This window comes from Aplidium turbinatum, chromosome 1 (assembly GCF_918807975.1).
Source record: "Aplidium turbinatum chromosome 1, kaAplTurb1.1, whole genome shotgun sequence".
In the NCBI taxonomy this organism is placed as follows: Eukaryota; Metazoa; Chordata; class Ascidiacea; order Aplousobranchia; family Polyclinidae; genus Aplidium; species Aplidium turbinatum.
Window position 1 is genome coordinate 48,323,468 of NC_137472.1, and position 62,321 is coordinate 48,385,788.

Here is a 62,321-nt window from a genome sequence, read left to right on the forward strand (position 1 = left end):
CAACACTTTTGACTTCTTTAACAATGCCTTATAAATGAAGCCACTTGTTTTGCGTACTGACAGCACTAAGGCGAGCGGTTTCATCAGAATATTCATTGCCAAGCAAGAGTGGTGTTGTCACTTTGCTTCACAAAAGATATCTTGCAATTAACAGTTTCAATATACAAGGAAATGTTTGACACATCGCAATACAGGCAACAATAGTGATCTGCAAACATATCATTGAAAAAATAGGCTCCAATAACAGGGAGAAAGCAACCAGGCACCATGAAACAAACGCTTGTGGAAGTCACCAAAAAAAAAGTTTCTATCTTAAGTCATGAACAGTGTTCCCTCTAAAAAAGCAATGAGTTTGTTTTTCATCCTTTTTGTGAGTGTCTATAAAACCGTCTTTCTTTGATTATTACGATTATATACTGATTATTATGTGAATATGACGATTTGGATTATATACTTGTACGCTGATACTTTCCGCGGGCCGCCAGTTGGTGACCCCTGCATAGCGTGACATTTAAAGTTTGCATCGTTTATAACAAGATAGTTAATTGTAAGTTGCAATTGGAAAATTCTTTGCCAAACCGCTGAACTCCCGTGAAAAAATTGTTGGTTTGCTGAGTTGCAAGGATCTGAAACAGATTATTAAGAAAACTATTAAAAAATTTATTATTTTTTCACAATTTTTCCAGATTTGGGCATTTCATTTGTCAAAACGTAGATACTTTTTAAAGCTGATTTTAAAGTATTTTAATTGGATTTGGTTTGATGTGATATTTTGCCATTAGGTGCCAAATCGAGTAATGGATGAAAAACAAAACATTGTCAAAGAAAATGACCCAAACTCAAACGCTGAAGAAACATTTCTTGTCAGGGAACAACCTCCAGACAAAAAAAACTCAAGCAAACCGCATTTTGTATCCAAAAAAGCTTTAACAACTTCAAAATATGAAAACTCAATCTTGCCTTCGCCTACACTCGAAGATAGTTCCGATATGCCGAGTACCTCAACATTCAATGTAACGAAAGAAAGTAATAATATATCGTTTAAAGTTGTACACAAAACTTCAAAATTTGATATAACACTGTGTTTTAACGAAACAGTTCTTGCTCTGAAGCAACATCTTCAAAAAATGACAGGAATTCATCCTAAATTCCAAAAGCTCATTTTTAAACGATTGGTAGAAGATGTGGAAGTTATATCAGCAATCGGAATAAAAGAAGGATCTAAGATTTTACTAGTTGGATCTACTGAGCAAGAGATTAATGATGTGGTGCACATTGGCCTACCACCTCCAAAACATCACGACATATGCGAGACACAAAAAATATGCCACAAACTCATCATGGATGCAGGCCTTCCTGAAAATGCTGTAAAAGGGCATCGAAATCATGACGAAAGATGTTTTCCTAATCCTTTGTGTGGCGTTGTTAACTCAAACGGGGAGAACGTCCGTTTGGTGTTTGAATATGAGAAGCGACAGATATGGATGGCTACAAAAACCTCCACATATAAATTAAACCTTAACACTATTGAGGGAGTTCATTACGCAAAAACACATGTCAATAAAAATTACTACATATTAGGCATTGAGTTACGAAATTACCCCTCCATCATACAATGGATATATTGGATTCCGGCTCAGTTTATCAAGTCTATCATCTTGTTTTTAACACGAAAAAAAATTAAGAAATGAAAAACTGCTTGTAACGTAGTGCTAAAAAGTAAATTATAGTCAATATTAAACATTGAAAGTTTAATGGTTTAAATGTGTTGAAAAACTCCACAACAACAAGTAACTTTTTTGTCTACTACATCATTATCATGACAATCTTTTGAATTAACTTGAGGAGGAACTCTAACCGGATCGGTCTTGTGTTATTTCCAGCATGGATACGAGATTTTTAAAACCTTCAAATCTTGATAGGTTGTAAGTTATTATTTGTACCTTACTAAGATGTCTGTGCATTTCGTGCGTCTTAACCAGGGGTCTTAGCAATAAGATTTCTGTTTACAAACTTGAAGTATAATTGATTTTAAAGCTTGCTGTTTTAACCTGCGTATGTAGCCTAATTATTGATGTGTACAGGTCCGTGTTAACTCTCCCTGTGCCCTCAGGCCGGGGGGCCATGGCTGCTTAGAGGCTTTGTCATTTTAATCCGTTTAATATTTTTTTATTGTTCAAAAATGAAGAAAGCTGCTACAGAAGCTCGATAACCAATAGCTTAAATTATATGCAAAGCAATATTTATTGCTTCCCAACCTCCGATCTGGGGTCCCACGCATATTTTAATTTGTGCAGCGTTTTTTGACTTGTAATTTTACATCTAATTTTGTTTTTAATTTTTTGAAAAAATTCTTGCTCGCTCTGTTTGCTCAACCACATTTTATTCACATAGCCAACAATGCATTTATGAAACATTGTTCCGTGGGCAAGCTCAACATCCCTTATCCAACTTTACTTTTTGAAGATTTTGTTTTGCATTGTCTGTTTATCTTAACTTAGGCCTACCATAATTTCATCGCCTAAAAAGAGGACAAGTTTCGCCAGCGGATAAAATACAAGTAGAATGTTACGTATGAAGAATTTTTGACATCTTTTTGGATAATTATAAACCTATGCAGCAAAAGTTACAGCAAAAAAAAACAGACACAAAAAAACAGACTAGTTTGTTTGTTTCTCGAAAGCCGATTTGTTAGATTTGTGCGACAAAATAACAATGTGATGTGATAATGTCATAAAAATGGGACAAATCAGGCAGTATCTGCAGGTAGCCATGCCTTAACTTTTTTTCGAAAAAAAATCAGCTTTAACGAAATCATAAAATTACTTGCACGAAATGTAATTGCAGTTGCACCCGGCCGTTAATGAGATGCTAAGGACAGACACAACTCAAAGGCTGTTTCTTTTCTTGTACCATTGTGGCTGCATCATAGATTAAAGTCATTCTACATTTGCACCCACATAAGTTGTAAGTATCCATGCCACGATTTATTTTGAAATGGGCTATAGGCTATGTTATGCATAGTGCACTTTGGATTATTTTTTAGATTTGCTTTACTTGACAAATTAGCCAAACTATTAAGTTGGTAATCAGCAACGTTTACAAGCGCTGAATCAATACAAAATAGATCCGGGTAAAATAATAATTTATTGTAAAACTTTGAGAACCTTAAAATGTAAATGTCAAACTCTTTTGCAAGTAGTAGTAATAAAAGGTTTCTGCAGACTCTAAACCTCAGTTCTGGCTTCTCGGTGTTATGGGAATTGCTAATCATAAATAATTGTAGGATCCATGTAAGAGGATTCAACCAAACGTATAATAATCAATAAAAAATCAACCAGGTTTGGTAACTACAAAAATTTATTGGTAGAGCTTTTGCAAGTATTTGCGTTTTTTAATGTTTTATTTCTTTGTGGTTTACTCATTTTTTGATATTTACATTTTTTTTTAGTTTGTCCCAATTTTTCGTTTTCATTAATTTGTTGATCAGATCTCCTCAAATGAGGAAATTTCCTCACAAGTGAATTCGCAGTTCCGCTCGCACTCATCGCTGACCACTATTTGGCTACTTAAGACAATCGCAAAGCAATGTAGTATGTTTCAATGAACGTCTGAGATTGTTTAGAACAGCAGATCAAATAGTACGTCAATGTTTTTTTTTTAAATCTATAAATCAGAATGTTAAACAGAAATCAAAAAAGAGGACAAATGAGCATGTTTGGGTGTCCTCGGAGGACAATTTATTTTTCTTCAAAAAAGAGGACAAATCCTCTTAAAAGAGGACATATGGTAGCCCTATTTAACTTATAAATTTTGTTTTCTTAAAACTGTGGTCCATCGACTTTCTCGAGATTCGCTGATACGCTGTCTGTCGACATGGCCTAATTACTATTTTTTTCTAAAAACTCTTGAGAGTTGTTTTCTCTTTGCTGAAATGATCGATGTATTTTTTTCTTTTATCATAAAAATTTGTGGCTATTGCTCAACGCTTTGTTGCCTTATTTTCAAGAAGAACCATTAAAAATAGTGGCGCTTAGTAGATTTCGAGAAGGGGGCAAGATGGTGTTAACACGGCCTTGGATGTTTATAAGCAGTTTTACATTGCAACTAAAAACTTTAAGCACTTAACAAAATGCTCAACTTGCAATGATTGTACTAGCTTTAACGTAAAGTTTATAAACTGGCGTGTGTGCTTTGACAAAGATCTTCAGAAATAAAACTAAGATAAGTTTCTCAGATTTCAATCTCTGGTTGCGTTTAATCGATGACGATTTGTATAATGTAGCATATAGAGTTTCAACTGCATTACCGAATAGGCTACATGTAGCCTACAATTTTAAACAAAGAATAACCTACATAAACAAATGTGGATAGACTCCGCACATAAGAGCAACGCAGTAGGCCTAAGCTTTTTACTGCAAGGCAGCAACAAAAGCACAAGTATTGTAGCCTAGAAAATTTGGTAGGCTAGCTTGGAACATTTGTAGCTGCTGCATGGATGGTATTATACTACCTGCATAGGCTACAAGTTTGCTCATGGTTTATGAAATAACTTCAATTTTACAAACTACTTTTCCATTTACAGTACAATTAGAGGTATGCAGACGTCTGTCCCGACATAGCAGTCAGTTGAGCTCCCGACAATGTGAGGAAAAATACTTCAACAGTAACAATCGTTGTTTCGACTATCGTGGTGTGCACTTGAGCAACGCAGCCTACTTCAAAAACAGCTTTTCATTCAGAGTACCCTCCTGAGTGAAATAATTTACAGCCAGGATGTTAAGCATCCAAAGCATCCAAATACCATTTACAGTCCACAAAGTTACTTAGTTTGACATGAATTTTGTTTCTGTTGTAAGCTATTAAGCTAGACTACGTAGATAAGTTTAGGTGAAAATGCTAAAACAACGTTGCTTTTTTGTTACTGGGCCAATGGTATTTGATTGCTTATTTGAATCTAGGGACAGTGGAATACCGGGACGACTCACTTTCCTGATTTTTCTTGCGAAATGGACAGCTGGAGAGTTACTAAGAAGTTCAAAAATTAGCAGAACTGCACAACGTTTTCTTTGCTTTTAGGTAAATTCATTCTCATCAAATGAATTGCTATGTTTGGTTAAAATTTTGGGTGCTGGAAAATCTGCAAAACGTTACTGCAGCAGTGTGAGGCTACCTACCGTTACCGGTGTTGCGTGAAGTCTGCCCTTGCATTCAGGGTATGGGATGGAATGGAATGGAAGAAGTTTTTTTCCATCTTCCATCCTGAGATTTTCTTCCATTCCATCTACATTCCATCTTAGAAGTCTTCCATTTCATCTTCCATTCCATCTCAGAAATCTCTTCCATCTTCCATTCCATCTTCACATTTTGTGATCTCCGCGATGAATATGCCACAAATAAACTTAAAGATTATAGGCTAAATTTAAGTTAAAAATTTAATAGCAGTATTTTCCTAAGGACAGTGTTGTACGCAGTAGCGTAGCCAGGAAATTTGAAAGGGGGGGGATTTGACGACCCAGCGGCGGGGGGTCTGGGGCCCTCCCCCGGAAAATTTTGGAAAATTACTTTGAATTTGGTGCATTCTGAGAGCATTTTCAACAAAAATGTGATTACGAATATTCCTGTAAAATGGTGGTGTCTGGTGGCATAGCAAAAGGATAAGATCATGTTTTCTTCAGCATTTTCGGGAAATAAAACTAAGTCTCTATGTTTTCTTGTTGCTAATTCCTGGCTGAGATGTTTGGTATTGGCAAAACTTGCTCTTTTAATGCAATTTTGTTTAAAATTAGGCAATTTTTTTTAGACTGAAAGCATCATTCTCAATATCGTGACGTCACACGCGTGCCAAAGTGGGGGGGGGTTGTAACCCCCAAAATCCCCCCTTAGCTACGCCACTGGTTGTACGTTGACGCTGAGGCTAGCGCCGTCAATTTAATTTTTAGTTGACAGAAGTGATAGCGCCGTCAACTATTTCGCCGATTTTAAGCGTCAAGCGCTATGCGTCATTTTTGTTTTCATGGAAAATCTCGTTTCACAATCAGAGTTTCATGATGTATTCTGGCCATCGCGACTCATCCGAATTACCCGTTTTCGCGTTAATTGGTTGGAATAGCTACCTGGAATATACATGCGGAAGAAGTTCGCGAAATGGTGAGCACTCATATCGTGAGCAGTATCGAGAACGAGAGATCAAAGAGAGAAAGAGGAAAATCAATGAATGTCATCGTGGAGGTTGAAGATACAATATTTCAAGAGCTCTATAGCCTACCTTTGAAAAGAGCGATGTTGGTGCAGTGGACCTCGTTAAAAGATTTATATGTGCTAAACCATCAAAGCACGCTCGGAACAGTGATACCTTTCCGAGTAAACGTTTTCAAGACTTATTCTTGAAATACAACACACCAATACCATTCAGCTCTTCTGTGGAACGCATGTTTTCTCTTGGAAAGGACATTATGCATCCCAAACGCAGCAGATTGTCAGACAAACGTTTTGGAATGCTTGTGTTTCTACAAGTAAATAACTAATAAGCTAAGCAGCTAATTACAATACAGTCTCAAAACATAAAACCTGCTCTTTATTTATAGCCATTGTTCGTCTAAACTTGGTTGCAATACTTCCGTTTTGTGAGATCCTGGCTAAAATAGCGCTAGAAATTAGCGCTGACGCTGACAATTTCTTTAAGAGCTTACGCAGTACTTTACGCCGTAAAGTTTTTAGGCAATTCGCGCTGACGCTCACGCCGTCAATTTATTTCATTTGACGTGTACAACACTGCCTAAGGATTACATACCGTTTGGTGTTAGAACTAGAAGCGTAGATTGATTCTATATATACCGTACAGAAAGAAACAACACGTAGCAAAGTTAAAGAAACTGTAGTAGTAGTCTACGTTGGAGAAGATAAAAAAGTAACGAAAATACTTAAAAAACAACATTACTTTTGTTCAGGTTGCAAATATTTTCAAACATTTACTTTTGAGACATTTTTGTTTTGTTTCCTTCTGTTTTCTATCAACTTTGCCATTGTAGTTTTTCGTTTCGAAATGTACAAAAATCTATTTCGTTTAACTGCCTTCTCGAAACAAAACCCACGAGAATCTCCAAACATAGAACACAAGTGTCGTATGATGTAATGCTGTCAAACGTCAAGAAGTTTCCTCCTCTTGGGAGAAGTGTGAATCGTTTATTGCTTTCTGATTGGTTAATTCTGCCTAACGACAGTAGGTTTGACAAATACGCGTCAGGCAACAGTCCCGTTGGTTTAATAGCCTACGAACCGCAAATCGAATTATTTCAACAATCAACGTAATATTTTGCATGTCTTGATAAAGCGTTAGAAAGTTAATGATGGAATTGGGATGGAATGATGGAAGATTGTCTTCCATCCCATCATCAAGATCTTCCATTCCTTTCCATCCTTGACATTTTCCATTTTCCATCCCAAAATCTGTCTTCCATTCCATTCCATCTTCCGTTCCATTCCATCCCATCCCATCCCATTCCCTGCTTGCATTATCATAACTTGAATACTGTTAAATAAACATGATATTGAAACGGATTTAGCATTTTAGCTGCTTCGTGCCACAATATCACATATTTCTTATATTTGTTTTGGCGATACACAGTGCACTTTGTACACACATGGGTAGGTCATACAAACTGTACCTGAGTAGTGAGCATGCGACATATGGCAGTAGACCTCAAGCTGTAGTTGCATCAAATTTTGTCATAACATATGGTGATTGGTGACCCTCCAGTTGTCCACCTTACTTTTGAGTGAGCAATCCCCTACTTCTACCATCCCTATTTGAATCCAAACTACAGATTTTTGTTTGTTGACTTGTTAGTTGCAAAAAAGCGATTTTATTTGAAAACGGTTAAGAAAGTTATTATTGTTAAAACTGTAACATAACATTGCACAAATTTTCAGAGATTGTCAAAACAATGTAAAGTATTTAACTTCAAACTCACAAGCTGGGACGAAGTGCTGTCCAAGGTATATAGTGGCTCTGGTCCAAGAGAAACAATGCCACTATCAAGCTGATGTAGTGATCATTGCAATTGCAGCTGCAATAGAGCAAGTTTGCATGAGCCTGTTTAAAGACTTTGTTGAGGAAGCAAAGCCGTTGCAGGCAGAAGGTAGTAAGCCATGTATACGACACATGCTGCGGTGATATCGCTGATGACGTTGATGAAGTTGTATAGAGCGTACAGAAATTAAAACAGAAGCGAGCTTGCATTATGAAACAAATTGCATCAGCAATTAATTTATTGTTTTGAATCAGAAAAGGATCCTATGTAGTTTGAATGGAAAATATTTCTTATCAAACTTCATTTTTGCCGTTTAGGCCTACGTTACGATGTCGATATCCATGTATGGTGCGCAACTCGAGCTACACATTAGACACCCCTCGAAAAAAATGTAGGCTATATTGAACACGATGCATTCAAAAACGTAGTGGAATAAGCTGCGGAAGATATTTCTATTTGAGATATATTGAAGAAGTGTCGATCATGCAGAATCGTATGTTTTCATTTTTTGTAAATATAGGCCTATTCCTTATCTTCAAACCACTCTGCTGAAGTTTTTTTCACAATACTCAACTCGAGCTAGGTAGCCTATAAGGCTACACCCTCGAAAAGAAAATTTCACACTAAACACAATGCATGTAAGATATCAGGAAAATTTCTTGCGGAAGGTGGGCTACTTTTATTTGAGATTCATCAAAAAGTTTATCGAAGTTGTACATTACCGTACTAAAAATCGTATTTTTTCAATTTTTTTCTTACATATTTCCGTTAGCCTATCTTTAAACTATTCTGCTGGGAGCTTTTTCACGATGCGCAATCTGAGTTAGGCTACACACCCCTGAAAAGGAAATTTCACGTTAAACCAGGAGTCACCAAACTACGGCCCGCGGCCAGAACCGGCCCGCGAACTGGTTTCATCCGGCCGGCCACGTGCTGCGGAAATTACAGCTGTAGTGTAAAATGCCCAGTAGTGTATCACAGCAGGGGATAACTTTTCCAGCAACCTTTTGATTTTCATCACAACTTTGCTATTCTACCGCTGACTTTGTTATTTATTGTGCTCAATTCAAGTCAATGGAATTGTTTACATTGATTTAACTTCTGCAGACGTTAAATCAATGTGAAAATGACAGATTTTTTTTGTCTGGGGTGGGATTGCAGCATCGCCACTCGTTCTAATCAATCATTCAATCATTTTATTTTTCGTCATTAACGCGTCCGGGACGAAAAAGATACTAACTACAAAAATCGATATAAACCTACCAGCACGTTAACGAACGGGAAAAGGTGACAAAACCTTGAAAGGTTTAAAACGTGCCTGAAAGAAAAAATTATGTAGTAGGCTATATATCAGTAGTTAGCACGGCCACAAAACCCCAAAAAAACAAATAGCAAAAAATAAAACAAAAACAGAAAGAAGCACACATAATGAATGACAGCCTAATGAAAAGTGTTGTGGATTGAATTTGCCAGTTCCAATATTGATGTGGATGAGCAGTCATAATAATAATAATAATAATAGGATGGAGAAAGAAAACCGGACATAAAAGAAACCCATCCTCAGGCAAAAGCCCGTTTCAATGTGGCCCAGGAGAGCAGGTGTTGAGCTCTTTCTATGGTTAGACTGCACATCACACAGTAGCCTAAGACGATTGAGGTTTGATATCCAGTTTAAGTTATTGTTTCTTGTCCTGGTGGGTGATGGAATGGATGAGCTGGTAGATGATGATCTCCTGATGGTGTTGATGAAGCTCTCATCCCTTTTGCGACATGTCGTGTTGATTATGGAGTATTACGTTTGCTGTTAATATCTACAAACATAAAAGTACAGCACAAGCAATCGATATTATTGTTAGGTAAGCCGTAATTAGGGCCTATTTATTGCGAAGCTGTTGCGGTTTGCATTTAAAAATGTTTTCTTGCTGCGGATCGCCAGTTCATCTATTGTTTTATGTATTTATGCAGCATAAACCCAGGCAGAAATATGCGTGGGGGCCTGGCCTCCACGGCTTAGGCGCCTATGATCGAAGTCATACCCTTGGGGATACCAGCCCTTGAAAGATTGCACGCGCCACTGACACAGTTCAATAAAATAATTGAATTTAGATCTTATATAGGCACTTTTTTCTTCTCTCGTCTTTTGCTTTGAAAGAGAAAAGTAAAAATGCCTTTATAGTGACGTCATGACCGGTCAAATAGTGTTTCAGATTAAAGACCGGAGCCGGTCAAATAACCACTGCCTTTTTGAAACTGGGGTCTGGCAATCCTGGTGCCACAATGACAGTGGGGTAGCCACTTTAACAAGTCGAAATTCTGCCACTGCGAATGACTACAATGCAACCGCCAACCAATCAGAACATGTTATAAGAGGCTACCGTCCAATTGTGACCCTTCTAGCACTCATCCAGAGAGTTAATGCTTGTTTTGAACTTTATCTGGTAATTACAGAAGAAAAAGAACAATAACAGTGGTGGGAATCGAACCCGCGTCAATGAAATGACTACTTTCTAGCCCTAACCCTAACCCCTAGCCTAAGCCAACCAGCTGACAAAAATCCATCACTTAATTTGTTTTCTATCATCTTCTTTTTGCCATTTTTTACGTCACTTAAACCGTAGCTTATGATTGGTTGGCGGTTTCATTCTAGTCAAGTTTAGTGGCAGAATTTCGACTTGTCAAAGTGGCTACCTGACAGCGGTGTGAAGATCAGTGCTTCCACTTTAAAGGATTTTATCCCGAAAAAGGGATTTTTCAACGCTTCGAAGGATAATTTGGGCTCGCAGTCGAGAGCCTGCATGTTCGACTCCAGCCACCCGCACTTGCTGTTGTTTCTCTGGGCAAGAAACTTTACGATAATTGCCTCTACCCAGTGATCGATTTCGAGTAATGGGTAGTACCAAATTTAAGTCATAAGTAAAGTAGACAACCGGAAACAGACATTGCAGTCGGCTGCAGCGTGGGTCAGGTGTACGTCGGAAGGCGTACACCGATGCATAGCGCTCAAGTCCGCTTTCCGCAATGCAGGATAAAGATAATAAAACAAAAAACAAACAAACAAAAAACAAAAAAGGGAAATAAAGATCAGAAGGATTTTTTAGGGATTTTTAACAATTTTACAAGGAAATTTTGTCTTAAAAAGGGAATTGTTGTTTTTAGCAATATTAAAGAAAATTTTATTAATATTTCCATTCAAAAGTTCTAAAAACGACTGGAATAACGATGATCAGCTGGTTTCCGTGGTCACTCGCCATCCGAAACCTCTTCTCACTCTCTTTCCCATTCTCGCCTTTCCGTCACTTGATTTCTATTCTCGCCATTTTGGGAATGGGGTTGTGCGATCCACTCGGTGGCGCTACAACTGGGTCCTAGCAACACGCTCGCAGTGATTGCTTCAAGCTTTAGCACGCTTTGCGTAACGCGCGTACAGCTGATATGGGTGGGATGGGAGTGCAGTTTTGTGTTGATGTGAGGGTAAGAAGGTGCATATTACAAAGCTTGATACATTTTAGGCTTGATTTAACGTTGTTGTGGCTATAAAAGCAAATAAGTAAACAGGCGTTTTCGAACACATTGCATGACAACACATTGCTTGAAAGCAAACAGTGTGCCATCAGTGTTCACTTTCAAACCAACACATTGCTACCTCAGGAATAGGAGCGCGTTTGAAACGAAGATTAGAAAAGCTTTGTAACATTGAAGATTGGCAGCATGAAGAAGAGGTTGTTGATCATGCTGAATGTACAACGGAACCTCATTGCAAGAGAAGGAAAGCGACTTCAGTTGCAATTCAGTGCAGCCTGGATAGCAACGACAATAGCGGAGGAAGCGCTTCAACTGGAATGAGAATTGAACATTAGGCTACAATGAAAATAAGCAAGTCATAAACTACTACACTGGTTTCGATGATTATGATAACTTTATGTTATTCTTGCGTTGCTTGGGGCCAGCTGCATATGACTTGAACTATAGGCTACCAGCAGCAAACTTGACCCACCAAACCAGCTCTTTCTTACTCTAATGAAGCTAAGACAATCAAAGGAAACTAAAGAGCTGAGTTTTCTCTTTCACATTAGTGAAAGCACAGTTTCATTAATTTTCAGGGTATGGATCAACTTTATGTATTTTCAGCTGAAGGAACTTAATATTTGGCCATCTCGAGCTGTTGTGGATGAACACATGCCCACACAATTTCAAAATTCATTTCCCACAACACGTGTCATTTTAGATGCAACTGAAATACCAATCAATAAGCCAAGAAAAGTTGATGCTCAAAGCATGACGTTATCTACTTACAAGAATAAGAACACACTAAAAATTATGATTGGCATCACTCCAAATGGGCTGGTATCGTACGTAGGCCCATCAACAGGTGGATGTTCAAGTGATCGCCAACTTATCGAGCAAAGTGCTCTCTACAAGCAAGCTAATAAACACTTTTCACAAGGGGATAGCATCATGGCTGACAGAGGTGTTCTTGTGCAGGATCTTTTTGCACCTTATGATGTTGCAGTCAACACGCCTACCATGCTGAAAGGGAAGCACCAACTTGATGCAGATGTGGTTGTCTCGGATAGACGTATTGCATCATCACGCATACATGTCGAGCGTGTTATTGGACTGAGCAAGACATATAAAATTTTGACTAACCCACTGCCTTACCAGTAGCCTATGTCCCAATGGCATCACGTATCGTGTTTGTATGTTTCATGCTGTGTAACTTTCGTAGCCTAAGCCTAGCTATTGTTAGTTGATTTTGTGATTACTTTCTTTCTTAGCAAAATCTCTTCGGGAGGTTTTCTTTGCCTACCGGCTTTCTCTTTTTTTATACTACCGCAGCAGCGTTCCTCCTCACATGACGTAGCTGGCCTTGCACCATTGCTGGTGATGCGGCCATGTGTTTTTATAATTATTTTTTCTGACTGTAAGCTGTTCTATAATGCATGTTATAACGCTAGCTCGTTTTGCCGCATCTTCCCTTTTCCGTTCTTGTGTTACGCTGCTTGAGTTAAAGTGAAAATTATCTTTTGCTTATGACTTAAATGTAGCCAAATTGTGGACTTAAATTAATTTTTGTTATTTATTGTATAACCAGCATGTCGTACTCGATAACGGGAATAAAACAAGCAACAACAAATATGAAACAAGTGTTAGTGCAAACTTAAGTAACAAACGAAATTTATTGCGACAACAAATTGATCGTAGTTTCCCGTCTTACTATGATGACTGGGTAGATGCAAGGCTACAGTTACGTCATGGTAGCTACAACATCGCCAGTTTATGGGTCAACATGTGTACACTATGGTATTCAAAACATGTGTTGTGCGGAAACTGACTCCACAACTTTAACCTGTAAGCTGTGTCAACCTTCTACTATACACTTAGTTCATTACAAGCACTTTTGCAACTTTATGAGAATTCTGCAACTTTATGAGATGTTTTTCTTATTTTTGTATCACTCTGCGTTCCAACCTTCTAAATAGCCTACAAACATGTTTTGATAACTACAATGCATATCCGAATCATATTTTAAGTTATTCTTTCGCCCACGCATAACCAAGCGCTGTACAACGCATCGTCTATATGCTGCGCAAGGCTAGTTCTCGTCTAAAAGGACCCAGTTGTACCGCCGCTAGTGGTTTCGTGGTATCCTGTCGCACAACCCCATTTGACGTGAGTGCAGTGAGTGAGTTAGTTTTCAGGGTACGAAATGAGGGTACCATACCAAGTGTTCAGGATACGAATTAGGTTGCACCCATAATAGAGTTAGCTAGGCTGTGTATACGACATGTAGCCTATAATTGTACCGTATGGTGTACACAGTCAGACTGAGTCAGTATCATGAATAGGCCTAGTATCCTAAAGTTTTTCATCAGTCTCAGATGATTGTGAAGACGTTACTGACAAGGAGAAAAAAGAGATAGCCTCGCCTTGTAGAGTTGAACAAGTTAGCGCATCAAGGAAAACCGAACTAAACACAAAAATAAATTTGTTAATCAATGGATAATTCGTTATTGCACATTTACCACCTGTATTATTTCGGTGTTAGGGATAGGTTAAAGAGTCCGTGTGGGAAAGATGAGAGTGGTAATTGGTAAATAATGTCCAGGACTCCAGGTGGTAAATATCCCAGAACCGACTAACTGACAAGCGGTTTTTTGGCTGGACAGTGAACAAAGGAAGTAAACCATGTTATTGTAAAATATATGCTGCTTTTGTGTAGCCTATGGTACTGTTCTAATAAAACAGCGTGGCTTCGACATACCGTTGTTACTGAAAAAAAATCAAGCTAACCTTTCTAATTTATTCAGCAACTTTATGTTATCAGATTGGGTTTGTCAACTAAATCAGCCATGCTACTGCCTGCAAGGTTTTGCTTTTTGTAGCGATTTGAATACTATACCACTTCTTCAATTCACTGATTTTCTGTTCTTTCAGGTTAAAACGTAACTTAGGTGAGATTAAAATAACTTTAAAGTTGTATTGGCATTTTTTTAGCTTAAATAACGTCAAAAATAACCTCGCCTATGAAGGAAATTTTGAAGGGTTTCCGACTGAGAAAAAAGGGATTTTTCAGGATAAAAAAGGAAACTGAAGAGGATTTATCAATTGTCAAAAGTGGAAGCACTGGTGAAGATAGCAGAGTTGGTGGGCTGGTAAGCTAGACAAGAAAGAATGGGATGGGTTATAGATTTACTTCCATGATAGCCATATGTTTCTTTCCAGATTTTGTAAGGCATATGCTGATTTATATTGAAAATGAAAAATGATTCAGTGAACAAGTTTTGTATTGAATGTGCATCAATCACAATGTCTTCGTCATTATACTCAAGTGCTATTGACGCAGACCCTAATTTAGAAGACCTCATTGATTCTATATCCATCGGGAAAAGTGCCATTGATCTTGTATGTATTATAACTTTAAAATATTAGAGAATGACTGCAGTTTCTGTGTAAGGTTCTTATTAAAGTTAAGTTATGGTTTCATACATAGAGAAGATTTTTGTACTTAATATATACGGTACATGAGATGTTTTGGTCTTGCAAAATCATGTGCTTGAACACAATACAAACTTAGTGTTTGTGCAACTTTGCGAAACATTTTTGCAGCAACAATAGACACTATGGATATAAAGTAGGAATATGTCGTATATTCTTAAGTTTATTGTAAGTTAGGCTATTGGTTTTATGAAATTATATTCTGATTGTTTAAATTGAGTTTAGCAATTTTTGATTTGAGTTCCAGAATTATTACATTTTGTGGCTCATGTCTAGGGTCGACAAATACCTGTTGGCATAACCCCACAAAATAATTCTAAATCATTACGACCCAAAGATTTCAAAAGCATAGAAATGCAAAGATAATTCTTTGTATTTTAATATCAATTGCAAGACTACTGTGCAATATGCTTAGTAGCAATTTTTGCACAAATTTGTATGAATCACATCAAAGAGTGAATGATTACGTACTTAATATTTCACTATTCCAGTTGACAACTTTGGTAGTGTTATGATTTCATTATTCTTCCAGTCCAGAGGTTTTCAACCTGAGTGTCGCAAGCCATTTTGGGTGGGTCACAAGACGCCTCAAAATCCAGTGTATATATCATTTTCCATTCGTTTTGCCAGTAAAGATTAAAAACTGTATTTTTTTGGCAATCGATCATTCCTTGATCTGAGGTTACACTATTGTTTAAACTTTCAAAATTACAAAGGCTTTAATACTAAAAAAACATTTGATGTTTTTCATCTATTTTTTGTATAGTCAAATGGAGTAAAAAAAGTTTTTTTTTCAGAAAGGTTGTCCTTTCATCATAAGAGGATGTGACCATGTTTGCCACTACTGTGGTTAACTGGTTATTTTTATAGACTAGGCCTACACCCATAACCAGGGCAAGCTTTTGCAACTTATTATAAAAGAGCTTCGGTAGAGAGTTTGTCTTGTTGAACCATAGGCATACAAAGCCAAGCAACGTGATCAAGTTTAACATATGGTCAGGGCCGGATTAAGGTTTTGGTGGACCTGGGGCTATATGGTAATCTGAGGCCTATATTTCATTCCCCTCATTGTACCAATCAGAATTAAAATGAAATAACAAAAATTATACCCGAAGTAGGCCTACAGTATTTAACATTTTTACAATAACACATTCAAATGACATATTTTTTGGATTTAGACAAAGCAAAACTGTTAATAACATTATCGGTGTATATTTTTCCAAAATTTTGTTTTCAATGAAGAGTAGGCTATGGCTAAGGAATGCAGCCTTTTCTGGCCCATGGATGAACGCAGTTGATTCTTTACTCTTTGAAGCAATAAAAATGGGTGCAGAAAAATAAATCATCTTTTCAGGCAGTGATTCTTCTAGAATCTAGATCGTCTGGATAATAGTGAAGCAATGTTTTAGCACTCTCTTCAATTTTACAGTTATAGAGAGGGAGAGAGATGTTTGTTTATTTGCCTTTCTAATACTAATACATTGTCTAGACATGGTGTTTAATTCCGCCAGAAACGAAAGCTTATTTGAAGACGATCGTATGCTGCTATTGGGATTTCATACACAAAATAATTTGGTCAATGATTGGCAAATATGAGTCTACTTTGAATCTGCTCGATGGATCAAGTGATGTGTCTTCAGATCCACCTTCGCTATCCAAGCATACTTTTCTTCTCTTCTTTCTTGAAATTTCTTCAATATAATGATGACGGTCACCTACTCTACCCTTTTCTTCGAATTCTTAAATTGGGATCTTAATATTTGAGCAAAGTCATGTAGACCAATTTTGTTGCTTTATTCAAAGTAATTTTGCTATCCTGCAGCGTTGGCTAGTTTTACGAAACCGTTCCATTATGCACGACCATTACTCAATTAAAATACCGGTTTCAAGCTTTTCCGTTGACAAGATAAACCCTTAGCTGTTTCTTGAGTCTGGATTGTTTGTCATTGTCATTATACATTGCTTTCAAGACTTGAAGAACTGCTTGATAACCTTTTCTTAGCGCATGTATAGCGTCATATCGTGTGCTTCCCAACGTGTATCAAACAATGGTTTAATTGTTGGCAAATGAGTTAAGAACCACTGGTTTACACAGTTAGCATTCGTTCTATGATTTTCGTCCTTTATTCTTTCGATCCTGATAATAAGCTTATCAGTTGCTCTTAGTAAGTTGTTATCGGTAGGCCTATTTTTTGGTGGGCCTGGGGCTGCAGCCCCATCAGCCCCCGCCTTAATCCGGCCCTGCATATGGTATTCAAGTTTATTACATTTACAGAAACACAAAACTACGCAACAAATTAAGTATCAAACGTTTTCGACATCACAAGATGTCCACTTCGGGAATAACATACATACAATTTAACTACATCAGAATAAAATACAATGGTTTGCTAAACCTATAAACAGGAAAATATAAAAACTACACAGTACTTCTGACTAGCTCAAACTCAACGATATAGGCTCTACGAGAACCATAGTTAACTGCATCAATAGGTGTTAAACAGATCATATGATGTGGTAGAAATGCAAGGTGCGAAATAAATAAGTTTAAATACAGAGAGCAAGAAAGATGAGCCACAAGCATACAATTGTCTGTTCAAAGATGGATTGTTACGTTTTATGTCACGTTTTATGGAATTCTAAGATCTTGGTTTGATAGAGTACCTTGACCTGCCTCTGGACATGTTCTCAAATTGCTTGATAGAAACGTTGTTTTCACATTCTGTGCATGAGAAAATGTGATCTTTAATATCACTTTTTTGTATAGAATTCAAATTCAGGTGTTCCCCAGCTCCAGTCGATAAATATCTTGTTGACATACCGATGTATGTCAGGCTTGCATCACGCAAACAACTGAATCAAACAAACAACTGATTTTTCTACGGTAAATGTGATGTTTTGATGTTGAGCATTTAAAAGGTTTAAAAATTGGGAACAAGACCAATAGCTGTCAAAAATTGCAAATGTGTCAACATAAAGTACATACATTTTTAGGAAAAAATCACGAAACACTTCAAACATTTTTGTTTCTAAGTGCGCTAAAAAGAAGTTGGACCAACTGGAGAACCCATGGTGATGCCATCGATCTGTTTAAACAAGCGATTATTAAACATAAACATACCTTCAGTGGCCTTCACTTGTGATGGTGCAAAAAGTTGTGCCAAAGATGTATGTTCAATTTACAGTATTTTAGTGATGCTGTCTGATGGCTGTTGTAAGCAACATGTTTTAAAAGGGAATGTCTATTTGACAAAACTTATGTTGGTTGTTTCTGAATCGAGATGAGTTTGGGGGATACCTATTACCATATGCGGAATGGCCCGTTTTGGTGAGTCCGATTCGATGAGTCCGATTCGGTGAGTCCGATCCCTATTCGGTGATTTTTTCAATTTTTTTTTGTTTAATTTTAGGGTACCGTAGCTTAATTATCATTGCCGTTTTAGGGTTAGGGTTAGAGGTTAGGAACTCACCGAATCGGACTCACTGAATAGTAGCAGACCCTACCATATGATATATTTTAGAACACCTTTGAACACTTCTAAAATAGTACTTCTAATGTAAATCAGTACAATTTTTTTGTACAAAAACTTTTTGTCATGGCAAGATTGCATTACATTTTAATTGTAGACAAGATAGAATCGTGTTTACGTCAACTACGGTTTCGTGGTGAGATGTACCACCACAAAACTTGTCAGTTGTCAACTTTTGTAATTTGGACGATAATGATTACAATTTTCTTTTTAAGACCCTAACTTTTCAGGTTTCTGGAAAATGCAAGTTGGCATGCAGTAGCATGTCGAGGGAATGCTCTCAATCCTCTTGCGATGGAGGAAATTTCGACCCACTAACTCTGCCACTGCAAACAGAAGCAACTTCTAACTTCACATCAGAAGATAAACTTTTATCAAATAAACGACTGAAGCACTGTGCAAATCAAACCACTGCATGCGTCGTCTCCAAACAACAAAATACAACTGTAGCTGTTAAACAAAACACCACCAGCTTTTTGGAAGAACAAAATTTTTCCAATGCTGGCATAACGCAACGGCGAAAGCGTCGGCTTCTGTACGACGAAACAGCTGGTGCAAGCTGCGAACAAAACGATGGACATGATGAAGTTCTGTGTGTGGTTGTTGCCAGCGATAATGCCACTGTTTTAGATAAATGCAAAGACACAAATTTGGTGCTAACTAATATGGAAGAATACTGTTTAAATAATGAAGCTGAAGTGACTTCTTGCATCAAAGGTAAGTCAGGTGCTACCAATAATATGAATTTTCTTTTAGTTTGTTTGCATTTAACTTGTAACGATGCATATACCAAAAATAGTTCACAAGTCTGGAATAATTGTGGAATAATTTTTTTAAATCTAGTGCTTTGAATTTTGTTTCAAAATAAAAAAATTCAGACTTTTTTATCATAATCAAACAGTCCCGGTATGCGTATTTATAGTCTGCAGTTCACTGCAGCAACCACGTGATATTGCGAGCGTTTTTCTGGAAACGAGCGAAATTAAACGAGCGATCCGGTAGACGCAAACTGGCATAATGGTTAATTTTGATGACGTGGTTCGATTCCCAACGCTGCCATTACTTTTTTTTATTGTTTATTTGCTAAACAAAGTATAAACTAACTGATCTGCTAGAATCATTTCTTTGTCTGAGTGCTTGAAGTATCACAAGGACTGCAGTCAGCTGCTTTATACGGAAAATTGTCGTATCTTTAAGGTCTACCGTCAAAACACTCCATCTGCTGCAGCGACCTACCGATTACAAATACGTTCCCGGTATAACGAACAAAGTAAACCACATTTTTTGCAAATCCAATTACAGTAACTGATCGGCAGTTAGATGCTTGACATGTGTCACCTGATCAACTGGACAGGTGTAGCGTTCCGGAAGTTACTAGAATTTTTAATTGAGTTTCCAAATTCGCCTTTAATTCAGTCAGCACAGAAACTTTTCAATGCTGTGAGAATGAGCCAAGGACAGAAACTTCACGATCGGAAATGCAAAGCTGTCCATTTTGTATTTTAATTCCTGCACGCGGTGAATGATCCTGAAGTTCAATGTTGTTATCGAGTAGGTTATTGTGCTATGCTGAGGATTTTTGTGTTTTGGTGTTAAATGCAAATGTCGAGAACGTCAAAGGGGAAGTGTGTATATTTGCGACTAGAGATGTGCCTATATATCGGCTATATTTGGAGTATCGCTGTCGGCAAAACTTGGCCGATACTAAAAATGTCAAAAAATGCATTTGCTGCGGATTTTTCAGTCAGCAAAGATATAGATTTTTTGAAGTAACAACTAATGTCACACTGATGTAGAATAATAACAACCTTTTGAAATTTTTGATTCCTCACACTCCCATGACTTTTTGCGCGCGCCTTTTGGTGTTGCTTACTTGCAGCGATTCTTTCACTCAAACAAAACGTTTTGTTTCAGCTGTTTTGCTTTGCTCCATTTTTAAATTGTGAAGGAGACTTAATTTCTTCAATGGTGATTATCTGTGTTTCTTTTTTAGTCTCAACGGAGTATAAAACTTAAGTTATTTGACCATACGACTTCATAAAATTACATCTCCAGTCAGCGTAATGACGGAACATCATCTCCACATTTTATCTAATACAATGAATCATCCAATTCGATAGGTAGTCGGACAACTCGGCATGCGACAACTCAGCTAGTGCTTCAACTCAGCAATTACATTTCAGCTACTGTCAAGTCAGCAAATGAGATTTACGAGCTCACGTCGGACGTGCTTGGTCATCGCTTGTCAAACTCATATTGCTGACTTGTGACATGCCAAGTTATGGCTTGCTCTGTTGTTACTTGCTCAGTTTCATTATTTACCAACTTCAGCCACTTGCTGAAATGTTGTTAGCTCAGTTCAATAACGAAGAGTAATTGTCACTAGGCCCAGTGGCGGCTGGTGCTGTTTGTGAGCAGTGGGGCTGCAAACGATTTTGCGGGGGTTTCTCCCCAAAAAAAGTTGAAAAATCGCATTAAATTTGGTGCGTTCTGAGCATGTTTTTACCCCAAATTTTGAAAAAATGCATTCAAACTTTGTTGAAAGGTTTATGTAGCCTATTCCCTAAGCTGCATTTAAAAAAAATTAACAGTATTGCTTTGGAGACAAACTTTACTAGTATTGAGCTTAGTCTTGACTAGCCTAGCCGTTGCATACAAGGTTTAAGTGACTTTGAGATGCCCTAGCACTTCCTATACAACCTGTCGATTACCCTAACTCTACGGCTAACACTTATACATTCATGGCTTATCGCTACTCTGCGAAATAAAAACTAACTTTAAAAAGTTTGTAAAATTATTCGGTTAGATGGGGCTGCATGGAAAAATAATTTTTCAAAAACCGCAATTGTGATATTTATTTTATCCCTTATGCTCCTCTCCATGGCGGCCTTTTATTATTGAACACTACTATTATGACACCACAATGCAGAGAAATTGGATTGATTGAATCTTGACAAGTAAATTATGCCAATTCAAAGCGTTTTTAATAGTTTCATACAAATATGGTCAAACTTAGCATCATATCTAACTTCTTGCAAATTATAACAAAACTGCTTCTTTTTGCAATACTAAAGTATCGGTACATTTCTATTTGCGACCAACATCATTAAACAGCTTTTCTATCAATATTCAATTTAACTCTTGCACATCGCTGCATCGAGTGTCTTTGCTTCAAGAACTTCCTAGCAAATCAGTATCTTGTTTACATTGATTCAACGTCTACAGACGCAAAAATCAATGCAAAGAGCGGCTGATTTGCTGTCTGGGTTCATGTGAATTGTCGACTTACATCAGAAGTTGCACGCCTTTTCGCCTGATTAAACAATTGCTGGTGACATCAGGCCTTTTTTAGATAGATTCGACGTCTGCAGGCGTTGAATCAGTGTGAAAAAAAGTTTGCTTTGTTGGTTGGACCTATATTATCAAACCCTGTTCAAAATTTCCGTCCGCGCTTTTTTGCCGACGTAGAATGGGAGTTTATCTTTTATTCTTCAGATGTTGCTTCGGAAGAGTCAACACAATTTTCATTGGATAGTGAAAATTCTTGTTCCGACAAACAAAAGTTAATTGAAGTTAACGGAGTATTACCTGGTATTCCTGATCTCCAAAATCTATCTTTGGATGAAAGAACTTTCTTCAACAAATCTGAAACAACAACCGATTCGAATACGATACCTCAAACTTCAATGGATACTCAAACAGGCAAGTATATAATACTAACTTTGTTCAATCTCACTTAAGTATATACTTGATATTTGGTTGTTCCTCAGACTAATTTCGGCTTCGACATTGAAGATTGAAAATTATTTTCACTACTCTTTGTGTCGCAATGCCGCATGTATAAAAATCAGTGCTTAAGTTGTGCAGTGAATACAGCGCTCCCACGCGGCATAAAATCATAAAAATCATAAAATTTTGCTTGATTTAGAAAAAATCATAAAATAGCATAAAATTTACTTGTGATGGAGAACTGAGCATGTAAAAATCAAAAAATTTGTAATAGTGTAATGTGTAATAGTTGCAACCATGATGACAGTATAATTGTTTGTGTACCGATTGTGACGCCGTCTGTTGAATGCGCAGATTTAGGGTAACATGTGGTTGCGTAATCAAGCCCAGCGTTGCCAGTGGAGCTGGAATTAGAAAAGGAGTGTAGCTAGATACTTTGATTGCAATGTTCCACTGTACAACATTTTAAGCCGAATTTAGAAATTTAAAATATTTTTAACACCAACTTTATCCTCTAGCCCAGTGGTTCTCAACCGAGAGTCCGCGGACCCTAAGGGGTCCACGAAGGGATTTCAGGGGGTCCGTGAAACTTTCCGAGGTTGCAGCATGATTGATAAATTACAAAATTTAAAAATTGGTTGGTTGTGCTTTATTTGTGTATTACGTGATTTTCAAACTGTAGGCTACTTCCTAACGAGCTGGTGTGATGTCCTTTGAACTTTCAAAGGACATTGCACAAAGGTTTGGTTTCCTAACTAAAAAAATATCATATAAATGAATTAATTTTTTAATAAGGTAATGTTCAACTTAATTCTTTTGATACAGCAGTCTATTGATCAATGATTATTAGAAATGCAAACGTTAGTCAGCAGTCTATCACCACTCACAGGTTTGCAATGACAAAGATTATAACGAGTTAATATTGATTAGAAATAAAAAAAGGGGAAAACTCTTTGTAACGGTCGCAAAATTCTATTGATTTTTGATAAATTTTATAGTAATTTTATAGTAAAACATCAAATCAACATATAGATTCAGGCCTTAAAACTCGTGTTTTTTTTCCGGCAGCCATCGTAGCCTACCGAGAGCTCCTTTTCGGCAGCCAAATCTGCGTGCTTGGAGGCCAAAATACAAATAACGATAGCAGAAGTAAATAGAATTAAACTTGCAACAGTGCTAAAATAATCACTTAGCGTTGTTGAAGTCTGGGCGACGTCCTGCAATAGAATCGTTGTATCACGCAATAACTGCTTTATCGGGATTGTAATCCGGCATTGCGGGACCATCTAACGACACTACATTGTTTCAACTGCTCGCTGCTCAATAAATTGTTTCAACTGCATACCGCCTTTCATAAAACCTGACCATTTATACCGTTATGATGTCACCATTGAAGGTGTGAAGTCACTAACCCACAGCGGGAACATTTCTCAACTATGAAGACACCTGTTTTCTCCTCGGATGTCAACTAACCTAGTTCTCCTTTTTAAGGCAAGCTGTTACCGTTCGACCGTTCGATTATCATAGCTGTTACCGTTCGATTTTTTTAACCAGCTATCCATTGATTCGATTAGTTTTACATTTTCAATAACTATACAACTGCGTTTTGAAATAAACGTTTGAGAATTTCCATAGGATAATCTGCAGTACTTTGTGTAAAATTGGTATACTCTCTGCGACCCCTCAAGTACGTTACGCGACCCCCAGTTTAGCTCTAGCTTATGCAATTCATCTTTACACTGCGCCTCAGTTCGCTCTTTGCATTCTCAAATCAATCTTTTTGATTTGCAGAAGAGAAAGCTTGCACTGTTCTTATGAACAAACTTGATGCAGACCTTTTGACATCAGTAGACGTAAAGAAAGTTGATCGTTCCAGAAAAAAGAGGAAGTCGTCAAGGTGAAATTGATTGTTGTTAAACCATCCTACCATAGTTTTCTAGATCTCTGCTTCTTCGTTTGAACCTTTTGCGCCACTCCAGGGGTCGAGAGGCTTTGCTTTTTACCACCCTTGGGCAGTGGCGGCGACTCGGTCTAGATGTTTGGGCAGGTGTCGAGCAGCCATTGAGTTGATTCGTCATCCAGTTCACACAGACCACGTACACCATTTGGCGCATGATAAATGGCGCAGTTAGAGATGGTGTGGTCTGCGGTTTGTTCCTCCTTGCCACACTCACAGATCGCGGATGGAGCCATCCCCATATGTGTGCATGTTGGAGCGGAATAGTTCGACGCCAGTGCGCAGGCGGTTGAGCCGCACCCAGGCCTTTCTTGGCAAATGCATGTTCCGTTTGGGTGGGGGCAGATGTCGGAGATAAAACTTTGGAGTCTTGAGGAGTTCTTCCACTCCGAGCTCCATTGGTGGTCTGTCCAGGACTCCAGGTAGCCGCACTGATGGATTGGTCTTCAGCTGTGTTTAGCAAAGTTATTTTTCGCATTGACGGTTAGAAATAAAAAAAAATAATTGAATTGTGTTAAAGTTAAAACCGTGCTCTAACCACCTGTCCAGACAGCAAATCAATCGTTTTTTTTTACATTTATTCAACGTCTGCAGACAGGCGCAGCGAACTTCTGCAGACGTTGAATCGATATAAAAACGGTCGACTTGCTGTCTGGGCAATACGTAAGATATTTACACTTGCTTGGACTTTGGTTTTGCTTTCAGTGATGGACAATCGCGTTCCCTGCGTAAAAGAATACGGAAGACACTCCCGCCTGCCAAGGTGATTGCAATGATAACGTTGTAGCAATAATGAAAAATTTGACACCAACTTTATGTTTGAATTGAAAGTGTCTCATTCGTTTACACCAAACTTGTCGGCTTTCACTACTGCAGTCTGCATAGAACGGTTTACGAGTACATTTTGAGTGGGCTAATCGGAATTCTGACATTGAAAACTGGTGTTTTTGCGCTCTTAAATCTGGTTGTAGTTTGGTCTTTTCACTAATTTGTTTTTGATTTACACTGGAAGTAGACTATCAAGTATTTCATTTCTATGTATTGTTTTATGGTTATACCGTGCAGTCGCTTAGCCTACTCGATACACTATTACCAGAAGTGCCGAGCGGTCATTTTTGACCATTTGTCGTTTCGTTGAACTTAGGGAATTCACGAATTGTAATTATTGTTATGAAAGATTACGTTGATAAGATTACGCACGCGAAACAGTATAATTTATTGTACAGGATAGATAACATTGGTATTTTGAAACAGCGGTCATACATGACGGCTTGGCTGTTCAGGAGCTAGTGTTAAGGAAGTTCTTGATATTTCTAGTTTGTGTTGAATGCCAGTTTGGTGTATGTCCATTCCTTGTGAATTATGGGTTTACCAGTAACAGAAAAAATCAATGACATCACAATCTTTGACAAGAAAGGAAGTTTCTGCGTATCCAATACACACAGCTCGGTTCAGTGGCATATCCAGGGAGACGATTGTTGCGGTCTCCCCCCTAAAACAATGAAATCACCACCCTCCTGGCTCGGTGTTTGGTCTAATTTAAATTGAGACTGAAAAGGAGTAGCACGAAGTCAAACGTGTTGTCGTTTGGAAGATGTACTTCACTTCAGTTGCTGTAAATTTTTGCCGAACCACTTCAGTGTCTACTAATAATTTGTTCGTTTTTCCGCAGACTAGACAAACACCTTTAGGACTGCCAAAGCCTCTACGATTAAAGAAGGAAAGCTTTTCATTAGAAGAAATTTATACAAATAAAAACTACAGTACCCCAGTGCCAAAGCTACTGGAAACTATTTTTGAATACCCGAAAGAAGAAAAGGATGGGTCCGTAAGGTGAGATGAAAGTGGTCTAGATGTTTTATCATATATGTATTTTTAAGATCGTGATCACCATAAATTCTGACACTGGGAACTAAAAAGGCGATGCCACAGCACTGTTAAGAGCTAACAATTTTCAGTGGTACAAAAATCTTTGTATCATGGTAGCACATATTATTTATTCTCTGTCCTGTGGTAAAAACCACAGGATATTAAAAATATACGTTGAAAAGTAAAGAAAATGGATGTTGCAAAGTTTGAAGTGACATGTGATCGATTTAACAGTAGCGCTTTGTTTGTTTGCCATTTGGTAACAACCGTTCCCCACTTAGCAAGTCAGTCGGTTTTACACTGATTTAACGTCTGCAGCAGACTGCAGGAGTGAATGTAAAAACTGACTGATTTTACCAAAATGCAATTACACATACAGTTTCCAATATTGCCAACAATGCTGTATCGCAGATATTCTGATAAAAAAAGGAAACAAAGAGCTGTATATTTTTACACAAACCCAGCGGATAGACCGATGAAGAAGCGGGTGAGCCAGCGAATGATACTTAATTGTTCTTGTTCTTACAGCAGAGTGAGAGTTGTAGCGACGAAATGGCATGCCACCAGCGTGTTAGTGGCATGCCAGCAGCGTGTTAGATGACCGTGTATGGTCTTTTGCTGCCATCCTGTTTGTGCCATAATCTAACCTACCGTCATACAATGAATTGTTTTGAAAATTTCATTGGCTCTGTTTGTTTTGTTATAAGGCGATTTCCAAACAAGTAATTTGGCTTGTTGGTCTTCCTTCTGATCGAACGACACCCGTTGTTGTGAATTTTCTAAAGAGTGACTGTTTTTATTCCTGTATATAAGCAGCTTTAGATACAGCAACTGTTACACTTTGGCATGATCTTGTCCGTCGTTAAAAATGTAGCTCATATGTTTCTTCCTTGGCGGTTTTAATTTACTGTAATTTCACATTTCGATCGAAATATAAATTCGTTTGCTATTACCAAATAAAAACTATGCGTTGAGAAGGAGCGATCTTCCTGGCGTCAGCACTACCTGACTACTCACGATAGAACAGCGAGCATCGTGTTTCGCTAATCATACCGGTGTAGCCTCCACACGTACCACACATTTAGACTTTTTTAAGAACATGTGTTTCTTGGCAGTCGAGTGTAGCAAGAATTGACAGCGATAAACACGTGTTTCGCCCATGAGGCTGAGCTCATCAGTATGGAACCATGCTCATGAGGCTGAGCTCATCAGTATTGAACCACTAATTCATGCAACATAGTTCTCAACCCTGCTTTTTTCAATCAATTCACTCCTTACTTTTGTGGAAAGAAATCAACTTAACCAACTGTCGTCAACTCTGTATTAGGTTAGGCCGAATATACTGTATATCATTATTCATTACCTAACATGCATTTTGCTTTGCAGCCGAAAAAGAAGTTTAGCAAGCGTTCAACCCGAAGGAACGAAAGAGACGTTGAAACCGACACAAAACTCATTAACGCTCTAGCACTGCTTGACAAGCAACTACAGTTAAATGACTTGTCTCCTTAACGACTAGTCCCATCAGTACTCTGTAGGGAAATAAACCTGAAAAGCAATTTTTTCCATTTTCATGTTGTTTAGCGAAGTTCAAACGATGTAAACAAGATGCTTTTTAAAGCTGGGAAGTTATTTTCCATTCAAGTTGCCTCAGGGGGCGACAGTGCGACACGTATGATTTCTGTTTTGTTGGCAATGTTTTTAAGTTTGATTATTGTACCATGTCTTAACTTCTTTGTCGTAGATAGTATTACCCGATTCTTTGTGAGGCTGGAAAAATTAACACCTAAACACATATTTTTAACACCAGAGGAAGTTGTTTTTTTTGTTAGATTGCAATGTTTTCGTTTTTCTTAGTGGCCATTAATGGTCAGATGCAGGACAATTAGTTTGGAAATTATTTCCCTTCTTCGTAGGTTATAATGCAATAGCCTATCTGTTTTCACTGCTATGCCGAAAGTTATTTTATTTTAACCAGAAAAGCTATTTTTTCAGTAAAAGCATAAAAAAGTTCTCACTGATAAAATAATTTTTAACCAACATATTTCATTTTGTACCAACATCGTTCAACCTGATATGAGTCTCAGATTGTAAAGCACCACTAGTCCTTTACAGTATGTAAAACAAATTTGTGTTGTTTGTGTTGCTTCACTTCCAAATACAGTATTTCCACACCTTGTTTCACTGCAGCTATTGCGATTCTCTGCATAATGCAAGAGATGTCTGAATTATGAACTCGCTGAACGTCGCAGCATAAAAACCGCTCTAGCAATTCCAGAATTATGGAAGCAACATGACTTGTCATCTGAGAAACTTATCCAACCCATTTATAAACAAGTTACATTTTACTATCAGGTGTGGTGGTGGTGTTGACTCACTGCAGCTGCAAAATTTCTATGTTAGCAATTCATTGTTCGTCAATCAAGGGATGTTTTGTTAACTACATCCAGATGCCCGGCTGCTTGACGATGCGAAACATTGAAGACCGAGTGGTGAAAAATAATTTTGACGTTTGCTGAAATTGTGATTCGAGTCTCTCACGAGTTCTCCGTATGTTTCGCCAACAGACACTTTCTGATAAACCTCATTGTTTGCATTTCTTTTTCAAATAATTTATTCAATAAAGGTTTTACACATAAAACATCACTTTCGTTTCGTCTTTTTAGCTTTACCCCCAGGCTGTTGCAGGGGCATGGAATGACCTGAACTTTTCAGGTGTTGAAATAACTTATTACGGGAGGAATATTCACGCTGGCAGGTGCCGCAAAAATTGGGAGGTAGTAATGTAGTATCGATACTTGCTGGCACCGATTTACTTTTAAAGTTTTTTATTGGCTTTTCTTTTGATTTGGTTTTATGCTTTTGACGTTTATTTGCTTTAGTCTCGTCAGAGTTTCTTTGATCAGGTTGTGGACTCGCTGCAGCGGCCGATGTGGCTGCCAGATCAGGTTTGTCAGCCTTTCCTTCAAATCGTTCGGCATGGCCGCTATCATCGTCCGATTCCTGACCAACTGTGCTTTGGTTCTGCTCGTCCGAAAAGTTTGAGCTTCCGGGCAATGTCTCGTTTGTAACGTCACGAGAGTCTTCGTCTGATGACGTCATAGCTTCGAATATCTTCGCTCGTTGTTTTAATTTTCTTCGTTGTTTCTTCGACAACCTGAAAGCACGCAAGCCAAATAATGTGTAAATGGACACCAGCAATAAAGCTCCTCATTCTTTTGACTTTATTTCAAAACCATTAGAGTTCAGACTGCTTGCAAACGGTGGCGTAGCAACCCATTGGATACTCGACATATCCAAAGGGTTCTTGGGGGCGGAAAAATATAAACTCCTCCTGTTTTTTATTGTAGAGTGAAATAGTCAAACCAAAACCGAGCCGTTTATAGCGAGCATTGCTTTGGGTTTGTACTTTCTCAATTTTATTGCAGACTAACGTCGCTTTGCTCTGTGATGTTATGCATAGAATTTCAACAAAATTAGCTTGCTGTTGAAGTGAAAAAAAATTCGCTGGTTACTTAAATGAAATGAGGTTACCCTGCAACGTTAGGTTAAAAACAGATGTGCAAAAGATTGCCAAGAGCGCAGTTGATGTCATTAAGTTTATAAAATAACAAAGTATTGCTTGTGTAATGTGCATTGTGCAGCCTACATCGCGATAATTCGACGGTACCATTAAATTTTTGAATTCATGGCAAAAATATCAAAGTAAAATTAACCAATAGTCTAGATGAGGTAGTTTGGAAACTATCATTACAGTAAGCTAACTTAATTAGGCCATCGATACTGTTTCGCATCTGCAATAGCTTATCTGGTGATTATTACTTTTCTCTATTGGGAATTTTTTTTTTTTTCAGTGTAGGCTACTGCTGCGTGGGGTACGCTAACAGAGGGGGTAACTTGTTGCCAGTATCTGTGGGCGGCAGACGGTGCTACAATGCCACTGCTTGCAAGTAATCATCTTTCCAACCAATATTGATGCAAGATCAAAAACTTGACTACTCACTTTGTTTTCTTTTCAACATACTCCTCTTCGTTAGACAATCCTTCATCTAAAACGTAGAATGAAATTTTAACGTTTTGCGAGTGGGCCTCAATTGCTGAAAGTAGCTTCACGTTTCAGTGTAACACCTTTTACCACTAATTTTGGTGAATAATATTAGCACTTCTGACAATTTCTATGATAGCGGTGTCGACCTTACTGCAAAATTGCTTAATATCAAGAGGTTGATTATTTGTATAAAAAAAAATGAACTTTTTCACCTTCATCAGGGTGACTCTCTTTTTCGACTTCGCTTTTCATTTCAGCCTGGAGCAGCAACATCTTCTCTTTGTGCTTTTTAGATTTTTCATGATTTTTGTATCTACAACAAAAGTAAGATTTTTGTATTTACAACTAGATACGGGTCTTGCCATCACACAGGCATCAGCTTAGGCATCAATCACACAGGCATGCAATCACACAGGCATCAACTTACGCTTTGTCGGTTTTGAACTGCTTGTTGCAAGCGACGCAAAAAAGCTGGTTTTCAAAATCATCATCTTCATCTTGGGCGTCATCATCTGTATCTTTCTCTTCGATGTTGTCTTCATCAGACGAGAAACCAAACTCATCCTGGATGGAAGTATAAAAATGAGGAAACACAAGAAGCACTACTGCCTAGCATAGAAAGAACTCACTGCATCACCATTTTTAACATAGACGTGCCATATTGAGCTGGTGTCATCTGCAAATGCTAAACGTAAAACCAGGTGCTCCGTTTCATTATTTTGCCTAAGAGATTATTTAAACACCCTATGACGCTATTTTGTTTCTTTTTCTTTAAAAATAACGTTAATTTCCCAACGCAAAATAGTGCTCAGTGGGCGTAATGTGGAAGGTAATCGAACAGAACTATTAAAGTAGCTTCCTTTAGTTAAGCTCGCCCCCTCGCCTGATACCTAACAGACTTTAGCTCCATGACTGGTCGCAGATGTAATGACGAGAAATAATAGGAAAACAGTGTTGTGCGTCACGATAGTTCAGCTCAGTGACAGTCGAAAATGACAGCAACAGTGTGAACGTTGGAACCTCACTTTCAGCATGTCTTCCAGCTGTGAAACTCTTGCTGCGTGTTCTTGAGATTGTTCCTCGTTGCGTTTCTCGTACAAAACTGCTTCTTCCACTCTTGCCCTAGATAGAGGTTAAATATAATGTTGAGAAGATTTTACAAAGTTTTTGTATAGATTTAGAAATAACTAATATAGTTTTACTCTTGGAACCAACAGCGCTATTTATTTTCATACATCTGGAACTAAATTTTATGTTGTAGAACATAGTTTTTTAATTGTGTTGTTTTGTTAGAATTGATAACATTTTAACTGTAAGACTCTACGACGTTATGTTGCACCATTTCATAACAAAGGTCCCTATTTTGCTCCCCCCAATAATGGGCATTGTTTTACACTACAATTTCTTTTTAGACAGACAAAACAAAGTAACTTTAGCGGGTTTAACATGTTTTATTACCAAGTAAGGCACATAACAATTAAAAAAATCAACGTTTTCGACAAGTACGTGTGTCCCCTTGGGGAACTACTTAAATCTGCGATATGCTATATTATGCATAAAATGAAAATTATAAGATAAAATGACAGCAACAGTATATTATATTTTATCTTGTAATTTTCATTTTATTTATATTGCAGATTTAAGTAACTCCTGATGGGGACACACGTACGAGTCGAAAGCGTTTCAGTTGATTTTTTTTAATTATGTTATATTTCTTGGTAACAAAACATGTTAAACCCGCTAAGGTTACTTTGTTTTGTCTGTCTTTGGTTCAACAAAGCAAACTCTCTACCAAAGCTTTAATTGTTTCTTTTCATATACGCATTTAAACAGATTAAATGCAACATCAGACAAAAGACGGTTGAGGCATCTATACGTAGAGTGATGTGTTATGGTGCTGAATGCTAGCAACGGGGAAAAGAGATATCAGACTGATGCAAACAACAGAAATAATGACGTGTGGTAAGACACTTTTCGACAAAGCCAGAAATGACTTCTTTTGTTGACTGGTTGGATATCGCAGAGTATTTGCGTGAACAGTGATTACGTTCTGAGATGGCTGGGACATCTTGAAAAGATAGACCAGAACTAGCAAGACGACTTTCGAAGAAGGTAATAACGGAAAAGATGAAAAGTGAAGACCAAAGAAAACATAGACACTAGGGTGTTTCATTTTTTCACCATTTTTAAAATTCAAAATGCCTGGGGTCCCATCTGGTGGTATTTGGGGGAAAAAGTTTACACCCCAAATTTTTTTCAATTATGACGTCATATTGAGGTGGTCCACGAGGTTTGAAATTTTTGGGCCTCAAAATCTCGAAATTTGGGCGTATCTCCGGAACCACTCATCATAGATCGACAAAATTAGTATCAAAATGCGCAGAAGGGTCGGTTTCCTATACCTGATGTAGAGAATATTAAGGTCTATCTGCTTGAGAAAAAAAGTTATTTCAAAAAATCTGATTTTTGGTCTATTTTCTCCTGATGAACAGTGATCAAGATAACAAGTTTTTCTGTATTTTTCCACTCTTGGAAGCTGCTATTGCGTAATAATAGTCCTTGTTCGTTTTGCAAGAGACGAAAGGGTAATAATTGAAGGTATTATAATGATGATGATGGCTATCCCTCGTCGAGGATATTGTAATGTAACCGTTGAGGAAGAGGTTGTTGCTCACAAGAGCTCAGAAGAGGTTGTTGCTCCAATTAAACATGTTGCTCACCTGCTTTAGATTTTGATTAAGTGTCATTGTGGCATTAAGGTCAAGTATTAGTAAGTCGATGCAAAACTTCAAGGAATCGGAGAAAAATGTGCTTCCCCTTAATTCAGATGTAATCATCACTATCTTTACTTGAGGAAGAAAGTATGGTAGCCGAAACTAATCCCAAGTTTTTGAAGAAAATACGGTACCCTATTTCAAAGATTTGAAAGATGAACTGCTGAAAGATGTAGTTGGCATATGGAACAAAGCTGGTCTTCCAGTGCTTAGCAAACAGAGAATTGAAGCCAAGTTAAAAGACGTGATAGAGAAGTACAATACAGCAAGAAAGAAAAAAATGAAACGCAGAGGTAATGAGGTTAATCAAGAATGGTTACATAACTTGTTCGATATATGTGCAATGTGTATGCAAGTGTTCGATCTCCGAAAATCTGGTTGTTTTTCAAAAGAAACTCTCTTGCAGCTGTGAACTCGAAAACCGAGTCCAGGAGAAAGAAATCGCTTTCTTGAAAGATCAGTAAAAAGATTGAAAAATGTTTATCGGTGGCGTAGATGTCAACCATGTAGAAAAGGCTTTAGAACGGGAAAATCATAAAAGGGGGTGGGAAACGAGCAGTGAAGTTGAACAACCAAGCACTTTGGGCATACAATCTGCCAAAGCATCGGCATTACTATGTTCGAAACAGAGAAAAAGAAATGAAGCAGTTAGATGTCTACACAGTAGCGAAAGCGACTCTGATGGGGATATAAATTGGGAAGATGATAGGGAATACGAGCCTCTGAAACCAGCCGTTGGGGGAAAAGTGTACAAGAAAGTACATTCTTTTTCAATAAATGATAGAAGTTGTTTACTTGCTGATCGTAGGATGACTTCAGTACACCCACAGTCAGATCTTATGAGGTCGGTTCTTGGAAAAGATCAACTAGCTGCATCACCTTCGACAGTATACCGCCAACGACAAAAAACAAGAGAAAAATCTCTGATGGAAAGTGAGAACCTTCTCAACTCAGCTTCTGCCATGCAGTTATGTTATGATGGGCGCATTGTCGATAAAATAGATCGATACGTTTTCTTGGGTCAACTTGTTGATGATAATGGCATGAAGCACGAAAGTGTGCTTGCTGTTAAATATTTTCCCAAAAGTGTGTCGGTCACTGCAGCAATGATTTTTGACACCATCATCCAGGAGGCTTGCAGAGTTCACCTATCCTAAGTATATTCAGTCATGGTTGATACGACTGCTCTCAATACCGGAAAAAAGTCCGGAGTTAATACTCGACTGGTCAATTATTTTAATGATGAAGTTGGTCATGATATTCATACCCTTAAATGTATGTTCCACATAAACGAAATATATCTTTCCCATGTCATTTCTTTTGTGGACGGCGCCAAGAAGGGTCCCGGAGCAATACAAAATGGGGCTTTACTTAACCAGATAGCAAGACTAGACAAGCCCAGTACTGAAACCTTAACACCAACTATTATTACGCAATAACAGCTTCCAAGAGTGGAAAAATACAGAAAAACTTTTTATCTTGATCACCTGAAATCTGTTTATCAGGAGAAAATAGACCAAAAATCAGATTTTTTGAAATAACTTTTTTTCTCAAGCAGATAGACCTTAATAGTCTCTACATCAGGTATAAGAAACTGACCCTTCTGCGCATTTTGATACTAATTTTGTCGATCTATGATGAGTGGTTTCGGAGATACGCCCAAATTTCGAGATTTTGAGGCCCAAAAATTTCAAACCTCGTGGACCACCTCAATATGATGTCATAATTGAAAAAAAATTGGGGTGTAAACTTTTTTCCCCAAATACCACCAGATGGGACCCCAGGCATTTTGAATTTTAAAAATGGTGAAAAAATGAAACAACCTAATAGACACACTGAAGAAAGACCTGACAAAGAGGAAGCTAAAAATTCAAGATGCCGACGATAGAGAAAATCGAAGAATAGCCGCAGACAGCTGGTGGATCCTGATGCTTCGGGATCAGGTCCTTTGAAGCAAAATGAAGAGAAACGTGCAGACAGTGCTCAAAAACGCTTATTTCATACTTCAACATTTCCGCTCGTTTCTGTGCCGCTTTTTCCGCTTGCTTGGCCGCTTGTTGTTCCAGCACTGCACGGTGGGCTCGAACACGGGGATCTCGCTTGCGGACAAACCGGACCAAGTCCTACGCAAAAATGACATCACAGTAAACATTAATCAGTTTCGAAAACTTTCAAGAAGCGAGCTATATTTTGCATTTGCTTGAAGGTTTGTACAAGTGCACACGCAGCTGCAATGCGATAGTTGGTGACAATTTTGTTATAGGCTACTGTAATTCAGTCTTGCTCGTAACTTTGTTAAAATATCAATGAATCAAGCGTTATGGTATACAAATTGCTATGAATCGTAGTAATTAAAAATTGCCAGGCCTATTTCCCAAGATCATGTTATGACTTCAATTCGTGTCCGCTTGTTTACCCTGACGATTTCATTTCTTTTTTTCTTTTCTTTCTCTCGCTCTGTTTTGTTTTCTTTTTCGATTAGCCGAGCGATTCTTCTCTCCGGTGCTTCTCGCACGTCATACTTTTCTATCCAAACGTAGCTCAACTTGGTGAAATAGGATTGCCATGCCGCGTAGAACCGATAAACAACCTGCAAGATGAAGAACAGGCGATGCAAGAAAGATTGGCATTCACTGCAACAGAGTATCGTACTCAAAATACGGTACAATCAATTTGACTTACAACTTAATAAAAAGAAACAAAAGTAAAAGCGGATTATCACCTTATAGATCTTGTGATAGTTCAGCTTAGTTTGCACTGGTAGAATGTATCATGTTATTTAACGTAAAACGATTTTTTGGTCAAAACAAACTGGACTACGCATGTACTCTAAAAACTACATCGTTACAAATGTCACACACAAAAAACAAGCATCTCCAATTAAACAGCCAAGTGACATGGTTAAGTGGTGACAGCTAAGTGACCAACAGCTAGGTGACAGAGCACCAAATAAATGCGTAGAGTTGTGCTACAACAATTCAACGCAACCGAATAATTCAAGCAAAGTTACTGGAATCAAATACAAACAACTTTCATACTTCATCGTAATCACTTTCAGAGTCTCCAAAGTCGGGCATTATTTCTTCGTTTTCGGAATCTTCCGTGCAAAATTTCATGTCTTCTACAACAATCTTCTTAAATATATCTCGGTACACAGAATAAAACCCCTGAAATATAATCAAACAGGAAAAGCTGTTCACCGGTTTCAGTCGTTCATACAAATGCAAATGTTCATTTTAATGGAACATTTTAGAGACTGGTTACAGTACAAAAAAAGCACTACGATAAATGGTATTAATAGCACAAAAGAGTGTTCAATGCCAAGCACAATGCTAAGCAGAGCTCACTCAAGTAAATTGAATCACTTAAATTATATCAAAGTAACCTTTACAGCCTGTTTTACTCTTTGCGGGATAGTCAGAAGGTGCTTATTGAAATAGAATCATGACTACAGCGTTATTCAGATGTGAAGTAAATACATCAAAGTTAAGGCATCATTGCAGAAAAAAAATACACAAAAAAGAACATAGATGATACCTTTTCATCATCACCGAAACCTCGATATGCAGACGGCGTAAAGAATTCCAGCAAGTCTAAAGTTTCGTCTTTAAAGGCAGCAAATTGCTTTTTATGCAAGATTTCACTTCGATGTCGGTCATACCTACAATATACGGTATATATGAAATAGGCTGAGCATAAATTAAAATCATGCAATGTGGGGATAGTTTGTGATTGAGAATAAGTAGTTTGAAAGGTGTTGCGACCGTGCCACATTTTAAATTGATTATCCTGCTTTAGTATCATGCACGTTATAACGTCCGCGTTTTGTCGCTTCTCCCTTTTTCTTGACCTATGCTTTGTTTGGCACATATTGTTTTTTCGTTGTGATGGTCAGACATAAAAACAAACTGAAATGAAACACTTGAATCAATTCCAATGTTAAAATATTCTAATTCATTGTTAAACTGAATATTAAAATTGATTTAAAACCTACACGCAGATTGGCATCATAGTTGCCGGTTATTTTGTTTGGTGTACTTTGGCAGACAGGATTACGATGATCTTGTTTACGAGTTACGAGAATAAGCAGTGGTAGCGTGTGAGGAATTGGAGTTTCGGCGATATGCTTTAGATTTAGTTCGATGAGCATGTTACACTTATTTCAGGTAATTTTGCAACTTTTTGGATAATTTTTATAATCGAAATTTAAAGAGCAGCTGATAGTCATGTTTGACAACTTCAGAGCAGAGGTGAAAAATTACATTTTTTTCATTTTTTGTCAAGTAGAATCAAGTTTTGTCGTTTTGTCTCCCACTGAAATCTATTCGTACAGGATTGCCAAAGTGCACTGCGCCCAACCAAATATTCGCTACACTTTCCAAGAGCAGAGCAAAGCGTTATGCACATAGAATACTGGAGCGTTCGGAGTTCATGATTCCAGCAAGTCGAACACATAACGAAAGCAAACTGGTAGAATTGTGAAATAAAGTCGGCATTTCAACTCAAGATAAAGTTTTGTCTAGAAATATGTGTTTTGAGAAGGGTTCAGATGAAGTTCGCTTCTAAACACGTTGAAAGGAAGCTTTTGGGAGAACCATAAGAAAAATACCGGAATGGCCAGTTTCAGAGAAAATGATTCGGTGAATTTTCGAGAATTTGTAGGGAGTATTTAGGTAGGCGGTTTTTGTGTTTACCTTTCTATATTATATCCATGCAAAAAGTTAGGCAATTGACTTAACTCATAAGCTTAACACTGGTCAAATTTTTTTTTTTTTTTGCAAGACAAACCAACAATCATTTCTAAGCAATTCTAGCGCCCAAGTAAGTTATTCAATACTAATACGCAGTCAGTGATATGCTTGGTCAAAACTTATGAGTTAGCTTTTAAGTTGCAGTATTTTTGTTCTTAGCATTGCTGGCAAGAACGACTGCAACAAGTATGAGTGCTAGACCAAGTAGCTCAAGACGATTACAGGTAATCTAACAAACTCAGGTTTATTCTACAGTATATAATTCTAAACTGCCACTAGATTTTAACTTAGTTGATTATGAACATCAACCGCTGAATGACCACTGTTTTTTTTTTTATCTAAGAGTTTATTTGATTAACTTCTATTGTTAATCAATGAAACGCCGTTTGATAACTTTTTTTTCTTGCTGAGACTTTTTTGATGACACTTTACTAACTTACTGCCTGTTTTACCACTGCTTTTTTTGGCTGAGAGTTTATTCAATTAACTTCTATTGTTAATCATGAAACGCCGTTTGATAACTTTTTTTTCTTGCCGAGACTTTTTTGATGACACTTTACTAACTTACTGCCTGTTTGACCACTGCTTTTTTGGCTGAGAGTTTATTCAATTAACTTCTATTGTTAATCACAAAACGCCGGTTGATAACTTTTTTTTTCTTGCCGAGACTTTAGTTGTGACTTTTTCGCTGACACTTTACTAACTTACTGCCTGTTTGACCACTGCTTTTTTTGGCTGAGAGTTTATTCAATTAACTTCTATTGTTAATCATGAAACGCCGTTTGATAACTTTTTTTTCTTGCCGAGACTTTTTTGATGACACTTTACTAACTTACTGCCTGTTTGACCACTGCTTTTTTGGCTGAGAGTTTATTCAATTAACTTCTATTGTTAATCATGAAACGCCGTTTGATAACTTTTTTTTCTTGCCGAGACTTTTTTGATGACACTTTACTAACTTACTGCCTGTTTGACCACTGCTTTTTTGGCTGAGAGTTTATTCAATTAACTTCTATTGTTAATCACAAAACGCCGATTGATAACTTTTTTTTTCTTGCCGAGACTTTAGTTGTGACTTTTTCGCTGACACTTTACTAACTTACTGCCTGTTTGACCACTGCTTTTTTTGGCTGAGAGTTTATTCAATTAACTTCTATTGTTAATCACGAAACGCCGATTGATAACTTTTTTTTTCTTGCCTAGACTTTAGTTGTGACTTTTTCGCTTTACTTGGTTAACCTCTATAAGCTAATTCCTTTGAATAAACAGATGCAGCTGTGAGATTTTAGAAAGCTCCAAAAAGGCTTTCTCCGAATGGGGATTTCTCCGAACTGGATTTTTCGAATAGTAGAAAACCGGAAATATACGTCGCCTAAGTCAACATAAGCCTTTTGCTAATTGAAATAAACTTATTTTCTAATTGCTTTTAGTAAATATGTAGATCAATGTAATGTAGTGTATTGGTCTGTCGAGTCAATACAGCGTCATCTAATAGTAAATTGACGAGACAATGATTTTTAATTTACCAACACTTCAACCGCAAAATTAAACCGATTTTCTCATGCATGAACACGATTAATCAGGAGCTTTTCTTTGTTTATTTTTGTTCTATTCCGTCGTATTGTTTCAAGATTTATTCTACTTTGCTTAAAACAAGTACTGTACATTGTATCAAGGACATGATCTTTCAAATCGATTTTACGTTGTTGATCGTCGCGGTATTGAAAATTGAAATAGTGATAGTATTGCGCATGACTACACAATATTAGTTTCCAACTCCTATCTAACTAAGAACTAACTGCCATCAATCTGTGATGATGTTTTAAAGGTAAGAGCTTGCAGCATTACACGACATTATGTCGCGGCCAACCTGACGCCTGATAACCGACCGTGGCCGACCTGTCGTATGGACATCTCACCGCTGGACCACTTATCGTGAATTCTACTTTATTCTTTCATAGAGCAGATATTTCATGCAATGTCTAGGCCCTCTAGGGGTTTTTGTTGACCTTACTAATCCGATTAACACCTCCTGATCACAGCATGCCCGTGGCTTGTACCTTGATTCAAACCTTGGACATCTGTTGACCCATTTTAGAAAATAACAGCAGAGCGATCTTAAGCCATGCTAATGGAAACTATTGTATCAAATGATTTCACTGTGTTTCTTTCACTTCCTAGCAAGAGGTACAGTAACATCAATTCGATGTAAAAAAAAATACGACGTAATCCGTTAGGTTCAACCGGTAAGCCATTCCCATGACAACACGCACCTCGAATGACTTACGATTCTAAAAAAATGTTTCCTGATGAAAAACCGCAAACAGGTCGGCCGCGAAATAATCTCCTGAATCCAATAAATGTACACCCCAATGGACACAATTTGTTGCCATCAAGAAAACCGTGGCTTTGTTTTCTTTTGCTACAACATGTAGAATCGAATTCGAAATTCTAGCTTTGGTGTAACTATTTCAACATAACCAACTGTAGATTCGAATTCATAAATGTATTCCCCTGTTTGTAATATTTATATTTTTGCAGTTTATTAAAAAATAAGTAACATAAGTCTTGTGTTACTTGATTTTTTTTTTACGAATGTAATCTTCATAGCAGTTTACAGAGCTCCATATGAATAGCCTCAAGTCTCCTTTGAAAAATGTAATGTTACGTTTTTTTGCTTTGACCAATGCTATCGCACGACTATGTACAGGGGCGTAGCCAGCAAAAAAGTTTAGGGGGGCAAATATTGTCCATGTCAGCAAATCGCCGAAAAGGAAGTAGCCGGAGTGAGGATCCGGGGCCCTTTTCCATAAAACTTAAAAAGATACCGTAAAATTGCGCATTCTGAGAGTACTTTCAGCCTAAATCCATAGCAAAAATCTGTCAAATGAAGCTGTAACAGAAGGTAAAATGTTTATTCAAATTTTCAAAATATTTTAAAAGGTGCAATCGCCTTCTTTTCCTCCCTTGACAAATCACACAAAAACATCATGGTTGAGCATTTCAAGCATCAAAATCAAATCTCTGCATCATATTAAATAATAACTTACCAAGCTTTTTCCTGTGGATCCGATAAAACATCATACGCCGCTTGAATAAGGCGAAACTGTTCTGTTGCTTGTTCAGAATTGTCACGGTTTTTGTCTGAAATCCAAAAACTAGTGGATTATATGCATAGCTCATAACTCTAAAACAGATATTGTAGCATGAATCAAGTATTTTTTCAGCTTAAATTTAATACAGACCAAATTGTAGTATAATGCTTAATAAATCTGATGATAGTATCAAGATTTGCCAATGAGAAATATTGCTGATAAAAGTGTCGCAATAAGTCAGAGCATCAACCTATAAAAACTTGAGGTTTGACTCGACTACACCTACGTGAGAAGCAATGCATTTTACAAGTGCAACTATGTTTCATGGCCTTGTTTACGTTGTTCTTACCTGAGTGAACGCAAAAACATGATAATAGCCTAATCAATTGATTTTTAAAAACACGAACTTTTAACAGAGTTTTCACTTTAGCTGCCAAGCAAAAGAATTTGGCCGCCAGAATAAAGCTCTTGTTGGCCATGCTTTGTCTCCGGAAAAATAAGAGGTCAGAGGCCTATTTATGCATTCATTTATGCAATAAAACTAAAAAAAACTTTTATACTGAACGATTTGAACTTTTCATACACTTTTGATTGTTTGGTATGTTTGTGTGGGAAGCATTGTTGAACCTACAAAGCTGAAAAACAGAAAATTATCGACAATAGTTATGGACATGAGCACTGCTTTAAGACCTAGCTGTTGAGTTCCATGTGTTCTTCACCTGTTTATGAATAACATGGTTAGCAGCAGGCAGCAGTGTCCGAGTGGTTAGCGCGTTGGGCTCGCAGTCGAGAGCCTGCATGTTCGACTTCAGCCACCCACACTTGCTGTTGTTTCTCTGGGTCTGCTACTATTCGGTGAGTCCGATTCGGTGAGTTCCTAACCTCTAACCCCTAACCCTAAAACGGCAATGATAATTAGGCTACGGTACCCGATAATTTAAAAAAAAAAATTGAAAAAATCCCCCGTCAAGGAATCGGACTCACCGAAACGGGCCATTCCGTGTTTCTCTGGGCAAGAAGCTTTACGATAATTGCCTCTACCCAGTGATCGATTTCGAGTAATGGGTAGTACCAAATTTAAGTCATAAGTAGAGTAGACAACCGGAAACAGACATTGCCGTCGGCTGCAGCGTGGGTCAGCGCTCAAGTCCGCTTTCCCGCAATGCAAGATAAAGATATGAAAAACATAACAAACATCTTGGTCAGAGCGGAAAACCATAATATCTTCGTGGGCAAGTTGTAACATAAATTTCCTGAATCCTTTCGTCTGCATGCGATGACACCGAAAAAATACTTTTCTGAAAACGTCTTTTCACGAACTGTATTTCAAGAAAAAATAGCCACAGGATGTCGAAAAGGAGCCGCACGCGGTAGGCCACTAAAACTTGTCACCACAATACAGATTATTGAGGATAAAAGACGGAAATTTCGTCTAGTTGGTAAGCACAAGCAAAACAGTTCTAATATTCGACCAACCTTTCTAACGACATTTCTAAAATGACGAAATTGACTTGAGATTTTCAAACCACATAACTTACATACTGTGACATAATAGTAGATAAGCATTTTTAAGCAATTTTACAGGTGTTCAAAGGAATTGTGCAATGTTTTACAGGTGTTACGAAGTATGATGCAATCTCTGCTCATTTTTTAGCAATATTTCATGACGTAAGACGCCAGGTTAGGTAGACCGTAACAGTTTTATGTGACGTTTGATTTGGGGAACGACTGTCCGTAACACATCTATATAATAATTTGTGCTTGATTGCAACCACTCATCATCAGTCGTTATCTCCGCCTGCAGCAGATTGCGCATCAACATGGCTTATTTGCTTCCAAGAGTGGCGATTTTGAGCCAAATCGCCCAGTGTCGTCAAGTTGAGTCCGGTCCATGATTGAATGTTGTCTTGCCATCGTTTTGGTTGTCTGCCTCGTTTTCTTTTTCCTTCTACTTTGCCTTCTGTGCAAACTTTGCTGATTCCGAATTGTGATCTTTTAGTGTGGCCGAACAGTTTTAAAACTTTTGATTTTATTATTGCTGCAATTGGATGTAGTTTTGTCATAGTTAAAAGATCTTCTATTTTCGTGTGATCAAGTATCCTTTTGTTGGACATTCTTCTCATGATGTGATTTTGGAAGGTAGCATAGGCGTCGAAATAGGGTGGGCACGTATTCTCGAGCAGAGTTTCCACTTTTTGGTCATTTTGAAAAAATTAAAAATAAATGAAACATTGGACTTTGCGCCTTGCCAGTGCCATTCAAAACATTTTTTTTTTCGGTAATTTTTTTTTAAATGTATTCTTGAATGTTCAGTTTGCGCATTTTAATGCTTAATTCCCGTTTGAAAATTTCATTTAGTATGCCTTTAAAGCTTAATTGCTGCAGCGACGCTAAACGCAGTCTTTGTGAGAACGACTAACCATTGCGAATTTACGAACATATATATATACACATTCAATGAAATCTGTTTGAAAACTCTCGCCCACCCAGAATTCCTCTCTTCTAAGAGAAAATCGACGCCTATGGAAGGTAGTGAGTTTTTTCATTGTTGATGATGTCCAATTTACGCATTCTAGACCGTACAGCACGACTGGTAAAACGTAGGTGTTGAAAATTTTTGCTTTCAGTTTGATTGGGAGTCTATTGGATGTTAGAATCTTTTTGTTCTTTTCAAATGCTGCCCAGCCTAAGCCAATTCGGTGTTGCACTGCAGTCTTTCGATCGTTGGTTGCGGATAGTCGGTGGCCAAGATATATGAATTCTGGTACTTGTTCTATTTGTTTTCCATAGAGAGTGAGATTGATTGTGTTGTTAGTTTTGTCGGTTGTAATACATTTGGTTTTGGACACATTTATTTGGAGGCCGAATTTAGAAGCATTTTTTGACAAAGCATCTACGCATTCCTGCATTTTCAGTTTAGAATTATTTATTGCAACCACTATGATGCACCTAATAAAACACTTGCAAGTGGAAAAGGTGCCTAATTCACCTAGTGCCATTGTGAAGCAGCACTTAAATTGTCCAGCACCACAGTGAGGGTGTCTATCTAGCTTGCATCCACATGACTGAGCCCAGATGTTCTTCAAAAACAAGAGCTTCGTTTTACTTTTAAAAAGTCAGCCCATGACATATATGCAACTTTTGGCATTAGTCACAATCTGGGGGAGTTTTTCGGTCATTGACCGATTTTTTAGCAAAATGTCTGAAAAAATATAGTCAATTCGGTCAAAATGCCTGAAAAAAAAATATATATATTATATTCAATTCGGTCAAAATGTCCGAAAAAAGTGTTGCAAGGTTGAGTTTTGCTGAAGAAAGTTGAAGGAGCGTTTGTCTGTTCTAACTTTTTTCAGATAAAACACAACAACGTTTCTCAGCGAAACTTAATGTTGTAGCTAGTCAGGAAGTGCAAATTTAGGTTTGTATCAGCTACTTGAAAGAAAATATTTTCATCAGAAAAAATGACCGAAATAAATAAAAATGACCGAACTTTTCCAAGTCATTTCGGACATATGACCGAAAAGTCTCAGCGAAAAAAAAAAAACCAGGTCACAATATATTAAAAATTTCCTTTAAAAATATCTATCAAATGCTGCAAGTAATGGATGAAGTTAAAACTACTCTTCAGCGTTAATGTCAACCATTAATTCAAATCCGACAAAAGTTATATTATAACACATACGCGCCGACTTCCGGGGAGACCGGGGGGCGGCGCCCCCCGTAAATTTATGGCTGAGAGGCAACAAAAATGGTTATTACAAGTGGTGTTTCAAAGGATAAAACACTTCGCGAAAGAGATTTACATCATTTAAACGGACATAAAGAATGCCGAAAGCGAAATATAGCCTACGTTGCTCTTGCCCGCAAAACCGCAGCTGATCGCATGGCTTTCTCATACGGTATGGAAATTTCAAAGTAGATGGTAGAGTAACTTACGCTGCTGGAATAGTCACGTAACTATTCACTGCAATATTAAGAAAACCAACTAAATTAGACGCGCTATTTTCAACGAGGTCTTCCCGCTGTGAGATCAATTATGATTCAACAGAACGCATTGTTTTTTTTTCGCGATGTGTGAGAATTAAATCGAAAACCGATAAAAGAAAAGGTGTTTAATGGTCTTGGTCGCAGATATTGCTTGCATTAACAATCGTCTCCTACTGCCATTATCACCTAACTAACCTGACATCATTGTTTTATGCGGCCGCTAAGGTTTAACATCGACTTCCACGATCATGGAATGCTACGTAATAAAACATACTTAGAACGATAAACGATTATGTATAACAATAATAAATATAACGATTTACGATAAATATAATTAGAACGATTATATATATCCTACACGCAAAAATAAAAAAACTGATCTCTTAAAATAGCTCTTTCCGCTGTTTTGTCTCGTGAGCTTTGTATATTACTCAACAAGTGCATAAAGTTTAAAATTGATAGAAATCATTAAATTTGAAAATTAAGTTTGAATCACTGCAAATAATCGTATTCAAAACTTTTAGTTCCACCGACGCCATTACACACTCCGCAATCTACGTTGGCAATGATTTTGCCACAGCAAAAATGTGTTTATTTTGAAAACTGCCGAGCTTTGTCCCGTGTATAAGTTGAACCTGTCTTTTTGAAGTGAAAATCACTTGTAAACATCTCGACTTATACTCGAGTATATACGGGATTCGATAAAAGACTATAAAGACTTTCGATAAAAACACAAGAGAAAACACTTCGCTGTTGTTAACGCTTTGAAGGTAAGTAATTAGCAAAACGAAGCTAATAAAACTCATAGCGGGTTTCCACTCTGCTTGAGATCGTGATTTTTTTTGCGTTTTATTTCTTAATATATAACTTCACTGTCTTGATCATTGTTATTCACTCGCACGAAAAGGAAATGAATCGGCTTGTTTTCCAACTGTTCCAGTTATGAGCTAACAATATCAAAACTTTTACGACTAGGTGTGCAGCATGCGTAAAACTAATCGTTTCAAGCAGCGGTTCTAATAAATTCGGTTTGCGACCTAGGTGTCAATATAAACAAGACACTAAGCTTAATCAAAGACTATTTTAATTGAGTAAAATAGCGTTATGGTTATGACGTCATCACCTTTCTCGCCCCCCAAGGTTTTTTGAAAAGTCGGCGCCTATGTTATAACATATAGCCTATACTCATGTTTTTTTTATCACAAAAGATTATAATATAACATACCAGGATGCCATTTTAAAGCTCTTTTCCGATATGCTTTTTTAATATCTTCATCATCTGCATTCAGATCAATTCCCAATACTTCATAATGACATTTCATATTAATGTCAATTCAACAAGCAGACTGCTCTTCTCCAACGTTGTAAGTTATAGTAGTCCTTGGAATTTGCAAGAATAGTATTTAATACAAAAGGCTTTCTAGACAAACTTATATTTTATTCAAGCTAAAAAAGTGCAGTTCAGTTTTAACTTTAACATATATATAGTGATTAATGTAGATAAACCAGAACTTATCCTGTAGGCTAGTACCGGTACATTATATGTATGACAGCAAATTTTATCAAGTCAAAAATTCACAATTTAAAAGTTGACAAACTGTGTACGATAAAACAGTACAATTTCACCTTTAGTGTACAGTACACTGACAGATAAAATCAAGCAACCACACGTCATTTAACATCATATATTAGAGTGAACATGAAACTATAAACTATATTATACACGACATTTAAACACAAGCAGGAGGGAGTCTTGGGTTTACTTGTTTGCATGACGCAAACTGTACATACATTGGTATGTCCACGTGGCATTTGGCCACGAGAGTGAGCACTTAGATTTAACTAATTTGAACAAAAAAAGTGCAATTAAACACCATATTTGATTGCCAAACATGTTTAAACAACAAACCATTCATGGAGTCTTTTAGGGTTGTGTGTAAATGTTTCACCAAATTTCATGCGAAAATCCACGAGGCTTTGCTCATAAAATTTTGCAATCCTTGCCTCAATACGCAATTGTTTGGCGCAGGTACTTCCTATGGATGCAACCTAGTTCGCACCCTCGGTTCGTACCCTGAAAAGATCGAGAGAAAAAATTAAGAAAAGCCGAAGTCGCTGATTGCAGTTTCCGCAAACGAACAAAAACTCTCAGAATCATTACCGGAAATTTTTAAATGTTTGCAGAAACTGCAGAACAACGGAAACTGCGATCAGCGACTTTGGTTTTTTTTAAATTTTTTCTCTAGATCTTTTCCTAGCTTTAGGCCTAACCCTTTTAAAATGTCTGCGGAAACTACGATTAGCGACTTCGGCACACTCTTAAGATCATTACTAAAAATTTTAAAATGTTTGCCAAAACTGTGGAAAAACGGAAACTGCGATCAGCGACTTCGGCTTTGTTCTATTTTTTTCTATTGACTTTTTCAGTTTGTTTGTTTGCGAAAACTCCAAACAGCCACTTCAGCTTTTCTGAATTTTTTCTCTTGATCTTTTCAGGGTACAAACTGAAGGTACGAACTAGGTTGCACCCCTTCCTATCTCCTAAACATTTTTTCATAATTTATGTATGATGCGTTTTTTTGCCTTGTGTAATTAACCGCCGTGTGATGTGTCTTTCTCCTCCGCTTTGCAGTTTCATTCTTGTGCATTTCGTTTTTCATTTCATTGTGTAGATCAGTTATTTTCAATATAGATGTTATTGTAAAATCAGTTATTTTTGTTACTTGAGAAAGGCTAACTTGAGTATGGCCAAAACCGTTCGTAGTTTATAGTTTTATGTTCACTCTAATATAATGATGTTAAATGCCATGTGGTTGCTTGGAGTGTATAGCAGCAATTTAGAGAAATCTACTAAATCTCAATAAAAAGAGATTAAAAGTTAAAATCATGGTTCAGGGCTGGGTTTTTTTTCGGTCATTGATCGATTTTTTTTGCAAAATGTCCGAAAAAATATAGTCAATTTGGTCAAAATGTCCGAAAAAATATATATATAGTCAATTCAGTAAAAATGTCCGAAATAAAACAACGTTTCTCAGCGAACCAGAATGTTGTAGCTAGTCAAGAAGTGCGAATTTTGTTTGTATCAGCTACTGTACTTGAAAGGAAATATTTTCATCAAAAAAAATGACCGAATTTTTTCAAGATATTTCGTACAAATGACCGAAAAGTCTCAGCAAAAAAAAAAACAGGTTCAGGGCTTGACGGCTCTTAAGTGCCCAGCACGCTGACTCCACAAAGCACAAACTCATCGATCGAGCTGCTCGGGCTTAGCTGATGGCTGACTGGGAGCGGCTTAGTATCTTTTTCGTCCCGGACGCGTTAATGACGAAATATAAAATGGTTGATGATTGATTGATTGACCGCTGAGCTGACTGCTGAGCTGAGCAACTTAAAAACCATAGATGATGTAAAAACATATACTTATCAGAGGTTGCCAGATGGCTGGAAACGTTTTTAGCCACAAGACACAAACAAAATTAGCCAGTCCCTATATCGACCCTAATGAAAATCAAAAGTCATATGAAACAACTTAAACACACTTCAATTAAAACAACTGACACAATAAAAAATTCATATAAAGCTACACTCACTACATTTTTATTAATGCAAGTAAATTTTGTCCTATGGAGTTTTAATTCCTTCAAAGGACTGCCTTTCCCATGATCCTTTACAATATCAATCAAATGGTCAACAGAACGAATGCTGCAATGGCAGGCTATAGCAACACTGAATTTGATGTCAAAAACAGTGCTTCCACTTTAAAGGAGTTTATCCCGAAATCGGGATTTTTCAACGCTTTGAAGGATAAAAGAAAGGAAATAAGATCGGAAGGATTTTTTAAGGATTGTTAGCAATTTTACAAGAAAATTTTGTCAAAAAAAGGAAATTGTTGTTTTTAGCAATTTTAAAGAAAATTTCATTAATTTTCCCTTTCAAAAGTTCTAAAAACGACTGGAATAACGATGATCAGCTGGTTTCCGTCGCCACTCGCCATCCGGAACCCCTCTCAGTTCTCACTCTCTTTCCCATTCTCGCTTTTTTCAATCCTTTTAGTTGAAATTAGGTAATCCGTCGATTTACGGTTGAACTTGAGTAGCAATGACAAAGTTCACTGAGCTTCGACCTAAGCTACACACCTACGGTTAGGCATGATAAGCTTAGGCTAGTGCAGTGTTTCTCAACCTTTTTTGGCCCAACGCCCCCTTCATGAATTGGCAAAATTTTACAGCCCCCCAACAAAAACGATTAATTATGAAAAGCGAATATAAAACAAAAAATGCTATTAATACTACAAAAAGTGCTCTATGCCAAGCAAAATGCCAAGCAGAGCGAATTAGTTCAGTTCAGTTGTTTTTTTATTTCTGACCATCATATCAAAACAATACACGTCAACATAGCAAAGGTCAAGAAAAAGGTAGAAGCGACAAAACGCGAACGTTAAAACGTGCTTGTGATCGAAGTAAGTTATTGAGTTGAAAAAAATTTGGCACGGTCGCAACACCTTCAGAAAAATTTAAGATAAAGCCTAAAGAGAAAATAAAAAAATAAAAAATGTTACAAAACAAATAAACATATATAGGCTATAACTTTATTAGCCTACATAACTTTAGCTGATATATTGAAGATTTGTATGGACAGTTGCTATGAAGATCAGCCATGGTGCGTTATCAAGAGTGCTGACGGTCGTAAGGGGAACACGTCTTGATGCGTTTAGCTCATAGCAAAGAGCAAAGAGCAATTACATCAAATATAGGCTAGTTACCAGTCTCTAAAACCCTTACAGCCTGTTTTACCCTAAAAAGGGGACCATCAGAAGGTCCTTATTCAGATAGAATTCTATTTCTATTAGAATAAAGGCCTTTTGATGATTCCCTTTTAGGGTGAAACAGGCTTTAAGGGTTTTAGAGACTAGTCTACGGCCTGTAAGGCGATTGAAGGTTTTCCATGCAGCTCTGCTTGAGTGGGTGAAGTCAATGCCTTGCACTGTATCTTCCCAACGCTGCTTACGTTTCACGTTGAGGTGTTCTAACAGATCAGTGGCAGTCATGGATGTCTCTTCACTGGTTTTTAAGGCCAGGAACGCATGATAGCGTTTGTTGCATTCTTCGTCCCATGATGGTATAAATTGACGACGGAATCCACGGGGGATGGAGTTCTTTGCTGCCACGAGTAGGCTAAGGTTTTGCTGAAGGCTTTATAAGACTTCTCCAGTCCGTCAGAAGTTGGTTCTGGAAGATGCCGGGTTTTCTTTTCAACCAGGAGTGTGAACTTGGTCCAGTTTGCCTTGCGAAAATTCCACCTCTTCACAGGTTTGCTTGGGACTGGGTTGAATGGGTTTTCAGGGGTGATGAGCGATGGTCTATGTTGGGACTTAGGCAAGGGGCTAAGGATGGTACGATTTGGTAAAGGTCCTTTTAGGTTGGCAAAGGCCAGATCAGGATTGGTTTTTCATCTTCCTGACAAAAAACTGTCAGGTTGTTTTGGGTTGAACATTAATTGGATACCAGTGACAGCTGCCCATGATTCAAGCGCTATGCCGTCTGCATTTGAATGGCGGTAGCCCCAGGTTGTGCTGTGGGAATTGAAGTCTCCGGCATATATGCATGGTGGAGCAAAGGCAGGAATGGAGTTAGCTTGCAGACGTGTATTTGTTGGTTTATACACGTTGATCACAGCTGTGCCTTCGATTTCAGTGGCTGTCCATTCAACTTCACAGTCAGGATTGGATGAAGCAATCGGTATCCACTTAGCGGAGTTCTTTACATATGTGGCTATTCCATAAATATTGCTATTGGTGCATGCTGCCAGGGTATATCCACTAATCTTTGACTTCGATACTTTGGTGGTGTGGGTTTCTTGCAGGAGTAATGCAGTCACGTTATGCTTTTGTGTGAGATGTTCTAACATGTCGCATTTGGCTTTGGTAAGGCCTTCAACGTTTAGCTGCAAGATTGTGACTCCGACAGGATGAATTTCTCTCATTGGACACCGGGGCCGAGGGTTTATCCTTTCACCACCCCAGGTGCCATGTGAGTTGCGGTCTCTGATTGTTGCCATTCGCTTCATTAATATGAATTACCAGGACTCACCACGAGGAGGTTGGCAACATGAGTCCCACTATATTTGATAAAAAAAAAAAAAAGGATATTTGATAAAAAGCAAATATATATTTGCGAGCATGAAAACAGTAGGACTATAGGCCTACTGGTAGTCAATGTGAACCTTGGGTTTGGTGAGAAAGTGCCAGTTTCTCCACATCCGGTGTAAAGCCAGTGAGAAACATTGGAAGATCACCTCTTATGGATATGTCAAGTGGGTTGGTATGTAGCAAAAAAACACAGCTGAATCCCTTTTCCACCAGGTATGAGGTAGGAAATGCTACCACGACGATACGAGTTCTTTGACAAAATCGTTACGCTGGGTGGTAGATAGGTTAAACCAGAATGCACCCTAATAATCAAAACGCTCCCCTTAATCCGAAGTAATCATACTGCCTCCCTGAAAAACCAAAATGCCCCCCGGGGGGCGGTACCGCCCCCGTTGAGAACCTCTGGGCTAGTAGTATCCTTCCTGTTTATAAAAGTTAGTTATAGCCTATGTTAACCTATTATGGTGTCATAATAATAGAGTTAGCTAGGCTATGTATACAACATGTATACATAGTGTAGCTATACCAGGGGTCACCAACTGGCGGCCCGTGGGCCGCATGCGGCCCGTCACGCTGTTATGTGCGGCCCGCGGAAAGTATCAGCTAGGGATGCGTAACTACATCCGCTTTTCGCTTATCCGCAACACTAGAAGGGTTATGTTTTTGTTTTTTTTACAAATAATGTACTTTTTAGGCTATAGGTCATATAAGAAGAGTGAAGTTGGTTTTAAAGTAACTTAAAGTAGGGCTACCAGCCTACCATACGTCCTCTTTAAAGAGGATTTGTCCTCTTTTTTTAAGAAAATTAAATTGTCCTCCGAGGACACTAAAAAATGCTCAAATGTCCTCTTTTTTGACAGTTTGGGTTTTCATGCTTATATTTTCAACGGACTTATATTGCTTGATGACGTTTCAGCGACGGCTTGTAGGCTATTTGTTTTCTAAACATTTTGTATACCAAGGTAACATGCTGATTTATAAATTCTACAAGAAATTGAACATTTTATGGAACTGCTGTTGTTAAACGTTCATTGCCTGGTTCATTGTAAGATATTAAACGACATTTTAAAGGCCATGCTCACACTTTCACAAAGAAATTATTCTTTTACCTACATACGTTTTATATTGATACAACGCTTGTGGACGTTGTTAGGCTGCATAGCCGATTGGTGAGAACGTCTGCTCAACGTTCGAAAGGACGTGGGTTCGACACCGCTCCAGAGCATGCGACTGTGTCTTGGCAGAGACACTTAATAGCAAGCCAAAATTAGGGGAGCAGCTGACTCGAAGACTATATGTCACTTCGCTGCTTCCTGTCGTCTGTTGTATCGCATCTGTGATCGCAGTGTAGCCTACTGTATGTTATCGCAATGGGCGCAAATAAAAGCACGATTATTATTATTATTATTGTTGATTACCAACTGTGTTTAGCTCGTTTGTTACTTGAAACAAATCGAAACAAAACAAATATCTAAAAGTGCTCCACTCCAACACTACACTCCGACGCTGTTCGTTCAGGAGAAACTCATGAGTGGATGAATTCACAGACCCTTCCATTTCTACAAGCAGAAACTTAACTCTGTCAACCTCAGTGAACGGGTCTGTGTCAGCGGTTTAAGGCCTCCACACAGTACAACCTACAGTTTTAATCATATTTCTTGCAAATAATTTAACAATTTCGTTAAGGCTGACCATTCCTTGTTGAAAAAAGTTAAGGCTTGACCTGGAGGTCGTGCCTGATTTGTCACATTTTGCAGATTTTTGCAACATTTTGCAGATTTTTGCAACATTTTGCAGATTTTTGCAACATTTTGCAGATTTTTGCGATTATTACTGCCTGACTGAAACGGTCTAAAAATTAGGTATTATTTTCACTTTTTGATGACTTTTAAAAATATAAAATCATTTGTTGTCTTAAGGAAGCACTAGAAAAAATAAGTTAAACGTTCAGTCAATCTGTTTTCTTTTGTCTTTTTTTTTTCTTTTTTTTTCATTTATTTCTTTTTTTTTTCGCGCAACGCTCAGTGTTCAAAATGGATACCACTACATCTTGCAGGTTTACAAATTTTCCATATGGAATGGATTTGTTTCCTGTCTCATCATTAGTGCGTCCGCTCCGGGAGCCGTCCACACACCCAAACACTCAGCAGGCACACCATACTTACATGGAAGATACCTACCAGGGAGGCGAGGGACTCACTACGACCGAAGGGACCCACCGCGGTAGATGGTAATCTGTGGATGTAAATGTTTGGTTAGTGGCTGCCTCAAGCTGATCTGCCTGTCTCGACTTTCCTCTTGCTGATGTTGGAGCAGACTAGGAGATGGCGGGTCAAGCTGGAGAACTAGCGCGTTTTGGTAGAGAGTTAATTTAAATTTTATTTGAAATTGTTTGTGTGTGTGTATCTTCTTGTTGCCCTCTTGAAGAAGGGCACCTGCTTGTGGGAAACGGGCCACTGCAGTCTGACACCTCATTTGGCGAAGATGCCAGAGAGGAGCGGCCGGAGGAAGGGTAGCTTTCGCTGACCCCAGGTAACTTTTGCTGCGTAGGTCTATACTGGAATGATCTAAAAACATGTAAAAGATTATTCAAGCATAAAATTCTACTTGCCGGCAAAACCCAGCAGCAAAGCGTAAAAATGTCAAATTGGCAATTGACCCTTCTAATGTTGGCGGAACAACGGAGTTGCGCGTCCCTTAATGTAGGCTACTGTCCCTATAGTATCAGCGTACAAATATAACCAAAAATACTTTTCTTGGGGAGTTAAAGAGCATGAAGGAAAAATATTTTCCGGGAAGCATATTTTTGCTTTGCATACGATTCCACCGACCGACCAATCAGATTGTAATTCTAGGTGGGGGTCGTTTTAAGTTATTCCCATGCGATGTCCAGCCACACTGTCCCAGTGGTTGATTAAAACGTATGTTTTCGAATTTCGAAATTGTCTGTGAGTATTGGGTTGCTTATTTTACTGTAGGCTAAGTTTGTAAATGTCATGTAAACACTAGTGTGCGTGTCACCGTTATTGTGTTTCACTAGCAGTGTTCCCTTTATGCAAGTTTTTGTTGGCAAAATAAATCGGTGTGCCAACTCAATTTATAATAAATTGGCAAAATATTATATATAAATTTGAAGACTGTTTCTGGTTGTAATACGAAAATATTTAGCTTAGCACTGCAAAATGTTGCAACAATTCTTGCCATGCTGATAAGCACCGCGAGTGACAGTTGTCTAATAATATAATCAAAGAAAGACGGCTTTAGAGACTCTCACAAAAAGGAAGAAAAAGCAATCCATTTCTTGTTGAGGCAACACTGTTGATGAGTTACGATAGAAACGTTTTTCCGTGTTTTCTACAAGCGTTTGTTTAATGGTGACTGGTTTCTTTCTCCCGTTATTAAAGCCTATTTTTCACTGATATGTTTGCACTATTCGAAGGTCACTATTGTTTTGTTGCCTGTATTGCGATGTATCAAACATTTCCTTGTTTACTTAAACTGTTAATTGCAAGATATTTTTTGTGAAGCGAAGTGACGACACCACTCTTGCTTGGCGATGAATGTTCTGATGAAACCGCTTGCCTCGTTATAAGTGCGCAAAACAAGTGGCCTCGTTTATTAGGCATTGTTAAAGAAGTCAAAAGTGTTGTTACAGGAGCTTGGCCTGGCAGTAGCCTTGTTCGACTAATTTCGTTGCTGCGGTATTCTAACATAAATATTAACAACATGTAACGCTGGAAATGCGTTTTTTTCTAGCATAAGAGTCAACCTACCTAAAATTTCATTAGTGCGGCCCGCCACAGCTCTCCTTAGTGCTAAAGTGGCCCGCATGCAAAAAAGGTTGGTGACCCCTGGTGTACACAGTCAGACTGAGTCAATATCATAAATAGGCCTAGTATCCTGAAGTTTTTCATCAGTCTCAGATGATTGTGAAGACTTTACTGACAAGGAGAAAAAAGAGAGGTAGGCCTACCTTAGCCTAGCCAATAGAGTTGAACAAGCGCATCAAAAAAAACGAACTAAACACAAAAATAAAGTTGCTAATGGATGGATTATTCGTTAGCCTACTGGACATTTACCACCTGTAGGCTACATTTTCGGTGTTAAGGATAAGTTAGGAGTCCTGGTGGGAAAGATGAGAGTGGTGATTGGTAAATAATGTCCTGGACTCCAGGTGGTAAATGTCCCAGAACCGACTAACTGGCAAGCAGCGTTTTAACTGGACAGTGAACAAAGGAAGTAAGCCATGTTATTGTAAAATATGTGCTGCTTTTGTGTAGCCTACTATTCTAATAAAAAAACGTTGTTTCGACATACCGGTTCTACTGAAAACAGTCGAGATTATAATAACTTTAATGTTGCATTGGCACCTTTTTTTACTTAAATAACGTCAAAAATAACCTCGCCTAAGAAGGAAATTTTGAAAGAGATTCGATTGAGAAAAAAGGGATTTTTCAGGACAAAAAGGAAACTGAAGAGGATTTACCAATTGTCAAAAGTAGAAACACTGATCAATATACTCTCAAAGATTCAGTTCAGTTTGTTTTTATTTCTGACAATCACAACGAAAAAACAATGTATGATATAAATAAGATTCGTTTAATGCAGGCATGTGCAACCTTTTTCACTGGAGGGCCAAATACAAATTTTTGAATGATAACGCGGGCCACATGATTTTTTCAAAAAAAAATTAATATCACAAAACTACTTTTCTCTGGAAGTAGTTTATGCAGTTAAGAAATAGATTTAATGCAGTCCACGAAACCATGACACACTTGTGCGAAGTTTATTGAAAAACTGTGAATAATTGTCGACGGAAGATGAGGAAACTAAATTCAGTCAAGCGTATTTAATCACAGATTAATGTGATTTTTGCTGTTGCAGATCTTTGCAAACTTTTGGAATATTTGCTTTCACAGAACTACAAGCAACTCGAAGTAGACTTTTCAAATGTTGGTCCGATAGTTGGCCTCTTTGCTTTCCTTTGCAATATTTCATCTTGGAGAAAAATTGCTCGCAGCAATATGTGCTTCCAAAAAGCGAAATTGTTATTAAGACATGGTCGACAAAATTCTGATGCTTCCCCTTAACATAGTTTTTATAAAAGTTCACCAAATCGTTTTTAACAGTAGACTATCTATGTAGCACCAACAACTCCATCAAGTAGCCTATCAACTGTGGTACTGTACAATGCCACACAGCTGTTTCTAAGTGGCAGCCTAATCTCGCATTGCAAGATTATGCAACGCAGCATTCTTGCACGACAAAGCGCAATATTTCTGTGCACAGCGTGCGAAAATTTCCATTGCTATGATGTAAACTGCATCAAATAGTGATGGCTAGTATGAACTTTTAACATTTTTCTGAGCACCACGCGGGCCGCACGTAACAACTTGGCGGGCCTTAGTGTGGCCCGCGGGCCACTGGTTGCACATGTCTGGTTTAATGTGTCTTTCTTCACAAATGTTGTTATTGATTTGCTCACGTTCATAGCTTTTTCTCGTATTTTGTGCTTTTGAGTCTTCTCGTGCATAAGTAAATTATGCTTCTTAAATTGTGAAATTGAACAATAACATAGTTTACAATAACAAAAATTGTCCTTCAGCATCAACCACTTATGTTCATCTTCCCAAGCTTTATTGTATTTTCTATGTTTTGCTTTTAATGCAACTGCTTTAGGCTTCGACTTATCCATTATGCAGGGCCGGGTTCAGCTGATGGGGGGCCGGGGCACTTTTAGATCGGGGGCCCCGTGCAAAAATTGCATACTCAAAGTTAAAATATATTCAAGAGCAGTATGTAGGCTTATTACTCTTTAAACAAAAACAATACTAAGCTTTAGTGAAAAAAACTAGACGAAAGTGCTATCGTATTCATACGGTATCGCCATAAAATAAAGTAACTTAGCAAACTACACAAGATAACTTGGAAATCACCAACACTGCTGCCAATGCCTTTTCGCCAAGTCCAGTCGCCACCTTGGCACCAAAAATTAACCTTGAATAAAAAGGAGGCATTTTGCCGAAACTTGAAAGGCTGGAAGAAACAAATAATAACATAATCAAATTTTTCTACCTCGGGGGGGGAGGGGCTTCATAAGGGGGGCCCGGGGAAACTGCACCCTCTGCCCGCCCCCTAAATCCGAGCCTGCTTAGGGATATTAAGCCACCTCAGGACTGGACGATATTGGGCTTTAGCGGAGATTAATATTTGCCACTCTTATACGCATGGTCGTCAGTACTACCGTATGGCTAAAAGTTGCTAAATCTGTCAACAGCAGCGCACAACATTCGACTCTTGCTGAAAATTGCGTTTTTTTGCAAGTTGTAGCAGTAACGAGCCTTGCATTGTACAACCCAATGAAGTGAGATTCAAGTTAAGTTAAATGGTTAGTGACAAACAGTTGAATTAGAAACTGAGTTAGCAGCGTAATAAAGCGTAGGATTTTTGAAAGCAAGACGAAAAGTAGTAGATTGTGACGCCTTTTTACATAAGTTCAAGCAAATATAATCGAAAATTGGGTTCATTAAACGGGGTTTCGGGTTTATTAAGCGATTTTTTTTATTACATAGATAAATAGGAGTAATTCCAGACAGAACCAAATTGAGCTTAATAAGCAAATGAGTTTATTAACTGTGGGTTTACGGGCTTAATAAGCGTTATGACTGTAGGTTATAAGTAACTTATTAGATGGAGTCAGATAAGATCACGTAGACTAACCAAATCAATCAGTCAGACAGGGATTTACTGGGCAGCTCTATATTACCATAGCTTACATCTCTATTCAACTATCAACACGAAGAAGAAGGATACATTATTTTAATGTTCCTTGTGCAGGTAAGCTAGGCTATAACATTTATATATTTCAACCTAGTTTTGATTGAACAGGCTCAGAACAAATATTTGTATGTTTGCGGTAAAAGTGGCAACTGGTTCTTCAGTAGGCCTAGTTCGATTTCTAGTTCCTATAATAGGCTACGTAGGCTATTGTAAATGGCCTAATCCACAACCTTACCTAACTATAAAAAATTTATATTATAATTTTCTGGTTATAAAATTTAACTGGTGTTTATCAAGTCTAGCGGTTAAATTCTTCACTTACACTATAGCCAGGGTTGCCATCGACATGGACCCAAAAATAAGGACAACCGAAAAGTTAGATTATTTATTTGCCTATTAATTTAGCATTTAAAAAAAATTTTTGGACAAACTTTGTATTTATACGAGCCGTCACATCACTTTCCATACTTTTTGCCAGAAACAATCTACTCCAGCAACTCCTTGTTATCAGAAATTGCATCATGAATCTCTCGGCAGCTCAGGTAGCCTAATAGTATAGCTGAGATTTGACTGTTATTTAACTAAGTCTGTTCCTTTCCTTGGTCCACTGCACCGAAACAAGAGAGAACATTCTTTCCACAAGCGCATTGCTGACCGGAAGAGAGAAAATGATGCTAACCAGCATGTAGAGCAGCGGAAAAGAGTTCTTTCCGGTAAAGATCTTCATCCAATTAGCCTCAGGTTCATCCTTCCTGAACACATCATCTGGAATCTTCTTGAGCAGAGCGTTAACACCCGAGACCTCATCGAACAGCTCATCTTTCATTGCCATGACCCATTAGTGGATCAACTTGCTTCGTCAACCCCTTGACTTCCTCGTACTCGATTGCTTGATCTTTCAGCAGGGTCCAGTTGATGTGCGTTGGATGCTTCTCAAATCGATACCACTTGTTGATACTGTATATTCCAAAGTAATGGTGTAGAACTTCTGGAAGCTCGCTTTGAGACCCTTAACATGATCTTCATCGACTGCTCTTAGTAGTTCGTCTGTTGTTGTTCCGAAAAAAACCTGAACACTGGCTTTGCAATATTTTGATCTTGAAGATTCAATTATCTCTGCCTGTTCTGGAAACAATGTAGTTGACTTTTGCAGGAGTAACAGTCGTTTATTGAAGAGCAAGAGAGCGCTGTGGAGGAATGATACGATGATCAGTGACTCTTCTGATTTAAAGAAATCCTCCAATATTCCTGGTGGATATTTCAGCGAAAGAAAGTGCGCTTTGAGTGGTTCCCAGAAATCAATCATTCGCTCGAGTACAGCATCAAGTGTAGTCCATCGAGTCGACGTGTGTGTTGGTAGAGTCGAGCAGTTGCTATCAAGCTCCTCACAGAAATACTTGAGCCTCATCGTTCTACCAGTTTGGCTTTTGAAGTGGCTACCAATCTTCAGTACGATTGTTTCTATGTCAAGTGTGAGGCGCTCTGATCCCTTTTCTGCTACATTATGTCACATATGAGCAGGGCAGCCGACTGGGATCAGATACAATGTGTGCTCTTTGAGACGAGAGAAGACGTTGCTTTTTCCACTATGCTGTGATCCTCCAAAATTCACTGGTGCATTATCGGCACAAAAGGATGAAAGCTGTTTCATGTCTAGGCCATTCTCTTGAATAGAGGAGAGAATAAAATTCGTGATCTGTGCGGAGGTCTTGCCTGGCATCGATCGCAGGTCAAGAAGACGCACTCGCACTACAACTTTGGCGTTGAAGAATCTGATGACCAGAGTAAACTAACTAGACTAATTTTAGAATATTATGCAACACCGGATACCAGAGGAAAACGATCGAAGTTCTGTAATTGTTGAAAATAAGACAAAATAAGGACGCAAGTCGAAAATAAGAACATTTCGTAGAAATAAGGACATGTAAGTTTTCTAAGACCTGGCCCTTCAAAATAAGGACAAATCTTAGAAATAGACGGTATGGCATGGCAATAGACAGGACAGGACGGTATGACAGGACAGGACGGATAGAAATAGACAGGACGGTATGGCAACTCTGACTATAGCCTATTGTCGCAAAACGCGTCCTGGGCAAATAGAAACTATTTTATACTTTTTCAAGCTATATTTTATAGTCCACTTTTGCAAGTTCCCTACGACAATCCACAGTCAGCTTTCAAACACATGTTTTGTCCAGATTTCATTTTTGAAGTAGGCTACCGTAATTGATCGACTGTAAGCTTGGGTCATTTAGTAACCCGCCAGATAAGAAATTCTAAAGAAAGCTGTCTATCCAAGCAGCTACTTCAACAGTTTCAAATCTATGCTTCTCTGCATTTTGTGGATTACAGTCCTAAACGAGATGCTCTCGACTAACCTAATCATACAACGATAAAAAGAACTGTTCAATGAACAATCAACTTACAAATTTAATGAAATCAAGGATAGGCTAATACAATCAAAGTTAGAGATAGCGAGGAAGAGTAGGCCAGGGAACTCGAAAGCTTTAGTTGTGAATAGGAACTATGAATTAAAAAGAAGCAGATTTGATTTTTCTGGGGAGATATCGCACCAACAACTCTCCTTCACCAGCTCAATCACAGCCTACAAAAGAAATTTATTCTACCGTATGTTGCAAGATTCGCTAGCTGCCTGATGATAGTCTATTAAACAAATGTATCAACAAACTCAAACATGTCATCGATAAGATTGAAGTCTATGGAAGTTTGATCGTATGTCTGATGTGCAGCTGCGTGCATGTGGAACAAACTTAAATAAGTTGTAGACTACAACAACCACCCTTTGGATGAGTTGGTACTTTGAAAAAATCTACGCAGCAAATTGAGCTGTAAACCGGAAGACACCACCCCACGATCTCTACTCAAGGAAATCATTGAATGCTTTCGACTAAATTTTTTAAATATCTTTGTGGTTTTGGGAATTCTTTACGTAAACTGGTACCTCGGCTCTAACGTTTGAGAATTGAAAACTTAGTTTTAGAGCAGACATTTGTAAAGAATTGTTTACGATTTACCGTGACTCAAAATTCATTAAACAGCTTATGCATGTTGTGCATCAAATCAGACGTTGCAAAATCTTTATTAGGAGATGCTGTAACCAGTAACTTTGCATTGCAAAAGTGGGAATGGATTGAATGCTTTGTTGAGCTATTTTCATTGCCTGTATTGTGTGCTTATCATTTTTCTCCACCTATACTAGAAAAATTTATAATGTACAGTCCAAGTTTCTTTAGCTATCTGTTTAAATAATTTTCCGAGCAACAGTATCAAACAGTTCTTTTCTAAAAAGGAAAGTTGTGCCAGTGTTTGTTTTTTGATCTCTTCATATTTCCGCTCTGCTATGCGAAGCGCTGTACATATCTCTTTCAATTTCTTGTTGAGAACAAAACGATAAATGTCATCCGAGTGTTTATAGACGCTTAAATTTGGAGGTTTGAATGGAACTCTGGACAGATTCCAAGTTCGATGCAAGATTCGAAAAAACGAACATCTAGACGTAACTTTGAGACCTTTCTTCCAGCATTTTCAAAATTTCTGAAATCCTTGACCGATAATCCTCTCTTGTTACAGATAGAATAGTATAGCTTTGGTAGAGAGGTACTTTTTAAAAACCATAGACAAACAATCGATAACAACGCTAAAAACTATCTAAACACTTTAAGTGTAAATTTGATATCGACATTGTTCCTCTATACAAAACCTTTAAAATCAGTAGATATTTTTCGCTGAAATCTCCCGTTCCGCAGTCTCTTCGTTCCAACATTGTCTACAAATTCACTTGGTCGTGCGACACGAACATGACATACATAAGTATGTCCACAAGACACTTGGTAACAAGAGCAACGGAACACCTAAATTTAACAGACATCAATAAACACAGTGCAATCAAAGACCACATTTATGACTGCAGTATTTGTTCCAACATCAAATTTACATTAGATTCATTCAAGATAATTCGCAACTGTCAATCAGCGTTTGAAACTAAAATTCATGAGGCACTCCAAATAAAGTAGCACAACCCCAGGCTCAACAAACAATTATTCGCTGGAAGGGCATATTTTTTGTTGAATTTGTATTAGCTTACGTTTATTTTATGTTATGTTGTCCGCTCACTATCTTGTCTCATGACCACACTCCGCATAATTATGACAGATTGCTACCACCTTTCGTGTTTGTTCGTCAGTTGTTGCTTGTACGCAGGTCAGTGCAGTTTTATTGAATTTCAGTCATTTTATTATTAACATTTCACGAATAATTGTTTTGTTTAGATGAATTAAGATATTTTCCTGAAGAGGGCAGAAAGTTTTGCCGAAAACGTTTGAAATTATGTATCTATTTCATTTCTGTATTAATTTTGAATTATGCAACTCAATGTTATTAAGTTGTTATCGATTGTTTGTCTATGGTTTTTAAAAAGTACTTCTCTACCAAAGCTATACTATTCTATCTGTAACAAGAGAGGATTATCGGTCAAGGATTTCAGAAATTTTGAAAATGCTGGAAAAAGGTCTCAAAGTTACGTCTAGATGTTCGTTTTTTCGAATCTTGCATCGAACTTGGAATCTGTCCAGAGTTCCTTAAATTCAAACCTCCAAATTTAAGC

At 37.8% G+C, this 62,321-nt stretch overlaps 3 protein-coding genes and 1 pseudogene across 5 annotated transcripts; 3 read left to right on the forward strand and 1 right to left on the reverse strand.

Moving 5' to 3' along the window:
- The first annotated feature begins 797 nt into the window (after positions 1–797).
- Positions 798–1,691, forward strand: LOC145766557 (ubiquitin domain-containing protein UBFD1-like). Its single transcript, XM_082578280.1, has one exon. It carries the CDS (start codon positions 798–800, stop codon positions 1,689–1,691), a length of 894 nt encoding a protein of 297 aa, XP_082434406.1.
- Positions 1,692–11,465: 9,774 nt separating this feature from the next.
- Positions 11,466–12,784, forward strand: LOC145766566 (uncharacterized; annotated as a pseudogene).
- Positions 12,785–14,766: 1,982 nt separating this feature from the next.
- Positions 14,767–28,368, forward strand: LOC145781809 (uncharacterized). Of its 2 annotated transcripts, XM_082593484.1 has the most exons (8): positions 14,767–14,936; positions 18,790–19,276; positions 22,055–22,261; positions 24,080–24,185; positions 24,951–25,008; positions 25,918–26,078; positions 26,526–26,601; positions 27,501–28,368. In XM_082593484.1, exons 1-8 carry the CDS (start codon positions 14,790–14,792, stop codon positions 27,624–27,626), a joined length of 1,368 nt encoding a protein of 455 aa, XP_082449610.1. In that variant the 5' UTR covers positions 14,767–14,789; the 3' UTR covers positions 27,627–28,368. The 2 variants fall into 2 exon arrangements, with proteins under 2 accessions (XP_082449610.1, XP_082449617.1); XM_082593491.1 differs by lacking the exon at positions 26,526–26,601.
- Positions 28,369–28,724: 356 nt separating this feature from the next.
- Positions 28,725–46,715, reverse strand: LOC145781792 (dnaJ homolog subfamily C member 21-like). 2 transcript variants are annotated; one of them, XM_082593473.1, is made up of 12 exons: positions 46,679–46,715; positions 45,995–46,149; positions 40,738–40,831; positions 36,474–36,597; positions 35,975–36,103; positions 35,353–35,526; positions 34,941–35,059; positions 31,188–31,284; positions 30,590–30,726; positions 30,375–30,475; positions 30,118–30,163; positions 28,725–29,271 (listed from the first exon to the last, which is right to left on the reverse strand). In XM_082593473.1, exons 2-12 carry the CDS (start codon positions 46,089–46,091, stop codon positions 28,758–28,760), a joined length of 1,632 nt encoding a protein of 543 aa, XP_082449599.1. In that variant the 5' UTR covers positions 46,092–46,149; positions 46,679–46,715; the 3' UTR covers positions 28,725–28,757. The 2 variants fall into 2 exon arrangements, with proteins under 2 accessions (XP_082449599.1, XP_082449592.1); XM_082593466.1 differs by lacking the exon at positions 46,679–46,715 and having other exon boundaries at positions 45,995–46,211.
- Between the last annotated feature and the right edge of the window lie 15,606 nt (positions 46,716–62,321).

Excerpts from the sequence above, each read along its gene's own strand:
- LOC145766557 (XM_082578280.1), top strand. The coding sequence starts at position 798 with ATGGATGAAAAACAAAACATTGTCAAAGAAAATGACCCAAACTCAAAC.
- LOC145781809 (XM_082593484.1), top strand. The coding sequence starts at position 14,790 with ATGAAAAATGATTCAGTGAACAAGTTTTGTATTGAATGTGCATCAATC. Across the intron at positions 22,262-24,079 it reads TTCAATGGATACTCAAACAG|AAGAGAAAGCTTGCACTGTT; the intron begins GCAAGTATATAA and ends TTTGATTTGCAG. Across the intron at positions 26,602-27,500 it reads ATAGACCGATGAAGAAGCGG|CCGAAAAAGAAGTTTAGCAA; the intron begins GTGAGCCAGCGA and ends TTTGCTTTGCAG.
- LOC145781792 (XM_082593473.1), bottom strand. The coding sequence starts at position 46,091 with ATGAAATGTCATTATGAAGTATTGGGAATTGATCTGAATGCAGATGAT. Across the intron at positions 35,060-35,352 it reads AAAGAAATGAAATCGTCAGG|GACTTGGTCCGGTTTGTCCG; the intron begins GTAAACAAGCGG and ends ATTTTTGCGTAG. Across the intron at positions 31,285-34,940 it reads AAACGAGCGGAAATGTTGAA|GGCAAGAGTGGAAGAAGCAG; the intron begins GTATGAAATAAG and ends ACCTCTATCTAG.